General features: G+C 44.4%; 2 protein-coding genes and 1 long non-coding RNA gene across 3 annotated transcripts; 2 read left to right on the top strand and 1 right to left on the bottom strand.

Moving 5' to 3' along the window:
- Positions 1-3,121: 3,121 nt before the first annotated feature.
- Positions 3,122-18,522, top strand: LOC136659272 (interleukin-6 receptor subunit beta-like). The gene is made up of 13 exons (XM_066636407.1): positions 3,122-3,155; positions 4,539-4,659; positions 5,203-5,384; positions 6,910-7,064; positions 8,503-8,683; positions 9,397-9,479; positions 13,018-13,237; positions 13,502-13,522; positions 14,517-14,675; positions 15,264-15,365; positions 15,727-15,873; positions 16,705-16,848; positions 18,404-18,522. The coding sequence occupies exons 1-13, from the start codon at positions 3,122-3,124 to the stop codon at positions 18,520-18,522; spliced, it is 1,668 nt and encodes a 555-aa protein (XP_066492504.1).
- A 14,550-nt stretch (positions 18,523-33,072) lies between these two features.
- LOC136658316 (uncharacterized) lies at positions 33,073-38,991 on the bottom strand. The gene is made up of 3 exons (XR_010794781.1): positions 38,936-38,991; positions 36,787-36,893; positions 33,073-33,436 (listed from the first exon to the last, which is right to left on the bottom strand). It is a non-coding gene; the product is annotated as an uncharacterized lncRNA (long non-coding RNA).
- A 613-nt stretch (positions 38,992-39,604) lies between these two features.
- Positions 39,605-56,105, top strand: PLPP2 (phospholipid phosphatase 2). Its single transcript, XM_066635598.1, has 6 exons — positions 39,605-39,795; positions 50,273-50,424; positions 50,762-51,039; positions 52,487-52,544; positions 53,304-53,480; positions 54,238-56,105. Exons 1-6 carry the CDS (start codon positions 39,744-39,746, stop codon positions 54,358-54,360), a joined length of 840 nt encoding a protein of 279 aa, XP_066491695.1. The 5' UTR covers positions 39,605-39,743; the 3' UTR covers positions 54,361-56,105.
- The last annotated feature ends 6,440 nt before the right edge of the window (positions 56,106-62,545 follow it).

Genomic DNA, 62,545 nt, shown 5'->3' on the forward strand with positions numbered 1-62,545 from the left:
TTGGTGCGACCTGGAACATGATCTGATGCTGTCTCGGATCAGCTACCTCTGCACCCACACACACCTTGCAACCCATACCAGGCTCTTTGCCATGAAACCCAGAAATGTGGGGGTTCCAGTTTAATTTACAGGGACAGCACAGACTCTCATGCAGTAAATGAAATTGGAAGTTCCTCATTCCAAGGTTTGACGGCAGCACGTGAGGAGCCTGATGCAGAGGGGAATTATCTGCTTCTGCTTCCCACTCTCTCAAGCAGGAACATTGCAGCTTGTACTGATGGCAGGTTGGAAGGAGGTAATGATGTCAGATTCAGGGTGAAAGGCACCCCAAATCCCCGGGCCCCTTGCAATCTGCCGCTGAAGCAGCCCACCGCAGGTGGCCTCCTGGATGGCCTGGCCATGAGCAGGCTAAAGACTGCTAAGAAGTCTGAACAGATAAAGGGCCAAAGGATGTGTGCAGGATAGGCAATGGACTGAAAGGAAAGACCTGCAGATATCAGAGGTGAAGGAGCAGGGGGCTGTACTGGGTGAATAATATGAGAAGGATGGTGGAGGGCAGCGGAGGCAAGAAGGGGATAAGTAACCTTTCTGTGCTTCTGGTGTAGGCTTCCTCATGGTGTAGGCTTCCTCATGAGGAAGCTATTTATAATGAGGCTATATAGCCTCATTAGTGAATGGTTCAAATAGCTTCCTCATGAGGAAGCCTACACCATGGCTTCCTCATGAGGCAGCTGCTTGAACCATTCACTAATGAGGCTATACTATATCTCCAAAACTAGACGTGATAGGGCAAAACGGATGCCATTTTTGGAATCAGCACCCCAAATTCATATCCAACCACCATGAAGTTTGGGGAAAACGTTTCTGACCCTCAATTTTGTAGGCCTGTGTTATTAAATGTGTTTATTAAAATATTACCTCTCTATTTATAGAATGTTCAAGTTGACTTACAACAAATGTTTCAATTTTTACATCATCATCATCACCATCAAAACAATAAACCATTTAAAGAATGTATCTATGGTTCCAGAACGACAGCCTCTTAGGGTTGTGGTATGAGGAGGTTGAGCCCTGAAGTGTCCATGGACTGTCCCATGAACTGTACTATGTGTTGCATGTGGGGGGTGGAGGTAGGGGTGGGATTGGGAAATGCTGTTTTTGAATGCTCCAGAAATACTTCCTACAAGCAGAGAAAACAAGCACAGCAGGCATCAGGAGGGGTTAGAATCTTATGTTATGGGTTGTTTCTAATTGGTGGTTAGCCAATTTGAACACTTGGAGGGAAAGTCAGGATAGAAATTACCAGAGATGGGCAAATCCAGAGCAGATTGACTCGAGTCACGAGTCTCCACCCCCTTTAATTCAACTTGAAAACAAGTCCTAATGGGCGGACTTTCCAAGTCACCCAGAGCATTTTGGGGACTGTAAAAGACTCAAGCTTTGAGTCTTTTCCATTAAAAAGTTAGCCGCAGCTCTGCGGAAAAAAATGGAGCTGCTGCTGGTGTGTGTGTGTGTGTGTGTGTGTGTGTGTGTGTGTGTGTGTGTGTGTGTGTGGGTTTGTCAGAGTTCTCTTTAAACACCCCCCTTGTGTCCTCGCCCATCAGTAAAAAAGGCCATGTTGTTCTTCAAGTGAAGGCAGCAGTGCAGAACGTGCCAATTGGTTCCTTCCATATGATCCCCAGCCACGACAAAACACATCCCCCTTCACATCATGGGCATGGGTGGAGGGAGTGATGACGCATCCCAGCTCAGCAAGGTGGGAGAAACAGGGGACAGCAGGAGTGCAGCACATCCTCCATCCAATGGATAGTTCGAGAGACTAGCAGAAGCTCCTCCCTCCCCTGTGTTCTGGATATGTGCAGCACCCAGCTAGTTACTTCTGCAACCCAATACCCTTAAACCCAAACAAAAACAAAATGAACTGTTTCCCTCCACCCCCAACCCTTGTCTCGGCCTCCTGACTGAACATAATGTACCCTGCTGCTGGCAGCTGCTGCTTGCACAGATCTGAATGCCTGGCTTCCAGATCACTGCACGAGGTTTTTTGGGCAACATGCAAGCAGCACAACATCAGAGCATGCGAGCAACACCTCCAGGCCATGTATGGGCAACTCCAGTCATCCAAATCCATGGCACTTTCTGAGTCAGCAGCCCCAAACTCGAGAGTGTTTGCCCGTCTTTAACACGCGTGACTTGAGTCCACACGAGTCGGCGAAAAATGTTTTGTTTCACTTGAGTTCCCATCTCTGGAAATTATTTTATAAATAAATATTTCTCTTTGATATGCTAAGGGTTTTATGTGCATGCGAGTGCATGTTCACACAACTTTTTTGAATGGTGCATATTCAGAATTTGCACACGCACACACACACACACACACACACACACACATATGCAGGTTAAAGTGATATCGTCCTTTCCATGCCTCAAGGTTCTACCACTGTCTTCTGCTACAAGTGTAGACCAGGCTTAGGCAGGGGAGGCTGGCGCAGGCAAGAGGGGAATATGTGTTTGATATTGGAGGCCAAGAAGTAAAGGTAGATCTCTGTTCAGATGTGTTAATACAGAGGATAGTTTCAAAGCTTTTAGTGGTTTTCCTTTTGCCAATCTGTTCATGGCTGCTCTGAGAGCCGACCCACCCATGAGGCCACTGAAGTGGTCGCCTCGGATAGCAGAGTGGTGGGGGACGCTCATCTCTGTCCACCTACTTACCTCCACTGCTGCACTGCTCCTTCTCCTTCCACTCCTTGGATTAGGAAAGGAAGAGGGGGACAGAGATGAATAGGAAATGTGTGAGGGGAGAGTGCTAAGTTAGAACATTGGAGGGGGGGCTAGAGGCTGACATATCATTGGATAAGGGGGAGCAGATGCTGCCTCAGGCATCAGGCATGCTCTGATGCTCTGACTCATTTTTACCAACAAATCAGGCCCAAAAATGATGACTCAACAGGACAGGGACAGCAACGCATGGCTGTCCTCCTAAGATCTCCTCAGTGTCTTCCCTCCATAACATCTTTCCTGGTAATCCTCTTGGTCCTTGGGGCACAATCATAATTGAATGCTGAGATGCTGTAATAGCGAAAGGATTTCTGGAAGTGGGAACAGAAGGATCAGGCATAGCATGCCAAAACAAGAGCCCAGCTCCAAAGCACAAGGTAGAGCCTTGGGGGAATGAAGAATCAAATGTTCTCTGTTCAGGTTATGAATAGTGCCTGTAACACCATATAGCATTTGGGTAGGTTATGTGATGAGGAAGCTTAATTTTCCAAGCAGACGAACACAACTTATTTCAACTTTCAGCTTGTAATTGAGAGAGTGAAAATTGCCACCAAACCTCCTCCCAACTCACTTTTTCCTCACAGTTTCATAGCACCGCTCCTCTGGGTGTGGTGGGCAGCTGCCATTTTAATGTCCCAGAAGTCATCGGGTAATGATACTAAGTCAGCATGTAGCATCTGTTCTGCAGGACTTCTGGGGGAACAAAATGGCAGCTACCTGAAACTCAGATGAGCTCCACCAGGAGGGCTCTCCTTTCACCTCATCTCATAGCCCTCAAGTGCTGAAATGACTCCATATGTCTTGCCCAAGACTGGGGCTGCCATTGTGAGTAAGCCCTAATCCCATCACATACTCTTTCTCTTTCAGTACAGTCCTAAGCAGGTCTACTCAAAAACAAGTCCTACTGTATTCAGTGGAACTTACTTCCAGGAAAGTATGGACATTGCAGCCCTTATTGCCCATCTGCCAACACAGTTGGGTTAAAAAGTATGGACCCACATTCTGAGCAAGACTTGAGCTAAGTAGTGTAGTGTAGGCTGTACATATGAATAACAGGTCATGTCCACAGTTCACTGGGTAACTCTGGGCTGAACTTAACCTCACAGGGTTGTTGAGGCCACCCATGGACACCACCTTGAGCTCCATATGAAGAGATACAAAATATAATGATAAAACCAGGACATAATTTGATGGAGTCTGGAGGAATCTAGTTGATTGGGCTCTGGATACAGAACAGAACCTGGCAGCTAGAGCTCAGAGATTGGTGGCCATTTAGGGCTTTAGGGTGCAATCTGCTTGATTCTGGAAAAAGCACTAAATATTAACAAGACGCTGCATCTGCAACAGAAGTGAAAGTTCAATTTGCCCGGCACAGAGAAAAGAGGGTTTTGTGCTGGGGAGGCAGGGTTTTGGGGAAACAGTTAAGGAAAGGACCAAAGACACAGAGAATGGGAGCCCAGAGGCAAGGTGGCTGCAGGAAATGAGAAAACTCACTGGACTGAGGGAACTCTGGGAAGGATGGAGCTATTGTATCAAGCCAAGCATCTAGACCAGTGTCCACCTTCTGCCAGACAATGTGTTGGATAGAAGCCCAAAAGCAGACCATGTGGGCAATAGCCTTCCTTGTTTGTCCCCATAACCTGAGAGATTGCCCTTATACATGGAGGTTCCATTTAGCAATCATGCTAATAGCTATCCATGAATCTATCCTCCATCAATCAGTCTATATTCCATTTTTACAACTTGTTTTTTCATTGAAGTTACTCCAAGAAGCCCTAAGATCAAGTACTGTGTCAGCTACTGGGCTGAAAACATCACTTGCTACTGGGATGCTGAACCAGAGATGCACCTCCAGACTACGTACACCCTCCACATCACAGAGTAAGTGTTATGCTTTTTCCAACCAGTAGCATTCCTGGAAGGGAGGACAAAACGCTGAGTTTCTTCAAGCATCTGAATTCCCATGTAAAGCAGCCCCTCCCCCCTCAACTTCTGAGCCATTCCAGAAGGCAGCCACAACTGGCTCGGAAGTCAAATAGAAAGAAACATTTTAGTCCAGTGCTTGAAGAAACTTAGCATTTTAAACCCCCCTCCAGGAACGCCAGTGTTTCCAACAGTGGTCAGCCAAGTGCCTCTGGGAAATTTTCAAGTTTAACATGAAGACAACAGCAACCAGTCCCCAACAACTCATTTATAGAGCTATACCACCAATTTCCATGTTTAAATCTCTCCTTCCTGAATGTCTAGTGTATGAAGAAGTCCAGGGTCCCAAACAGCCCCTACATTTTGTTTCCCAGGATGAGCTTTCCTCTTAAGGATACTTCACACACTTGCAGTTCTTGTGTCCCATGCCCTGGTATGCATTTTGGGAATGATTGGGCTTTATGACCTGCAGCTGCTGAACAAACATATTTCCCGTTTCAGGCAAGCAGGACGCTGTCGGAGGAATTTTGGCCACCCCAGGAGATGCGTTGCCATCCAAGGAGACCACTCTTGTGGCATCCCAGTAGAGAATCTCTTTGCCTTCTACAAGATCAAGCTGACAGCAGAGAATCAACTCACCCGGACTAGCTCCTCAGAAGAGTGTGTTCATGGAATGAGCATTGGTAAGCACAGGGACAGGTACAAGAGGCTCAGGAAGTTGGGGCCCTACCCAGATGAAATCCTACCTTTCTCCACTGATCTACCCATATTTTAACTGTAGAATACAGAGCTGCACCAGGTGGATCCATCATGCTTAGGTGGTCACATAGGATGGTAGTTTTAAATGGGTGGTACTTTGGTTGCAGCCACCACAGCAGGGTGTTCTTTCCCAGCATCACCTTGGTGTACCTTATCATCATTATGGCTCGGGGCAGACCAAATGCAAAATGGTGGTCAAGGGGGCAGAGTCCTATACTGGGAGGACACTGCATCTATAGGTGCAAATCTTTCACTGAGTTACTGTAAATCAGGGATTCTCACAAAAAACCCTAATACGCCTATTAACAGTATAGTACTACAATATGTATAATATCTATTGTGCTGCATTGTTAGCCACCTAGTGCATTTTTTTTTTTTTGAAAGGCAGGATAAAAGTTTATTTATTTAAATAAATAAAACTGCCCAGCACATCTGTGACAAAGCCTTGGTGAAAAGCAGCCCATGAATCCTTCTTTTTACAGGTGAGGAACACTGAGGCTAAGAAAGAAACAAGTGGCACATGACCAGCCATGACTGAGAATGTTCAGTGTTCTTACTGCTGTTCAATTATTGAGAAACCCTTGCCAGTTTCCTGCAAATACCCCAGCAATCTGCTAGTCAGTCCCAATCGACCTTCTACCCAATCCTGCTCTGTGGAAGGAATGGCAGGGCAACCAGTAAGGGATCCTGGTAGCCATAGGAAGTGAGGTAGGAGGACAAACTGGAAGAGGATGTCTAATTCTTCTGTTGCAGTTCAGTAAAGTACAAGGCAAAGTGTGAGGAAGAGGTGCTGTGCTAGGATCTTGCTGGGGAGGTGGAGATCACCATATTTGGACCCATTTGCTTGTTAGGTTGGGCAGCCAAGGCTTGCTCTGGCCTTGGGACGCCTGAGATAATAGAAAAGAATCCTGTTCAGAGCCTGGTCTGAGGACACATGATGCAGCCATTTTGCTGAGTTGAAGCAATTCTAGATCTGACTAGCTCCTAGATGGGAGATCACACCTGGGAATCCAAGTATGCTGCCTTGAGTTCCATGATGGATGAAAGGCAGGATATGCATAACATTAGTAATAAATTTCATAGAGAACAGAGTAATCACATCCAATAAACTGAGACGTATATTGGAAACTGCCATTTCCTGAATTAGATTGTGAAGCTCAGCACTGTCAATGCTGATTGGCTGTCAGCTTCCAGAGTTTCAGGCAGGAATTTTTTCTTCCCTAGTTGGAGATGCCAAAGATCATGTGCCAAAGATCATATGCTTTTATATGCCCATTAAGCTGTAGCTCTATTCATTAAGCTGTAGCTCTTCCCTTGACTTGGGATGGCAGAAATTGGTCACCAAAAACAGGCATGCATTTTGGGGTGGAATAAGCTGCATGAAAAAGATCAAATCTCCCTTCACCCACCACCAACTCACACTTGTCTTCTTCCCATTTCACATCCCAGTAAAACTGAGTCCACCGGAGATTACCACCGTCACTGCAAACCAGAGCCAATGCTTCCAACTGGAATGGCACCTGCCTGGAGATGAGGTACTGTCAGCAACTGAGGCCCAGTATGAAATCCAGTACCAAGATGTGACAGAGATGTCCTGGACACAGGTTGGTGTGTGTATGTATACGCCGGGAACTTCTATATCAGGTGGGGTTCTCTAGCTGAACTGTTGAAATGTAGTAGGAATAGTCAATTTTATTATGGTATTAATTTTTATAACACTTTATTTTTTGTTAAGCACTGCACAAAGAAAAATGACCCCTGCCTGTGGTTAAAGATTATTGTCATATAATCCGTTATGACTATATTATTATTTCCAACATGTCTAATACAATTAATGATGTTTAGGTTTCATTTATTGATGTTATTTTTAAAAGATATTACCTTAGGGATGGACCTCAACAAGTGGGAAACCCTGGCCTCTGAGCAGCCCGCTTGGAGGCAGGCTGTGCAGCATGGCCTTTCCCAGTTTGAAGAGACGCTTTGCCAACAGTCTGAGGCAAAGAGGCAAAGAAGGAAGGCCCATAGCCAGGGAGACAGACCAGGGACAGACTGCACTTGCTCCCGGTGTGGAAGGGATGGTCACTCCCGGATTGGCCTTTTCAGCCACACTAGACGCTGTTCCAGAACCACCTTTCAGAGCGCGATACCATTATTATTAATTAATTATTAACAGTATTTATATACCACTTTTCAACTAAAGTTCACAAAGCGGTTTACAGAGAAAAATCAAATAACTAAATGGCTCCCTGTCCCAAAAGGGCTCACAATCTAAAAAGATGCAAAAGAATACCAGCAGACAGCCACTAGAACAGACAGTGCTGGGGTGAGGTGGGCCAGTTACTCTCCCCCTGCTAAAAAAAGGAGCACCCACTTGAAAAAGTGCCTCTTACCAAATTACCATAGTCTTTCGAGACTGAAGGTTGCCAATACAAAATACAAAGTGGTTTACAAGAATAAAAGAAAAGAACATAAATACAACCCTTAATATAATAAACTAAAAAAACACAAAACAGAAACAGCAGCAAAGGACAATGAAATAGCCAGCAATAAAACTGTATTGTTGTTCAATTTTTTTTGAAGCCTAACCATCATAAATAAACTACTCTTCCAATCTCAAAAGACATGTTTTGTGTTAAAGAGAGGGTTCTTTCCCAATTCTGCTAGCTGGAGATACCAAGCGTTGAAGATGGTATCCAGCATGCAGAGCAGGTGTGCCACCCCTGAGCATGGATCCTGAGGAACAACTGAAGCTGACTTCGACCAGTTCAGATCACTGATCCATCTAGCTCAGCTTTGTCTACACTGACTGATCACGGCTCCCCAAGATCTCAGGCAGAGGGAGGTCCTCCCCAGCTCTGTTACATGAGATCTTTTAGCTAGATGTGTCAAGGATCTGAACCTAGCACTGAACCTGAACAATTCCCACCTCTTTTGCTCTGGATTTCACTTTACATGAAATGTTGGTTGTGATGCTGTTTAAAAAAACACACAATAAGAATGAGAGGAAGTGTTACGCTTGCCCCCATCTTTCCTCCCACTCAGGTGAATTTCTCAGCAATTGAGAATGGTCTGTCCTTGGCCAATGTCTGTGGGGTATCTCCCTTCACCAACTACTCCATCCGGGTGCGAGCAAAATACCTCCATGATTCGTGCTTCTCAAGTGACTGGGTTTCTTTCTGGAGTGACTGGAGTTTGGAAAGATTTGTGAGAACCTTGCCCGCAGGTAAGGAAGCCTCTCCGTGGTTAGAGATGAAACAGACTGCCAAGCGCTAACTAGGAGTGAGCAAATTCCTTCTATCCCATTCCAATATTGTTTTGGAATTTTGCTTCATGCTGCATTCCACTCTTCTGGTTGAACTAGGATAATTGCCAAGAGCAATTCTGAAATTAGAGAAAGCGACCTTTAATGCCACTTTCAGTTCCTCTGCTTCCTTCATCCTGATATGTTACCAATGTGCTCATTGTTAAAACACTTCAAAAAAGGAATCTTGATGGGATTGCAGCAAGATTCTGTTCTCTGTCTTATTGATGCACACATATGCTTTTGATTACTGGTGAAACACTACACAAAACTAATCAATACAATCATAGATATGCTTGCAACAAGGTGTTTTGGGGTGTTATATTGAACACATGCATATCTTTAAGGAAGAACACGCACACAAATGACACTGTGGTAGACAGCGCTCTGGACAAAAGTTGGAACAAGCAACAAAACAGGAGAAGACTCCTAGTGCATTGGTTCCACTTTGGAAATGATGGAGAATTCTTAATGCATTAGCTCATTTTCAGAACAAGACCTGGGAATTCAGATGAGATGAATTTCAGATTTATTCCTTGTGCTAACAGGGAGGAAAAATATACCTCTGAATGACCTCTTTATGGATTGTATTTCCTTTGTTTGTTGTGTTTTTCTGATGGCTGGTTCTGCTGCAGTTCCATCTCGAGGACCAGCTCTTTGGAGGAAACTAGGACCTCCTGGTGCTGATGGGAAGAGAGAGGTTGTCCTGATGTGGAAGGTAGGAAGAGAAATTACAAACCACTCCCATGTTGAGCTTTTTTGTAGTGTTTTATCAATGCACGTCTGTCATCAGCAAGTACTCCTCTCCTGAGAAAAACCCCTTTTCCCCCTCAAAGATAGCTCTGGGTAGCAGCCTATCACATTCTCCATTCTGACCAGAGCTCTCGGTCAGGTACTACTTTCCGCTTTCCTCTGTCAAATGTAAATTGGAGCCCAATGATCACCTGGTATCACTTGAGAACAATAACCTTGACCAAAACCTAGCGCACACCTGGTTATTGGTCCTGTCTGATCATCTGGCTTGGAGCAGGAAATTTGAACAAACCAGCCTATCCAAGCTTGGCTCCCGAAAATGGGAGAAAATCTGGGTTGGGAAGTGCAGGAGATACAAGATGTAAGTTGGGCTCTGGAAGATGCCAACCAAACCAAGATGAAAGCCAGGATACTGTCCAGCTTGGAAAGAGTTAACTCCTAAAAAGATCTTTCCCCACGTTGTGAGTAGGTGCTTTAAGGGCGCAATCCTAACCAACTTCCCAGCACCAAGGTAAAGGCCAATGCAACTCCGAGATAAGGGAACAAACATTGCCTTACCTTGAGGAGGCCTCCGTGACTGCCCCCCAACTGCAGGATGCAGCACATGCCCCACTGGCACAGCTATGCCAGTGCTGGAAAGTTGGTTATTATTGCGTCCTAAGTTAGAGAAGTTTTAGTTAAATTCTGTTTACACTTCATTTTGCATTTGCCTCTTGCCTCTGGAGTTGGAGTGCCTCTTTTTTCCTCATTCTATTTTAATCCCCAATAAACATTTTCCTTTGATTTGAACAAAATTAACCTGCCTAGTGATTTCACCCATGTAGGCATCGCATCTCTAATGCCTTGTTCAGCCTGTCCAGAGAGGGCTTGAGTGTGTCTGTGAATGTATGGGGAAGTGAGGATGGATGAGAAGAAGAAGCACAGCAGAAGTTGGTCAGCATGCTACCTGTCCTTTTCCCTGCTCAAGTAACTCAGCAAGAAGGGTATTGGTTGGCAGACAGAGCCCCAGTTGAGCGAAGAAGTGGAAACATGCCCCTGATCCTGCATTTCTGCTGGTGGCTGGAACCAGTAGCAAAGCCAGGTGGGTGGTGCAGTAAGTACAAGTGCCACAATATGCTGTGTAAGCGACCCCACTGTTGAAGCCATTTTGCAGTTGCCATTGCTGCCCAGAATGGCTCCAACAGTGAGTGGGAGGGGCCACTTACACGGTGCATTGCAACACCTGTTGTACTTACCACACCAACCCCCTCTGGCTATGCTACTGGCTGGAACCTATCCTCACATGTACAGCCAGGATTGTATCCAGGACAGTCCAATTGGATCCACTGCCTGATGCTACCTCTGACCCGCCACTGCTGCTGCAGCACATGCCCTGCACAAAACAGCAACAACAAAATTCAGCAACTTACCTTGCTCTTTCTCAACGCCTCACTGCCCAGAGCACACTGCTTTTCCTGTACTCCATTCATTCTTCCATCCACCAATTCTTCCCATTCCTACTAGGCATGTGCATTCATTTTCAGAGTGAATGGAAATGTATACGAATGTGCCCCATTAATATCTCTTTTCATTTATACTAAAACAAATACATCCCAGAATGAATGGGGTACCATTTTTAGAACACCCCATTCATTGCCGTTCATTTTTTGCACAATTTTATTAACAAACTTCAACACTGTAAACATACTTGAACTGTTGACTCTGGACCAGCGCTCCATACTGTGGCCACCTACTTCTGGAAACCATGTTGCTTGATCATATCAGCAATGGTGCAGCGTCAGAGATGTCGCTGAGGGAAAGTAAAACTGGAAATTCTCCTACAGCAGGAGTGCCTGGGTTGCTGCCTTAGAAACTCTTCTCAAAAGGTCTTTGGCTAAGAAGAAACATCAAGCTCAGCAGGAGGTCAACAGAGAAATGTGCCAAGGGCATCTTAATATCTAGGCCATCAACTTTCCTAAGGGCTACCTGAGAGACAAGTACTTAGCTCATGTTACAACAGGGCTACAATCCTATGCAAATTTACCTGGGAGTCAGTCCTCATGGACATTGTGGGTCTTACTTCTGAGTAATCATGCATAGGCTAGAACTGTAATATGCCTTTTATATTGATTTGGAATGTTTTAATTCCATTTTTCAATTTTTATGCAATTGTTTTAAACCTCTTTGCAAGCCTCTCCAAGAATTTGGGATGAAATGAGCTAGATCAGCCATTTTCTGAGTGGTCCACAGGTGTGCCACAGGAATTTGACGGAAGGTCATTTATTGGTAGGGCCAATAGGGATATGAGGCCCCCACTGGAAGCATGGCGTGCCTTGGCAATTATCAAAAACCTGATGGTGTGCCTTGACAGTTTTAGTGCCTTGTCAGTGTGTCATGAGATGAAAAAGGTTGAAAATTGCTGAGCTAGATCTTTAAATGAAATTTCAAAGTAGAAATAAGTGGGCAGGAGAAGAAGTGCTCTAATTTAGAAATGTAGATTTAATTGTTGTCTTAATAACAATTAAGGGCATGGATATTGGGAGTGCACATTAAATATATAGGTACCAATGTACAGCATTATAACAGGATATTGGTGGTGGTGTGTTTTTTTTTATGACTGCCACATGACACCACTGTTTTGTGGGTCATATGATTAAACAAAATGGCTGTTGGGGAGGAATCTATGACCTGGAGCCAACAGTTCAAATAAGACTGAACATAGTTGCTTTTTATTGAACACAGACCTCAGTGATTTTTGAACGTTCAGTTAACAAAAGAAGAATGACCTGAATGAAACTGGGGAAAAAATAAATATGAAGTGAAACATTGCATACACTACCCTGTTGTTCTATCTTTATCTTCTGCAGCAGTGGTTCTCAAACTGTGTGTTGTGACCCTCAAGTAGATTGCGACCTGATGCCTTGCAGCTTCCGGGTAGCACCAGCATGTGGCCACTTTGCTGGCCACATTGTGCCCTTGTGGTCTTGCATTCTGTGGCCAAGCCACAAGGCGTTCTGGGGCACAATGCAACCACCATAGGCAACGAAGCGGGTCATGGCTGTAAAAAGTTTGAGAACCGCTATTCTGTGGTTCTTTTTCTAAGCTTTCTTGTTTCCAGGAGACTTTCCCCCAACAAGCTTCCCAGTTTTCAGCTGCTTTGCCTCTATCCCTTCGCTTCATATTACCAGAACACATTTCCTCTTTTCCCTAGGTTTTTGTGAGTTTTTTTTTCCTCTCAAAGTAGTTTTCTTTCACTCACAGGAATCACACTGATAATATTCTGTTGCTGACATCTTATATTGAAGTGTTTGTGAACATTCCATGAGATCACAGCAACAGAAACATTAGTTTTCAGCAGGTGAGCAAGCTGCAGGAGAGCAACAGTTTGTTTTTAACCTGCTGTGAGTTGTGGAAGTTTAGAACGTTACACATGCCTGAGTTCCTCAAACTTTTCCTCCTTCCCTGGAATGCAACAATGGGGATTTTTTGGCCTGATCACTGCTGTCTTTTTTTTTTTTTTTTAGCCCCTTCTCCAAAAAGAAGCACATGGCAAGATCCTATCGTACAACCTCCATTCACAAAGAAAAGGGCAGCTGGCTATTCCACAATGCCTCACTCAAGAGCTGCAATGCATACTCTTTCTTCCAGCCAGAGAAGAGTATACTTTCTTCATTACAGCCACCAACACAGCAGGAACATCTCCTCCAAACAAACTCATGGTTCCACCAGCTGGTGGCCAAGAAGGTAAGTCTCCAAGCAGAAGTTCTCCAGAGGCTGACGCAGGTGGGAAAGAACGTGCAATTGTGAAGACCAGTTCTTGTTGTTGTAAGCTGACCTGGAAGACAACCATATTCAGAATCTAGATCAGGTTTGAGCAGACATCAGGTTTGTGGGATCTAGTTTATTTTTCACTACAGTGCCAAATACACTGAGAGCCCAATCCTGAGCACTGCGCGCTGGCTTACCACATGTTTGCAGGGCTTAGCACCTGCCCAGCATCAGAGCTAGCCCAGCCCAAGCCCATGCTGGGCCAGCACTGTTGGGAGGCTGGTGGTCCACCACTTGGCAGTCACCTGGACCACCTGATGGCAGAGAGGTGAGTGGGGGTGTGGGGAGAGACAGGGAGGGGGGAGGAGGCATTCCAAGGCAGGAGGAGGCAGACAGAGGGTGGGCGGAGGGCGAGGAGGAAGTTCGATGGGGGGAGAGAGTGAGCAGGACCAGTGGAGCTCGGGCCTTTCAGCTCTACACAGAACTCTGTTACTCTGAACCCGCTCAATAGTGGGCACAGGATCAAGTAGCCCCATTGTGGGGCTACTTTCCTTATGCGGGGGAAGGGGATGAAATTCCCCTTCTCCCAAGGAGGCAGTGGCGGCTGCCTGGGGCACCTTGGATGCCGCGGCCACCATTTTGGCACTGCAGCAGCCCTGCACTCGAGACAGCTCAGGATTGGGCTGTGAAACCAGGTTGCAAAATCGTGGCACAGGATGGCAGATGTATGCTTGCAAAGAAGGCACAGGGTAACTCTGAGTACTTGTTCCAACCAGGGACTAGTTTTAGTAGCAAGCATCCAAACCGGGTCAGTCGGAGTTCTCTTTAAACGCCCCCCTTATGTCCTCGCCCATCCCATCAGTAGAAAAAGGCCATGTTGTTCTTCAAGTGAAGGCAGCAGTGCCGAACACGCCGATTGGTTCCTTCCATATGACCCCCAGCCATGACAAAACACATCCCCCTTCACAGCATGGGCATGGGTGGACCTACAGGGAGGGAGTGATGACGCATCCCAGCTCAGCAAGGCGGGAGGGGACAGGGGGCAGCAGGAGTGCAAGCATCCAGACCGCAAGCTCACAGTCCACCCTAGCAAATGGACCTTCCAGATCCCTCACCACTGCTACACTCTTTGTATATTTGTCAGCAATCTGTGACTGCCCCTTCCCACTCAGCATTGAAGAAAATATGGTGAGCAATCAGTAGCACTGTTGTTCTTTTTCACTTTCAGAAACACCCTCCCTTCTCCTGGTCCAAGTATCTCCAGTGGGTGACCATAGCCTCCTGTTGCAATGGTCCCATCTCCGTTTCCCAAGGACAGGCTATGTTATTGAATGGGGACGGATACCCAGGAAACCAGGCATTGACATCTGCTGGCATTATCAGCCAGGGACCACCAATCACATGGTCATTACAGGTAGGAGGGCTGAAGATGGAGATAGGCCTTGTTCCCTTCTTCCCTCTTCCTTTATTTTCTATTATATCCCTGACCGTGGCCTTCACTCTTCCAGTTGTACCATCCTAAAGGATTCCTATTCTCTTATCTGTGTACACTCAGTTAAATCAGACTGTGCACATTCTCCATTGCTGCCCCTTATGCCTGTAGCCCCTTCTCAGAGCCCCATATATCTCCTGTTTCTTGAAGTGATCCCTTCTGCTCTCCCTGCTGCCCCCATGCCTGTATCTCCCTCCCATAGATCTCTTGCTCTCTTTAAATGACTCTGCCCATTCTCCCTATTGCCTTTGCCCAGAAATACATACATGATGGCACCAAATTCCTCCGCAAACAAACTTTAACTTAATTATTTGGTCTTCAGCCTAACAGAAATTAAGCCAAGGGACACATAGTGGTGTTCATGCGTATTCTCTTCCTTTGTATTCTTGCCTCTGTGGCTGCCAGTGGGGTGAGTGAGTGTGTGGGGTTTTTTGGAAATTAAAACAGACTTCACTAAACCTGAGCAGCCAGGTGACTTCACCACCATGAATTCCTTTTCTTTTCTTGCAGAGGCGATTGAGCCAGGATACCTCTATGGTCTGAAGATCTTTGGCCTCACAGATGGCAGTGTGTGGGCCTTAGGTTCAACCAGTGCTTACTCAAAACAGATTGGTAGGTGGGGCAGAAAGAACCCAGATGTGCATGTAGGTATGCATGTCTCTATATTCTTTGACAATTAGGCCTGAAAACTTTAATTGGCAGATTAATCCATTTAGTTCAGTTATCCTGAAATGGCATACTGGACTAGCTCTGAAAAATAATTCTAATGTAGAAATGGCTGCCCATCACATCTCTGTGTGATTTGCTACTCTAGTTTTCCCCCCAGGTGCCAAGGGAGGAGTTTCTGCTGTGTGTCTGCAGCGGGCACGGTTACGAGAGGAGCCACTGATTGATTCAGAGGATATACACTCAGATGCTGACTGTTCACCTGTCTTCTCCCCTCTCCATTTTTTGGGGTGGTGGTGTTTTTCAGCTCCACTTCGTGCTCCAACTTTATATCCAACTCAAGTGTGGAAATCTCAAATAGAGCTACAATGGGAGAAAATCCCACAGGAGGATCAGGGTGGAGTGATCCGAAACTACACCATCTGCTATGAGGAAGAGGGAAAGGGTGATGAGTGTAAGGAGATAAAATGAGCTTTTCAGCTACTTAATAGTTGCATGTTATTTCACAGTTCTTCCAAAGTGCAAGAAAAGCACTGTGGGCATGGAGGCTAAATCCAGCTGTCATAGAAACTCTGTTTTCATTTAAAAAAGCAATCCAAGTTCCTAGTCCCTGTGACTGCAGCGGTATGCTTAGAAGCATGTGACCAGTGCCAGCTAAGAACTTAAATACAAGACAGCTGACTACAGCTGCAGTTCTGTTCACAGTTTCCTGGAGGTAAGCCCTATTGAACACAATGGGACTTCTTTCTGAGTAAACATGCATAGGCTTATGCTGTAGGAGATTCCATGTTTGTGGGCTGGGGTTGTGAATCTTTGCCTTTCCCATGCCTAACCAAACTTGAATAAATTATGCTAAATAGCAAGCATGGCTGAATAAAATGCACAAACAAAGAAGGAACCTTCCCATCGGCTCCATTTATACATTAAGTTGTAGAATCCCGCTTCTCTTGCTACCTAATTAAATTATCCAAGCACATCATTTTTAAAAAAATTTTAAATTGTGTGTAGCACACACAAGCCTACTATTTAGGATCACAGGTAGCTCAGTAGAGAGATCTTTGGTGATATTTTTAAGTACTGTAATTGGAACTGGTAGTTTGAGATTTACTGGTCTGGAATGTATTCACACTAAGTATAAACAGAAAGGGCATGCCCAGAGGAGCTTACAGTGTTAATCAAGCAAACTTCGCTTCATTTCAGCTGGGGTGAGTGAAACTGGATTCAGCACAGTGCAGCTATCTGAGCTTCTTTAGCCTCTAAGACAACTTTTTTTTTTGTTCTTCAGCAATGGTGGTGTTGGACAGCTCCATATACCGCTACCTCATTGAGGGCTTGGCACCTGGCTCCATCATCAGGGTCTCTATCACTGTCACCAACGAAGGGGGAAGCACTAAAGGGCCTACTCTCTCTATTCACACCAAGAACTATGGTGAGGAGAAGGAACTCACTGTCACCCAGTTTTGAATTTCCTGGTTTTGCAAGTTTTGAATTCTTGTTTTCACAGTAGAACCAAGGAATCGGTAATCTTTGATTCTCTGTTCTCTTTTTCATTTCCAAATTTCGTACAGAGTACTGTACATGAGTGACTTGGTGAAGCTATCTGTTCATTTGTCTTAATCTTGATGCAAGCTTATGTGTGGATTTATGGAATCATTTGTATGGTTTTTGTTCAATACTCAGGTGTCTGCAAAACACAGCACAAAAATACCTTGGTGGAACAACTCATACAATCACATCCAGATCCCCTTTTTACAGTGTTTTACCTCTGTGCATATGCACTTTATTAACCTGAGGAAAAGTTTCAAATTAACTAGAAAGTTGTGATAAGAACATAAGAACAGCCCCACTGGATCAGGCCATAGGCCCATCTAGTCCAGCTTCCTGTATCTCACAGCAGCCCCACCAAATGCCCCAGGGAGCACACCTGATAACAAGAGACCTGCATCCTGGTGCCCTCCCTTGCATCTGACATAGCCCATTTCTGAAATCAGGAGGTTGCACATACACATCATGGCTTATAACCCGTAATGGATTTTTCCTCCAGAAACTTGTCCAATCCCCTTTTAAAGGCATCCAGGCCAGATGCTGTTACCACATCCTGTGGTAAGGAGTTCCACAGACCAACTACACGCTGAGTAAAGAAATATTTTCTTTTGTCTGTCCTAACTCTCCCAACACTCAATTTTAGTGGCTGTCCCCTGGTTCTGGTGTTATGTGAGAGTGTAAAGAGCATCTCTCTATCCACTTTATCCTTCCCATGCATAATTTTGTATGTCTCAATCATGTCCCCCCTCAGGCTTCTCTTTTCTAGGCTGAAGAGGCCCAAACACCATAGCCTTCCTCATAAGGAAGGTGCCCCAGCCCAGCAATCATCTTAGTTGCCCTCTTTTGCACCTTTTCCATTTTCACTATATCCTTTTTGAGATGCAGTGACCAGAACTGTACACAGTACTCCAGGTGTGGCCTTACCATAGATTTCTTACCATAGATTTCATGTGATCAACTGCACATTCTCCAATTCTGGAATTAATTTTAGAAATTTTCCAAGTTAAGCCACAATTAATGAAGAGTGGGACAGAGTGGAATTCTGAAATAGTAAAAGAACAGAATAGGGAAAATCTGCTCAATTTGAGCAGCCACCATTGCAACAGACCACTATTCCTACTCTTTTAACAGGAATACTAGCAAGTATTTGCTGATACTAGCAAGTATTTATCTTCAGGCTATGGAAAGCATCATCTACTGATTTCTGCACACTGAACTCTTGTTACAGGTACAAGAGCAGGCCAGGATGTGTTTTGGGATCAGTTGGCAACTTTATTGTGCCACATTAAAGTCAAGAATCATATCCCTAGCCATGGGGAAAGAGGATTGAAATTAAGTTTTAGGTCTTTTCTAGTTTAAAATCTTCATGCTTGTTCTGACCTTTCAGGTTTTTAATCTCTCTCTCTCTCTCTCTCCCCCCCCCCTCTCCCCACCAATAGATTACAGTGAAACAGAACTGATGTTCTCAGTTCTTTGTGTGGGATTCCTCCTCCTTATTCTTGCTGGATCCTTGGCCTGTCTGTGCTGCAAGCATCAATTGTATGTCAACAAGCATTAAATAATTCAATGTCCTCCCTCCTCACACACACTGTTTTCTGGGGTGCCAGTTTTTATATTTCAAAATTACTGGATCTTGGATGTGACAAGGCAGTAGAGGCTGAAAGATCATGGGGTAGAGTCTGATAAAAAGCATTTGTTTGGCTGGATCTGAAGTTTGCTAGTTTTTGTATTACTTCTGTACTAGTCTTCCTTCTCAGAACATGCCTTCCATGCTTGGACCCATAAGCATGAGTAGGGATTGTCAACCTTTTTCATCTTATGGCAAAGTGACAAGGCACTAAAATTGTCAAGGCACACCATCAGTTTTTGGATAATTGACAAGGTGCACCACGGTGCCGGCCAGGGACTCGCATCCCCAATGGCCCGACTAATAAATTACCTCCCCCCCCCCCAAACTCCCATGGCAAACCTGTGAATCATTTGCAGCACACCAATATGGCATGGCACAGTGGTTGAAAATAGCTGAGATAGAGAAGAATTGGAAGTCCATAATGTTAGTTATTTTATTGGGAGAAGGACTAAAGAAGTGTTTCAAGTGTTTAACCCTGAGAGCATATTGTCCCTTTTCAGACTACAGAACTACCTGTGGCCACAAATCCCAGATCCAGCAAAAAGTAACCTGGCCACCTGGATGCCGGAAAAGATGCGTCTAGTGAGTGGATTTTTCTTGTCCTCTAGGAAGTGGATGGATGTATTGTTTTTGCACAAAGGGAATTGCTTTTTGCACTGAGATTGCTTTTTAAAAATGTTTCCTGTGTTTTTACCCATTCACAATTCTGATGTGGTCATATGTCAAATTGTATCATTTTCTTCTGTGTGGTGTTTGACCAATGCCCAAGAGCAGGGGTCTCCAAACCCCAGCCCGGGGACCAAATCCAGCCCTCAGGAGGATTTTATCCAGCCCCTGAGGTTCCCCAGCTTCTCTGGGCTAAAAATAACTCAAAAACCACACTTCCAGGTATATACCGCATTCAGCCACTAGAGGTGCCAAATGTAATGCAATGTAATGGAAAGGAATTGCTGAGAGACCTGGAATATAAATATGATGTTCATTAAGCTTAAAACCGAGCAGAAACAGAGACAAAAAAGTTTGATTTGCATTGTAGGTTGCTTGATGCTTTTTCAAAATCCATTCCCCCCCCCTTTTCCTGTGCAAGTCAATTTTCCCCTCTGCTCCCCCTCCTCCTTCCATTCCCACCCACTTATTGCATTCAATCAAACTCTAAGCACATTGGTCTTCCATGTATTTATTTATTTTTTTACTCTTGACACTTCATCATGTGTCAGATACACAATGCGGCCCTCATGCCATAAAGTTTGGAGACCCCTGCCCAAGAGCATGATCAGTAAAACACAGCACAACAGTGATGGGGGTACAATTGTATATATGGTCACACCAAGATAGGGGTTTTTTTGTTTTGTTTTTGCTGTGGTTTATCCAGGAGTGATGCAACCGAGAATGCCACCTGTTGCCATGTTGGTTCCACCACCTCTGCACCAACCCCCTCCCCCCAAAAAACCAAACTCTTGCTATGTTCCTCATGCACTTCTGTCAAACCTGGAAGTGTGGGACTTCCAGGCTTCCAAAATCCTGCACATCCAGTTTTGCTGACAGGAGTGGTCACTCACTTACCCACCCACCCCTGAGTGCATCACCCAGTGTGGTCTGCACCCGCTAGCGACACTAGAGGATGCCAGCTGTTATTTCCTTTGAATTCCTCCTCAAAACTCACCTTTTTTGTGAAGGATTTGGCCCAACTTCCTACTTTACATATTCCATTATTGTATCTCATTGAAGTAAGTGTAAATGAAATGACATACACTGAGGAAGAATATCCCTGCCTCTGCTCTCCTGTCAATTTTAGATTGTGAGACTGCAAGTCCTGCCTTCTCATGTCTTTGTAAAGCACCATGTATATAGATAGTGCTGTAGTATTATATTATTATGATTGGTAGGGTCACAGCCCACCAGATGTTTGTCCTGGGATTTTCAGGTGCCTAATAGTTAAAACTCTACCCAAGAGTTTAAAAACTTGTGAGATGTTGTTGTATAATGTTTGATGATCCTATTAGTGTGGTTTGTTTCAGTTGTTCAACTGTTATCTTGTCAATGCCTGTATTGCCCAGATATTTCTTAAGGGCCTTGGGGATTCTGCCCAGTGCACCAATGGCAATAGGAGTGGTGGTGATGGTGGTCATTAGAAGTAGCTGCTGCAGGTGAGGCATTGTATTAAACAGCTGTCATAAAAAAAACGGCCTAAAAACACCATCTTCTTCCCTCCACCTTTCAATGCAGGATTTCTCACCTCATCGTCCTCGGAAATGGAGCCAGGATTTCCTCAGCCTGACCATTGGCAACCTCTTGAGGGGTCTCCCATCCAAGCAGGAGGAGCTAGAGCCAAATGTGTTCCTAGGAAAAACATGGCTGGTGGGAGTCCCCAATGCTTTTCACAAACACCCCCATCCCACTCCCATTATAGGAAGTGGGACCATGCAATGGGAATGCAGAGAGCAATTCCAGAAACACACGAGGAATGAAGTAGAATACTCAAGGATAATTGTGTTGCAAAAGAGCTTTGACCCAAAAGAGCTGTGGTCAAGTCCACATCATCCTTGGTCCCTTTCCAGACCACAGGATCCTGCAAGCTCTTGCTCAAGGTCCAAATCTGGCAGTGGTGTGTGGCTTCAAAATTTGACCTATGAAGCTCTCTTAGATGTGAGCTCATGCAACAAAGCACTTGAATCCACAGCTGAATTTCCTCTACTGGTGAATCTGGTGGCAGTGGAGGGAGAGCTCCAACCTCCTGAAAGTCCACATAAGGGCCCTCCAAAACAACCCTAGCACAGTGGTTCTCAAATTTTTTGGCAGAGTTACTTCAAAAGTAAGTCTTTGCTGGGGAAGGGGAAGGGCAGCGATGCAATCCCCAGGATCACATTGCTAAGGGGGGCAAGAGGGGGTGCCTTTATTCACTTAAGAGTACAGCAAGCTCCAGGAGTGGTTTGTGACAGCTTTTTTCTCAACATTCCAAGCCTTGGGGAGTCCTGCAGAGGACTGCATGGGCTCCCCACACCTCTTGGAGCCTACTGCATTCCTGAGTATAAGCATCCCCCTTGCCCCCTTTAGTGACACTATCCTGGGGATCGCATGGCTGCCTCTCCCCTTCCCCAGCCCCTTAAAGGGACAGGGAACCTTTACACAAACTGTAAAGTTGTGATCCACCAGTAGGAGTAGCACATCTCACAAGGTTGTTGTAAGACTTTAGATCTGAGTTATCTAGCCAATTTGATTTTGTCGTTATCTTAATACTATCACTTGGAAACAAGTTGAGAACTTGCAAACTTTCAGGGAAGCAGGGCCAGCCTTAGGAGTGTGAGGTCCAATGCAATACATTTTTGTGGGGGTCCCCTACTCATCAGGATGAACAGGCAAGCACCCTGCAGTAGCGTCACTGCCAACTTCTTGGGGGGGGTGGATTTCAAGAGAACCAGACCAAGGGGCAGGCGGGAGGGAGGGCAATCCAGCAGCAAGGCTCAACTCTCTGTGCTCTCCTCAAGATGCTTCAGCATGGAAGATTCCTCAAGTGTCAGCTACAGAGCAAGGTGCTGGCTGCGGGCACACTGCTTGCCACCCCGATTCTCCAGGCATGAGGTCCAATTTGGTCAAATTGTGCTAAGGCCAGCCCTACTGGGAGGCCTTGCTTTGCAGGACCTCAGCTGATATGAAATGGGGGGGAAAGCCTCTCACAGTAATAATATGGTTCAGCACTTCCCAAACTTTCCAGTGCCACAACCCACCTCATCCTGTACTGTGGGTTGCAATGCTACTGGCCAGAATGACTTATCAGGAGCCTCCAGGTTGCACCAGGCCTGCAACCCACTGGCCTCAGAATGGCCCACAGAAGCTTCCGGAAGCGACTTCCAGTCAAGCCAGATGTTGCTTCCAAAAACCAGGAGTTGCTTTCGGACACTTCTGCAAAAGCCATTTTGAGGCTTGCAGTGGCCAATAGAGTGAGCCTCAGCGGACCAGCGGGCCTGGCACAACCCAGTAGATGCCTTCAGAGGCTCCCTGTAAGTCACTCTGGCCAGCAGCATTGCTAGGCCAGCTTCTGGTGTGGCTCCTATCCAGAGCCTAACTGGCACAGGGGTGGGTGGGGCACAAGTGTGGGTGGGAGTCCACTGCACATGAGCTCACAACCCACTGGTGAGTTGTGACCTATACTTTGGGAAGCGCTGATATAGTTAAAAGTCATTGAAAGAGAAAACAAATGAAGTAAAGCAAATGTGATATAATTATTGTGGCTATTTTTTCAATATGTATGTTTGATGCTTTAGCATACCTCTCAACTGCATGACTGATAAAATGAATATGGGGGAAATGGGAGGATTAAATCAAAATGCAGTACTTTTTCCAAAAAAATTTAAGGTAACTTCTGATGGCATCAGTAGCCAGACACCTCAGATCTAAGATCTTGCAAAATGCTTAGCTTTGCTCTAGCATACTCAGCTTTTGGATAGCTTGTATTAACTGCCAGTAACTCCATGAAGGGGAAACTCGAACACAGACCAAGTTTTTGAATGCTACTTAGAAGAAGACCCATGAGCCAACTCTGGCGTGCAAAACATCTGCCATATAGTCTAATGCCCATGGTTAGCACTTTGTGGGAGAATACCTCAGACACCATCTCTGAGGGCATAGGCATGGGAACCAAGATTTTTCTTTGAGCATAGTTTAGTTTCTCCTGCTGAATTGTAGCTAAGCTCCCTTTTCAGCTCAAAGTTTCTAGTTCATGGTGAACATGAAGGGGAGAAAACTTCTCAAAGGCTTATCCAAGCATTAAAAAAAGAAGAAAAATCTCAGGTTATAACCAGAGCAGTGTAGACTCCAAATATTGAACTCCACATTCTGGGGATATTGTGTAAGTTAAGTAAAAATTGCACACAGTTGCCTGTTTTAGAGACCATTCCAGACCTGTGCAGTTGTTATCCCCCACAGGTAGATGCTCATATAGGGCCCCCCCCTGAGCTGAGCTGAGCTAGCCCCCACTGATGGCACACATGCTTAGTCCCACCCCCACACATTCTCTGTTTCTCTGCTTTGATAAATGCAACCACAGGGAGAAACTCTTCCCACATTCAGTATTTGTCACAGCACAGAAACACTGAGCAAATGGAGGCTGTGGGCAAGGTTTTGCAGCTAGTGTGGTGCAATCCTGGGTTCCGCTTCCCCACACCATGAGCAACATCAGCACAGGGATTCTGGGCTGCTAATCCTGGAGGAATGAGGGGCAAAGAGCTATCCAGGGTACTGAAACTACTGCCCCCCTGGAAATTCTGCTCAGAGACTGCCCCCCACCCCTCCCACCTGAGATTTCTCTAGACCAGTGGTTCTCATACATTTAGCACCAGGACCCACTTTTTAGAATGAGAATCTGTCCAGGACCCACCAGAAGTGATGTTATCACCAGAAGTAACATCATCAAACAGGAAAAATTTTTACAATCCTACCCACACTTGCCCAGAAGTAAGTCCCATTTACTGTCATTGTTAAAAGAATATACATAGTAGCTTGTTAAAAGTACAAGTCTGTAACTTTCCACAAATGCAGTCACATACCATGGGAGCATCAAGATGTATTTCAGAGACAAATGCCTGCTTACAGAGAAAATATTTCTGTGAAATAGAACAAGACAGCAGATGGCTTTAAATGTGGGCTGGATGCCACGGTCTGTGAAATGTGTCTCTGACATATTTTGAAATAATAGGAATGGCCAGTGTTCCATTTCCTCCCAACAAAGGTTCAAAAGCATCCCTTCAAAGTGACCTTGTGCTGCCAGTGTTGTTCCTCATTAACGCATTGCTTAGTTCCTGCCCAAGTGCTTTCAGGGGGGCTTTGCACTGCAATCAGGATGGCACTAATTTTATTGATAATTTGTAGCTGCCCATGCTGATTCAGACCATTGGTCCATCTAGCTCAGTATTTGCCACACTGCCTGGCAGCAGCTCTCCAGAGTTTCTCCCAGCCCTAACCAAAGATTAGGTTCCTTATATAACCAAAGATTAGGAACCAAAGATCGCCCTTCCTGGAGCAATGCATGTTTCCTTAGAAGTAAGTTCCAATATGTTCATTGAGACTTATTCTCAAGAAAGTGTGCATAGGATCAGTGCCTAAACTTTTTGTTCTTGTTGGGCAGTTCAAAACTATTCACCCCCATAAGTGCAGGATTTGTTTTAAAGGGCTATCCCTTACTACAAACAAGAAATTCTATGGGGGTTGGGAGTTGGGTGGGGGGAGGATGGTGGCTTGCTTAAGAGAAAGAGCTTTTAGAAAAAGAAGCAAAAGGGATCTAAGAAAATCATAAATTGAATGGAAATAAACTAACAAGGAAAAATTAGACAAAGGAATGAGTCAAAGGAATGAGCCAAGGCATCATACAAGATTGAAAGAATCCCCATAGGTGAGAGATAGGTGATGATTTAAACTCTTAAGTTTGAACAGTCCCCACAACTGTAGGCCTGATCTATTTTTGCCATTCATGTGTGTGTGTGGGGGGGGGGGGAATCCTGAAAGGTCTTTGCACTTTTTATGGTGAACAACAAAGGCAGAGGAAAAGAAGGGAGAAGAGTCTTGATTCAACAGCAGCAGAAAAGCTTCTTCAAATTCATTGTGTGCAAAATAGAGCAATGAAGGAGGAGAAACAATTGAAGGAAGGTTGGAGCCCCTGTGAATATTGGAGAGGTAGGAGGCCTTTCTTGGAAGAAGGTCATACTGTAGTAGCTCTGCTTTGGCATCCAAAGCAAGGATGTTCAAAGGTTAACACACCTTATGAAACAGCTGAAGTGTGCCCACTTTGTTCTTTATGATTTCAAAATGCACTTCAGCCAAATTTCATCCCAACTTTTTGAGTCTTGGATTGCTCAGTCTTATTTCCAAAGTAGGCATGATTGTATTAGAAACTCTCCATTATTCTGCACTGTTTTTCAATTGTTATGACATGCACAGTTTACCACAGCTTTTGGTTCCTTTCATTTGATTGCATGTTTTCTGTCCTCTTAGGACCCAATCCTATTCAACTTTCCAGTGCTGGTGCAGCTGCAATGCAGCCCCAAGGCAAGGGAACAAATGTTCCCTTACCTTGTGGAAGCCTCCTTAACTACCCTCCCACCACAGGATGCAGCACACATCCCATCGGCACGGCGATACCAGGGCTGTAAAGTTGAATAGGATTTGGTCCTTAATTACACAAGCACCTATGATAAAAGACTGCAAAAAAGATTTTGATTGTATATGGAGTTGAATCAAGATTCTTTTGTGTAGTGTTTGATCAATGTACAGGAACATGTATGTGCATCAGTAATAGAACATACAAAAACTGTCTTGGAGCAACTGTATGTACGATGAAATCAAATACACTTTTGGCAGTGTTTTTTCACATGTGAACATTGGTAATGGGGAGCTGGAGGAAAAGACATATCAATCAAAGGAACTGAAAGCTGACACAAACTGCACATGAATTAAACCAGAATTCAGGGTATAATTTTGTTATTTTAAAAAAACAACAAAAGATTCCTAATGCATCCGTTCCACTATGAAAGCAAGAGCAAGTAATTCAGGACTCCATAATCTAGGCAGAAATTTGAATGAGGAGAATCAGAAGGATTGCCAAGACTAGACACAGGCATTGGCATTACCTAAAAATGCTAATCGGCATGACCTAAAAAATTATCTAATGTTGGACTTATCTACGTAAAAATGGTACAAAAGAGCTGGAGCACTTTCCTTACAAGTCACGGTGAATGGATTTAGGGGTGTAGAAAACAGGATATCAAGTGCTGTGATCCTAACCATAATTTCTAGGGCAGTGTTTCCCTGGGTCAGGACCCACCAGTGAGTTATGATCTGCTTTTTGGTGGGTCACAAAAAGTTTTTGAAACATTTGTATAAAGCTTTGCAAGTTTGCAAATGTTTGCAAAAGAAAAATCATTAACTGGAATGCTAATCCTTGATATGAGGTCATCTTCATACCCCCAAATTAAAATGTGACATTTTCTTATTTTCTCTAGTAATTGAAATGCTGTATACCATGTGTGAACCCAGTGTCAGCCTTTAGTCTGACCTGGAAATTCCTAACTGCACATCCTGCTCTCCAGCTTTCTGAGTACCCTGGAATGACTATAAAGGTTTGGGGGAACAGTCCTTGAATTCCATTTCTAGGGAGAGTCTTGCAAACGTCTATACACACATACCATATGTATGGTCTCTTGCAGCCTCAGAAGCACAGGACCCTGATTATTGTTATTAATAATAAACATAAATATGGTTTCTTTCTAAAATTTTATTGTCTAGTGGGTCATGACAGATTGCTGTTTTAAAAAGCAGATCCTGGTGCTAAAAAGTGTGGGAAGCACTGCAATAAGGAATAAGCCCTGCTGAGCTCAGAGGACATCCTTTGGGGGAAAGCTTAGGACTATGCTGTGTGTGCGCTGCTGGGACATAATACAGGTTTATAAAATTAGGAGTACAGAAGAGAGCAAGAAATTATTTTCTCCTCTGGATAACAGAGGAAGGCTTGAGTTTCTGTCAAGGAAATGGAATACTGATAAATATGAATGTCTGCATGCATGCTTGTGCTACAGAGCAAAATGCGGTGCAAGTAACCCAAAGCCTGCAACAAGAAAAAAAAAGTTGGATGCTGCAATTTGTGTACATGGCATACATTGGCAATGTATCTCTTAGTGTAATTTTTTTGTGTATTTGTTAATTGTGGATGAAGCAAGGAACTATAATACAGCACTGAAACTGTTCCCCTGATGAATGGAAAGTTTGTGACATTTATTTGTTAAATGGAAATCTGCAATTTCTCCACCATTGTCCTTACCCTGACATACAGTGTGCCCCATAAGAGCACAGAAACACACACACACTCTCTCTCTCTTTCTCACACACACACAGAGAGAGAGAGAGAGAGAGAGAGAGAGAGAGAGAGAATTGGACACTGCATAGTATTTCATAGCAGACAGCTATTAACCAGGGATGGGCAAATCCAGCATGGCTTGACTGAGTCTAGTCACGAGTCTCTGCCCCCACTACTCAAGTCGAAAACAAGTTCTAACGGGGGCACTTTCTGACTTGTCTGGAGCATTTTCACAACCCCAAAAAAATTAGGCTCAAGTCATTCCCTTTAAAAACCAGTAGTGGGAAAAACGGAATGTGTGTCAGAGTTCTCTTAACCACTCCCCTGCTACCCCATCCCATCTGTAAACAAGGTTGGAGGGGTGGGAGACTGCAAGAGAGCAGGGACAGAAGTGGCAAGAGGGAGGAGGGTCACAAGCAGCAGCTGGGAGGATTACCAGGATGACCCAATCCTTTGCAGCTCTACTCAGAAGTAGTCTCCCTGCAGTTGGTCTTTCAATGGGGCTACCTCCTCCCAAGTAACAACAGAGCTCACAGCAGCCATGCGATTGGACAGCATGATCTCTATGAACCTCTCATAGAGAGGGGCGCCCCCCCCCACTTCCCCACCTCCTTTATCCCTGGGCTTTTCCAGCCAATCCTAAGGCAAGAACCTTGGGCTTCTCCTCCTGCTCGCCCTTTTCTAACGAAACAAATCAGACCTCCCATCCTTCATCCAATGATCCTTGGTTCCTTCAGAGATGGGAACGAGAGCCTGCTCCTACCTCCGACCCTCCCTGGTCTTCTCTAGCCAATTCCAAGGCAAGAACCCTCTGGGGCTCCTCCTCCTGCCCTCCCTCATCCAAAGAAAAAAACCAGACTGCTCATCCTTCATCCAATGACCATGGATTCCTTTAGAGACAGGCAAGAGAGCCACCCCCCCCCCCCGCCTCCCATCCTCCCACTCGATGCAAAAGCAGGACATTAACCCTTCCCTGCCTCCTGGCTGGCACTTCCCTGCTGCTTGCCTGGTCTGCATGATGGCTCCACAAAGTTTTTCATGCCGCAAAAACAGTAAGCAAGCACACCCAGACAGACTTCAGCCTGCATGAGTGGGAACCAAGTACTGAGACAGGGGCCTTTAGAGTGTTTTTCCAAGTCTTCCACATGTGCGACTCAAGTGTACATGAGTCACCAAAAAATGCCGATTTTTGTGACTCGGACTCAAGTCACGTGACTCGGGTCCCTGTTGCTACTATTAACCAATGTGATGAAATGAAACCTCCATGTTCAGAAGCAATTCACCTCTGATTGGTTAGGGACAGCAGATTTTCCTTTTCTGTTCTGTTCTGGTTTCAGAATGTGGCTGTGACTGTGTTCCCCTCCCCCTGAATTCTGGCTTAACTAGGATCTTTCTTCTTTATTCCTTTAGCTGGCATTTGGGACAACAGGTTGTCTTCTGAGCTAATACACTGTTGTAGGTGCCACAGGTTTCGATGCATTAATCACAATGCGCTTCCATTCATTGCGATCCATGGCAATGATAACCAAGATAATTTCTTAATATTAATTCAATTCCAATTTCAAAAATCTTTGTTAGGCATTGGTAGTCAGACAAAAAACAGACATACAACCAAAGCACAATATACACAGACTCTCTGCTTAAAAAAATAGAATTGTTAGGGTGGATGGGGAATATGGTTCTGCATTAGCTAGAATGTCTAAAAACTTAGCCAGTTCGTTTATGACCAGTGTGTCAGTCAAGGCTAGAAGCAGGTGTAGGATTTCATCATCCCGTGCCCATAAAGGGTCATCTGATAGTAGATTTAGTAACTTGTTTCTGATGTCCATATAATGTGCAATGCAGTACTATGTGAGCTAGGGGATTCAAAAAACCCCAGATTACATGCACATTTGGTTGAAATCTGAGAGTGCTTGCAAAATCTAGCGTCCAGCTCACGAGATGGAAACACATTACATCGAGCAAGTGTAAAAGATAGATGGAATCCATGGATCATTTAGTACATACAGATATATGGGACGATAACCAAGTACCAATGGTAATTGCAATTGAAGAGGGAAACAGATCTTATTAGCAACTGCGTTAATTTCCTGGCTTTCAATGTTCCATAACACAGGCCAACACACATTTTGCTTCCTTAGATGTTACACCAATTCCTGGGTATATTTGGGGTGCTGATTCCAAAAATGGCATCCGTTTTGCCCTATCACATCTAGTTTTGGAGATACAGTATAGCCTTTTTAGTGAATGGCTCAAGCAGCTTTCTCATGAGGAAGCCTACACCATGGCTACACTAACGAAGCCATAGTATATCTCCAAAACTAGATGTGATAGGGCAAAACGGATGCCATTTTTGGAATCAGCACCCCAAATTCATATCAAACCACCATAAAGTTTGGGAAAAACTTTTCTGACCCTCAATTTTGTAGGCCTGTGTAATCTGCACAAGATGCTCATGCTGTTCCTATTCAAAGTATCATTGCCCAAAGTATCCAGAGAGGCCAACAGAGCGAATTTTAAGTATGAAATGACAAAAACCGTAGATTGCCATGAGTCAGAAAGTAAGGCTTAGAAAAGAGGGGCTTGCCCTGCATTAAAGCCAACATTGAGCCAGAACTTGATCAATCCGGCCCAAGCTAAATGCTCAAGTCTATGTTGCTCAGCCTCCAGACATAAGGCTGCATATGGAACACAGTGGGCTAAGCCAAAGATCTTATATAAAAAGGTTGAGAAAACTCTCTCAACATCCTGGCTGAAGGCTGGCAGCCAAATTTGAATCCCGTAAAGGAGTTGTGCTGAAGTTTTAGCATTAAAAATAAGCAGAGCTGCAGAAATAAATGAATTTCCTTTTGAGTAAAAAAAGTGTAATATGGCCTGAGATGAAAGTTTGGTAGAATTAGAGCCCAATCCTATGCATCTCTACTCAGAAGTAAGTTCCATTATAGTCAATGGGGTAAGTGTGGATAGGTAAGTGTGGATAGGATTGCAGCCTTAATCACTGAAATGCGTTGAGGGACCCATGATAATTTGTAATGGAAATTCAAACCCAAATACCTAAATACCTAACCTGTTGGATCACCTTGCCATGGAAAACCCAGGAACAATACTTCCAAGATTTCTCAAACACAAGAATTTTAGATTTAGTGTAATTAAATTGAAGATGGTTAGTAGAAAGACATTGAATACATCTTGCGCTTCAGCCCGACATGCGTCCAAGACATCAGGACCATATCATCTGCATACAATAATAAAGATACTGGCTGATGACTAAGTTTGGGGAATATTAATTCTAGACTTGGAGCGTATGCCCGGAGCAATGGTAGGGAGAGGAATTATAGCTTTCAGTTAATTTGCATCTTCTTTTCTCCCCCCCCCCATGTTACCAGTATGCATTGATAAAGCACAGCAAAAAGGCTCTCTTTGCACATTTGTGTGTACAACTGCATCCAGATTCTTTCTGCACTGCAGTTTACAGGTTCACACATACACTGCTGTACACTGGTAAAACACCACTGTTGCCACACTTGCTCAGTGACACGTATATATACAGTTTGTATATACATGTATTGAAACGTATTTTAGGAACCTTTTGACCATTGGCTTCTGATACGACCCCAGATGCCAAACATTGCTACAGAGTTGATCCTAGCCTTGAATCAGTTGAAGCCACTTCCCCCAAAGCTTACTAGGAACACTGAAGCTAATTGCACTTGGGCTTCATTGGAATAATTAGGAGTAAAAATGAAAAAAGATCAATTTCTTCTATCAGGCTCCCCACTGAAAGATGGATTTCTGGGGAGTGCCTGTGGCTGCCTTGAGCTAGTGGTATGTGATGGGTGGGGGAGACACTGGATAAGCAGGGCTCATGGTTTACATAAGTCACTGATCTGATTGGTTCCAATGTTTGCCGTTTGGTGGAGGGTCCTATAAAGGCGCCAGTTTCCCACTTGCTCCATTTGCAACATTTGCTCACTTACTTGATCTTCCCCTTGGCATCGCAGGCAATTTTGGCAGTTGGTTACACCCAAACGCCATTTTAGTTTGGCCATTAAGCCTGGAATACATATTCTGAATTATTTTTAAATTATTCCAACCAATTCCATTTGTGTTTCCTATCTGCAATACAAACTGTAATCAGCTTTTTTTTTTTTCCTCAGAACATAGGATTCAGGAAATGCATTAGAACCTTGTTCCACTATAATGTACATTTCAGTTTGGTTTGACCTAGGTTTAATGCTTTCATCCAGTCCATTACTGGGGCTGGGCTTTTACATCCATTGCCTGGCTTCGCTGGTCTTAGCTTGCCTGGCTTAAAGCACAGCTGGATCACTTGAAATAAATGTTATAAAAAAATAAAGTAAAAAAATTGTCAAAGTGAAGTTAAAAAAAAATAAATCCATGCAATCTGTGGTTAGGAAAAGCTGCCACATCCTGGCCAGCCACCTCGCAGCAATTTCCTTATTTAGAGGGCCAGGTCTAACTGCAATGGCCTTCCTTTGGCTGGAAGAACACCTACAATAAGTTTCCCTGGTCTCTTGTTGCTTCTTGCCCTAATGTATCTGTTCATAAACTTCCTGCTGCATCTGTTCACAGATCTCTGGAGTTACTTGGGGGCACTCAATGCCTGGAATGAAAGGCTCATTTTAGGGGTTTTGCAAGGAGGGGGATCAGGTGGGGAAATAACCCTCTTTCGTTGAAGTCAAGTGACAACAGGCAGATGAAAATACAAAGAGAGTTTATTAAAACACAAAAAGTGGGGCTGGGAGGTATGGAAGATCAAAGATGAAAGAATAGAGCAAGCAGGCTTGGGAAAAGGGCGTGTGCATTGCCAGTACCCAGATGCAGCTCTAAGCAAAGCACAAGCAAGTGATCTCAGGCAAAATTCAAAGCAAAACAATTCATGGAGGCCTCTTCAAGGTAAGAGGATGTTTGTTTCCTTATCTTGGAGCTGCATTGCCCTTACCTCAGTGCTGGAAAGTTGGTTAGGATTGCGCCCTCAGTCCGCTGATTCCTACCTATACTTACTAGAGGCCTTAGGTTTCTGGATGCTGTTATGCCCCTTTAATCTCTAGTGAGGCAAATGGAACTGGTCCTGCACTGGTCCTGCCCTCAGAGACCCAGATAAGAACACACACACACACACACACACACACACCCTTCGGCTTGACTTTAAGTGTGATAGGTCCAATGAGAGCATGGATCTGTCCACTTGGATGGCTTGTGACCACCTAGACATCCCTATCTGCCCTCTAAACTCATCAGGAGGACTTGGATGCCAAATTGGCTGGTACATGCCAATCCCAGCAGGTGAGCTGGCTAGGGGCTACTGATTTGGGGGCACTCAGATAATGAAGACAAACAATCCACCATTGAGCTGCCTGTTTGGCCCTACAGTTTTTCTGCAATGGTATGGATTTTAAAGTGTCTTAGGGAAGCCTCTTTCCTGTTAAAGGAAAGGCTTTCCTTAATGGAAGCATCTGGCTAGAAGAAAGGAGCTTAATCATCACACATCCAGATTGATTTTTTGTAGTGTTTTATCAATGCTCATATTTAGGGAAAAAGACATGGATTATGGGAAGAAGCTGAAAGTTGTGGTAAATCGTGCAGTATACAGTACAAGATTCAGAAGTGGGGGAAAAATGAAACAATGGCCGATTCCTACTTCGGAAACAGGACCTGGTGATTCAGATTCCAGGGGAAATGCAGAGATGGAGAAGTTCAGAAATAGCCATGTACCAGATGCATGAGCTGAAGAACCAGAAAGGGCTGTTATCCTCATGTCTTGCTTTCACGGCCAGTGTTCGAAATAGCTGAACTCGATGGAACTTGGCCTGTTCCAGCAATTCTTAGCATCACAAGTTTCAGCGGGATGGAAAGCGGATTCCTGCAGCCAGTGAAGGTCTTTTCTCCTATGTGACTCCAAGTCTTCCATGATCGAGGTGCAGTGCTGTGACTCTTGGTCAACAGAGAAAGGCTTGAGCAATATACCATGTAGAACCACTGATGGAATGAAGGAAGAAATATACCAAGGATAATAATGAGCTCACCTCTGAGCAAGTGTCATTAAATTCTCTGGCTTTTCACAACAGGCAGTGGTGTCACTAGGATTCGCGTCACCCGGTGCGGGAGGCCTGTGCGTCACCCCATGCATTCTGCATGAAATTATGCATTGATTGATTGACATTATGGTATTGTTCCTCCAAACTCTGATTTTAGTGATTTTGAAAACTTGTAGAATCACACACACAACCACCCCGTGTCAACTTATTAACACATTATTCCAGCAGTTCTCAAACTTTTAGCACTGGGACCCACTTGTTAGAATGACAATCTGTCCAGGACCCACTGGAAGTGAAGTCATGGCCAGAAGTGACATCATCAAGCAAATTAAAATAAATAATTATAAATAATTAAATTAAAAAAAATAATTAAATCAGGGGGAGCCAGCCCTGTTCCACCAAGTGAATTTTCTCTGTAGTCTGCCTGTAATAACAGCCCCCTCCCCCCCCCAAAAAAAAGAATCCGTGAGATTTTCAGCCCTTCCCAGTGCCCAGTTTAAAGTTCTATTTCAAGCATATCAAGATAAAGACCCACCTGGCTTTACAAGTGCAAAATAGAAAACTTCCCCTTACCAGTTCAATCCTCTTTTTTTTTGTCCTTTTAAGTGCGGGGGAGGGGGAGGCTGCCTTCTAGAGCATTTGTTGCACTCCAGTTCCATCTGGTGTCCTTACATTCCCCTTTGCCTGGTCTGATCACAAGCCAAGGCACGTCTGCCTACTCGCCAGTAAACGCAACCGTATGGCTTAGTTTCGCTTTCCATAGGGCTCAATATATTTGCAGCTGGGAGGGAGGGACCTCCTTCTTGGGTGTTTTTGGGGAGCTGCATTCATTGGATCAGGACCATTCTTTGCACATTTGTGTGTGTTGTTGGATTCCTCGCAGTCTGCCCTTTCTGACGAACTAAGGGCACAATTCTAACCCCCGACATAAGCACTGACATAAGGGCAATGAAGCTCCAAGATAAGGGAACAAACATTCCCTTACTTTGAGGAGGCCTCCATGAGTGACACCCAACTGCAGGATGCAGCACATGTCCCACTGGCACCGCTATACCAGTGTTGGAAAGCACTGGCATTAGGAGTTAGGATTGCACCCTAAGGTAAGTTCGCTTACTTGCAAGTAAACACATCTGCATGGCTTTGTTTCACTTTCCAGAGGGCTCAATACACTCGCAGCTGGGAGGGAGGGACCTCCTTTCTTGGGTGTTTTTTGGGGTCTGCATTCATTGGATAGGGTCCATTCTGGTGTCGTTGGAATCCTCTCAGCCTGCCCTTTCCAACAGTCTGCCTATTTGCGAGTAAACGTGCGATACAGCTCGGTTTCACTTTCCACAGGGCTCCATGCATTTTTTTCTTTCCGGTTTTTTGGCCATAACTTTTGAAGGAGCTATTTCACTCTGGTTTTTTGCATTGCATTACGTCAGAAATTCCGCATCCAATGGTGCATGGCATGATGGGGCTGCTCCTAAAAATCGCGATTTTAGTGCATCATCCCCCCAGTGCACGTCACCCCCCTTGCATGTCACCCGGTGCAGCCCGCATCCCCCATGCCCCCTAGTGACGCCACTGACAACAGGTGAGGTTTTGCTCCTGCATGACAAAGAATAACTCAAAAATATATAATACTTTTAACAACAAGAGATGTGCATGCAAGTATACACCCAAACAAACAACTGTTTGGAAATGTCCTATTTAAATATTTAAAACTGTTTCAAAGCTGTTTAAGTGTCAAGACACTAAGATTGCAATCTTATACACCATTACTGTGCCTGGAATTCAGCTCCAATGACTTCCAAGTAGACATGCAAAGAAATGTGCTATTAACCAGGGAAGCGGCTGGAAACCCTTCAGTTCAACAGTCACCTCACTGGAGGGGATAAGGCAATCCACCATTCTCTCAAACACTGTTTTCCCCATCTGTGACATTGCAATAATACTGTAATACAGCCTTTGCAAGGATAACTGCAAGACAATGTATCTGAAGTACCCAGAATGCTCAGAAGAACGATAGAAATACTTGTAAGAGAAGCCAAACAGGAAGGGCCTAGGTGAGGGGGGTAAAGGGGGTAATTTTTACCTGGGCCCAGGATCAGAAAGGAGGCCCAGGAGCCAAAGGAGGGGGCCCAGAAAGTTCCTGGGATCTGACATTTTCCTATCTCACCTGAACTCACTGCCTGTGCATGATGCCGGGGCACAACCACATGCAGGCAGTGTTAACTGCTGCTGCAAGCCATACACATCAAGCTCAGGAATGCATCCATGACCCTCCTTAACACCATGTCAAATCTGGGAGGAAACTAGCCTGCCTAAGTAGCTCTTTGGCTCTTTGTGGATCCCATAACCATGAAAGAGCTCAGGGACCCAGCTGCGGGGCTCCAGCTGCTGCCAAAGTTCATTTTGATCCATTCTAATGTGAGCCTAAATACGATGATGCTAATTTTCTGCAACGGATTTTATATATTTCAAGATTTTAGAGAGACTTAGGAGTGTGTTTTCCATATTACCTTATGTAGCTGCCAATGCTGCATGGCTGGGTAGACCTGGGCTCTGCATCAAGAAGTCTAGCAGACTGGGCTCCAAAGACTATTGTGGCTGTTAGCACTCTCCCCCAGCCTTATTTTGCCCCCTCCATTCTGCCTGCCCCATTACCCCCTCCCCCTTTGGGAAGGGGCCCAAAAGAAACTTTGTACTCCCTGATAAAATTCCTCTCATAGGCCCTGCAAACGGGCACTGTGCCTAGCAGTTAGTGACAGCGCCATTCTCCCTTGCTCTCTGCTTCACTTGTCATACTGATTAAACTGGTCTTTTTTGCCACCATTCCCCAAAGCTAGGAAATCCAGGCAGAAAGAGGACGCTTTGAAAAAGTCTTTCTTCCAGGTAAACAAAGAGCCCCCAAATCTGGGGAATCCCTTGAAAACAAGCAGTAGTTTACTGTAATGTTCTGAGGAATGAGGCAACTTGGTCCCTCCCAAGTGATCTCAGATCAGGCAGGCAAACCAGCAAAAATACAATAAATATATTAAAAGGATGAAGAATCAAACCAAAAAATAGGGGGAAAGGAAAAAAAAGATGAGGAAAAAGGTTGGCAAGGAGATTAAAATGCAAGCTGCAAATAAAATTAGAATCCCTGAGCAGCTAACTGGGTACAGTCCCTATCAAAATTACATTGTTCCAGGGCTCTGGTCACTACACTCAGATGTGAAGCAAGCAGCCACTGATTCCTTCTGGCAACGTGCAAAAACAGGGTGTGTGCCCTCTCTTTATATAACCAGAGCATTCACTCTGCCTTACCTGATGGATTCATGAATTGATGGTCACTTGTGTTTCTGAATCTCTCATTCTTGGACATCAGGTGGGTTTCACAGTCCAATGAACTGGCTCAAATTCAAGTTTCTTAACTGGTCAAGGGCAAGAGGAAGATGCTCAAACAAAGGGATAGTTATTACTGCATCAGGATGACTCAATACATTTTTACAGTGCTGAAGGATCTCAGAAGACTCTGGGACAGTGTTTCTCAAACTAGGTGGGTCACAAACCAATTTCAGGTGGGTCCCCATTCATTTCAATATTTTATATTTAATATATTAGACTTGATGCTACCAAGGTATGTGACTGCATTTGAGGAAATATTAAAAACCTCTACTTTTAACAAGCTACTATGTATATTCTTTTAACAATGATAGTCAATGGGACTTACTTCTGGGTAAGTGTGGGTAGGATTGCTGCCTAGGATTGTTAAAAATTTTCCTGCTTGATAATGTCACTTCCGGTCATGACATCACTTCCAATGGGTCCTGACAGATTCTCATTCTAAGAAGTGGGTCCTGGTACTAAATGTGTGAACCACTGCTCTGGGAAGTTAAAATGGGGGGGGGGGGGAAATCAGGGAGTTTCACTATACCTATTATTCACAATAATTATAATATTATTTATTAATGATGACTTAATATAATTTTTAAGGGTATTCAATGATTTATTAAGGAGTTCTAGGAATTGTCACTCCAGAAAGGGTCTAGGAAGACCTCTACCAAAGGATTGTTCATATTCTTACCAACTACATTTCCATGATTCTCAGTGTTCATACCAGGTTAAACTTATACAGTGCAAATTGTATTGTTTTCCCTCTTCTGTGGACCCAAAGCCAACACTAGCTAAACTGCCTTTCACTGTTGCAGTTGTCAGTTTTCAACGCTGGAGGGCCATTGTGTTCTGTTCATCATACTCGTCCTGAGAGCATGTACACATTGCTATGTAACCTGGCTGGTCTTGATTCTTTTAAACAGAGTTGTTTCAACATGTTCTTCTATCAATGAATCAATCAACCAATCCATCCATCCATCCATCCATCCAGGGGCGAGGCAATACTGTATCTTTCCTTTCCTTTCCACATATTCCAAAAAGAAAATGGGCAGTAATTTGAGGTACACAAGATCCTTCATTCTGATGAAACTTCAGTGATATCCATAACCATCCTAATCTGGCCCCAGGGCTAATTAATGGAGGATTCATGGATGCAGACTTGGAAACCTGTCCCAGTTGTAGAATTACCTAGTTATAGCACTCCGAGTTCAGTTCTACTTCCTACTTTCCACCTTTCAGTCCTGCGCAAACTATTAGTCATCTTTTGCAAGGAGACGTAGCTCTGTTCTATTTGTTTAACTACTCTCTGGGTTGGATAAACAGCTCTTGAGCCCAGCCCAACAAGACTAACAACACATCCATTTGAAGAAGACGCACTTCCTGGCTGGAGAATTTAGCAAGCGTGTGCAAAGATTTCCTGTGCAGAAGCAGCAAATGGAGCTGGCTGCAGTTCTGGAGTTTTCTTTCCACTAAAATCTGAGTCCAATGTTTATGTTTTAAAACACAATAACTAACCAAGAAGGGAGGACTTACTTTAATTAAAATGTATGTTCTGCCTTTCTGCTCTAAAAGGCAAAGAGAGCTAACGATTATTACAGCACAAGCCTAGATATGTTTACTCAGAAGAAAGTGTCACTATATTTAACAGGGCTTACTCCCAGGTAAGTGCATAGGACTGTAGCCTTCTTATTTTAGGTCACACAGAATCTATATTTATTGGCAATAAGCAGCTAATAAATAAACCATGTATCTAGGTATGTACTGTAAACTCTTTTGTGAACTACTTTTTGTAGTTCGAAAAAAGTGAAAAGTGGTAATTTTTTTAAATAATACATGCAATATCATCATCTCTAGTCCACTCACTAGAATTGCATCCTGAAAAGGATTTTTACAAACCATTCAGTGGGTCTGGGCTCTAAGCCAGCATGTCAAAAGCACAAATCCCTTTCTTCCTGGCCAACTGCCTCAATGCAAAGAGGTGAAACTGGAATAGGAACAATGGTGTAACCAGCTGTTTTCATTGTCATCATGTTTTAAAGTGCTAATTAGCTACTAGAGGAAGAAAAAAAGGAACTCTTACCTAGCACTGAATTCCTTAGTACAGTGGTTCTCACACATTTAGCACCAGGACCCACATTTTAGAATGAGAATCTATCAGGACCCACCAGAAGTAATGTCATGACTGGAAGTGACATCATCAAGCAGGAATATTTTTCACAATCCTAGGCTGCAATCCTACCCACACTTACCCAGGAGCAAGTCCCATTTACTATCATTGTTCAAAGCATATACATAGTAGCTTGTTAAAAGTAGAGGTCTTTAACATTTCCCCAAATGCAGTCACATACCCTGGTAGCATCAAGTCTAATATATAAAAAATAAAATATTGAATGGGGACCCACCTAGAGGGTCACGAACACTGCCTTGGTATTTATCTAGCGCCAGCTGTGTGCCTGTGAGAGTGAGAAACCAAGCCCTCTGTATATGCTCAGAAGCATTTTAACAGTCCAGACTTAGACTGGTACTTCTGGTAGAACGGGAGCTGCACTCTGCACGTGCTCAGGAGCCACCGGAGTGGGGGGTAAAAGCAGCCTTTTTTTCTTGTCCCCTTCCCCAAAGAGCGTAAGCGGCTGGCAAGGAGGGAGGAGGAGCGAGCCGGGGCGGTGCGCTTGGCTGGGCTGGGCTGCCCGCCCCTCGGCTTCCCACTCTCCCCCTGCCCGCCCCCGATCTCGACTCCGCCTCCTGGTTTCCTCCCGAGCTTTAACTCCGCTCCGCTGCTGGCCGAGGGAGCCTGGCAGAGCCGCGCCGGCCGGAGCGTATCCCTGGGTTCGGCGGGCGCCGCGATGTGATGCTCTCCTGCGCCGGAGCGCACAGACGGCGGGGGCGCGATGGAGCGCGCGAGGGTCTTCGTGGCGCTGGATGTCCTGTGCTTCGTGGTCGGTAAGAAGGACCCGCCTCCCCCCGGGGGCGCTGCTCTGGCCATCGGGCACCCTGGTCTCTGACTCCGGCCCCATCGCTGGGGAAGGGGGCGGCCTCAGGGCACCCCTTGAACTGGGAGCCTGGGAACAGCCTCTTCCAGATTCACGGAAAAATAAATAACTTCCTGCTGGAACTGCAGGGTCAGTTCCAATTCTGCTCCCCAGTAGCTCCTCCAATGTGTTTTTCTGGTGGGGGGGCCAGCGGTTGCCTGGGAATGAGTTCCCCTTTGCTGCTGCCAGCTGGAAATGCTGATCCCTCTGTTGCTGTGGCTCCTTGAAATCTACGGGGGGCAGCAGCATCCTTCATTGGGAGCACCTTAGTGTGGGGTTGGGGTTGGAGCTGCTCTGCCAACTTCTTTTCTCAGTTGCAGTGCCCTCCCCCACCTCCGGTGCGTGCCACTTTCTGTCTGCGTGTGCAGTGCTTCTGTGGACCCAATCTGAACCAAATGTTGAAACCCAGTTCAGGGTCCAGTTGGGGTGTGGCTGTGGAGTCTTCCCTTTCCACTGAAATTGCAGGCTTTCCTCATTTCCTTACCCCCCCCCTTCCAAAAACTAGTCATCTTATTTGCTGCCTCAAGCCTTGCTGCTTACCCTTTATTGCTACCAGCTGGGGAGGAATACCTCCCCCACCCACCCACACACAATGGTATAAACAAGCTAAGCATTTCCAATCTGGTAACTTTGGGACCAGTCAGGCACAGCCCTTCTCAGTTCCTCCTGCAAGGGAATATCATCCCCTTGCCTGGTTAATGAATTCTTGTGCACAGATTGAACCCAGCATTCATCAGGTATGCTTCAAAGCAAATCCCATAGATTTCAATAGGACTATCTTTCACAAAGTAGCCTTTGTAATAGCTGTTGTCCAATCACTGATAGGGCTTATCTAACATTAGTTTGGCTATCTGTACAACAGCTCTGTAAAGTAGGCCAATATTACCCTCCTGGTCCAGTGCAAATGGGGGAAACTGAGGCTTGGAGAAAACAGTAGCTTGCCTATTGAGTTTGTGGCTGCAGTAAAATCTAAACCCAGCAGTGGCATCACTAGGATTTGTGTCACCGGGAGCTGGAGGCCAGCATGTAACCCCTGTGATGGACCTCCTCCCATGCAGTGGGCGGGGCAATGCCCCAGGTAGTGAGCATGATGATATACTATTTCCCCACCCCTGCTGGTTTTTTGGCTATACCTTTTAATAGAATAGAAATATTTCAACGTGGTTTGTTTCATTGCATTCTGCATGAAATTACGCATTGATTGATATATAACACAATGGTATTATTCAAAAATGTCAACATTTTAAAAATTTTGGCAAGTAGTGGGGTCACCCCCCTATGCTCATCACCTGGTGTGGCCCACACTCCCCTAGGGACACCACTGAATCCCGGGATTTGTTGGCTTGCACTCATTGCCATTTTGCTATGTCTTTTTAGAACTATGACCTTAACGTCGCATAAAACTATGTTTATTTTTTTAGAACCTACTGGCAATGTGCTTCTGAGCATGTGCAAAGTACATCTGAATATTTGTTTTTTCTGTCTGACATAACCAGTGTTTTAAAGAAAAAGCAGTGTGAAGACAGAACTAAAAGACATTCACTGAGTATCTGGATGCCTTATAAGGCCCCAAAGCAGTCCAGTCCTTGCAGTAACATCTGGGTGATCCAACCTCCTATATAGGAGATGGTTGTGTCACATCTTGTGATCATTTTCCCAGTTTCCTTTGTCCCAGAACTCCATTCTTGTTTCTATATCCATCCTTGCCTACCACTATTTCATTTCTCCTAGGGCTAGCTTGATCTTTAGGCAGTGCAAGACCATTGCTTTATGTGACACATTTTGGTCAGTGTTCAACTGGCAATTATTGAATTTTATTATATGTTTCCTGTGAAGAGGGGGCATGATGTTTATTGTCCATTTCTGTTGCCAGATTGCTATAGTCTCTTTCTGATTTTACCTCTTGATTACAATTTCCATCAGCATGCAAACTTTTGGATAAGTGTCATAGCCTGATGCTTTTGGATGAGTGGGGGAGAGATATTATTCTGCTGAGGCCATCCTGTGAATTTGGAAGAATTTGAACCCACAATTCCCAGCAAATATTGTGAATGCTGTTGGTGCTCTTCAGTGGTATCTCTCACTTGAAAGGGTCTTGCAGATCTGTATCATGTTTCATCTTTGCAGTAACTATGTGTGGTAGGTCAGTGGTATGCTCAGAGTACCAGTGGATTAGCACTCAGGCTGGGGGAGAGGAACTTGTTCACAGCTACTCATTGGCAGGGATGAAATCTGAATGCAAGACTCTTGAATTCAGCATCCAATTCCATCAGCTGGACTACAGTGAATATAATGAGGAACAGATGTTGAAAGCAACATACACACAATAAGATGCACATATTTAATCTGTATTAAAAAAATACTAATTAGAGTAGTTGCAGAAATAGGAGTATCTATCCCTATGGTCTGGACTTTTTCTAGCACACAATGTTGGCCTTTGCTGTCTTTTCCTGAAGGTTTGCTCCTATCAACTTTTAAATTTTGTGTCTCTAATTCACAAGTTGTTTTTTGTCTGTCCCATCTTTCATGATGTTCTAGGCCAGGAGTGTCAAACTTGTTTCATACAGCAGGCCAAATAGCGTTCCTGGTGCCTGCTTAGGGCCAGAAGTGACATCATTGAGCAGGAAGTCGTAAGCAGATAATGGCCAGAAATAAGCACTTGATTCTCACATAGAAACTCTTTAGCTGCAAATGACAGAAGAGAAAATATGCATATCTTGATCATATTTTCAAGATATGAGGAAGCCCAGTGATCTTGTGAGCCAGATAAAGAGCTTCCACAGGCTGTATCCAGCCTGCAGGCCTTATGGTTGACACCCTTGATCTAGGCAGATATACATCTGTTTGTATTGAAGATGTGAAAGCTTTATGCAGGTCATGACAATGGTGGCATCCCCTGTATGTTCCTAGCACGTGATGTTCAGAGGTATACCAGAATAGATTGAAGTTCCAGTCATCATGGCTGATAGTTTACTAATACACCAAAGATAGCTCATCAAAGATAACTATAACATCTTTAAAACAAACAATTTCTAAGCCTGCATGCCCGTTGCTACATCTAGTGGCAGCAAGTTCCATAAGTTAATTATGCCTGGTTCCAGGATTCAGCCCTAGTGCTGACAGATCTAGGGATCAGTGCCTCAGGCTGCCAATTCAACCATGCATATAACAGGCTGTTTAGCAAAAAAATTTTGAAAAGCTGATGCTTTGTTGCATAGAGACATATCCACATGTGATTGATTTTCTGCCTGCTGAACCCATCCTACAACTATACTCAAGCAACTGAGATTTTAAAAATATAGGAGCAGACCAGAAGGAGACAACCTTTGTCCCATCCCTATGGAGCATTTGTGCTTAATGTTTGAGTACCTTTGCCCTTCCAAGAAATGGGGTGGGTTGATGGCACTTGGAGAAATCTGGATTGATTTGGAACCACCAGTTGGTGCTTTGCTGAAAGTGGAGGTTATGAAATATCTCTACGTGCATCCTTGCAATGCTGGTTCACAAATTACTGTCACAGACTTTGGGGAGGGGGAGAATAACTTGATCCAGAACAAAGCACTGAACAAATTTTTCTGACCTCTTATTCCATCTGCCATGAGGCTTTTTGTGCTTTGGGGCTTGTGGCCTCAGTGAGCTAGATGCTGTACATGTTAGGCATTCAGCTTTATTTAGGGTGCATGTGTGGAAAATACATCCAGCAATATACTGCCGTTCTGTCTGTTAGGTTGGACAGCTCTTATTTGTTTGCTGTTCATTGAACTACCAAAGTTGCTTATGCAAGAGCTATAAAAACAATTCTAAAAGGATTAAGGAGGAAGAGCCTGTTGATGGCAATGAAGCATCCAGGTTTGGAAGCAGTCTATCTCAGTACTACCTGTTTGTGGCAGATGGTTGAAAATGGCTATTGTCTTTGTGGACAACAAGTATGTTCTGGACAACAAGTATCCTCAAGGTGGATACAGAACACTGGACTTAATCTGGTTCAGCAAGTTTCCTCTTAGGCCTAATCAGACTCTTCGTGAAATGTACTCCTAAAAATTAGATGTCTGAGCTTTCTTCTGGAGAAGGAAGAGGTACTGGTATGTGGCCCTATAAATGGAATGTGTGGGCTGGTATGGTTCTGTTCTCAGAATAAACTCTACCACCCAATTAAAGTTGTGTGTGAATGAATTTTGTTCTTTGACAATTTGCATGCTGAATTTGAAAGCTGGCTGTTTTTTTTCTGGGGAAAGGGGTGTTAGTGATAGGGAACAGGGCTGGCAAAAGGAGAGATGAGGCAAATCATGGAGTGGGTATTATAGGAAAAAATAATTTTGTGTCATGAGATGCTAAATGTGTGAACTGTGGACACTTGCATCTCTGTGCAAACGTTGCATGATGTGCTCTATTTTGTCCAGTCAATGGGCGGGCCAAAGAAATATGCAGAAGACTGAATCCTGGTCAGTCTTAATCTCCCATCTGCCTCCTAGGATTTCAGCAGGCTTTGCCTATGTAACATTGCATATATCCATGAGGTCTAAGGGTTGCTTTAGTTGTCTTTAAATAGCTTTAAATTTCTTTGTATTTCAAATGAAAGCTGAGACATTCAGTCCCTTGAATCTTGCCCCCGTCCCAGTTTCTATTTTGACATAGTGCAGTCCTTCACAGAGAAACACAAACAACAATAACAAAATGGACATTTACCAGTGTTCTTCCACTCCTGCTGAATGACCATGGGCCTGTTGCCCTCCCTCGACTTGAGCTACCTTGTAGGGTTGTTGTGATGGAGATAATGTATACTTTATCAGTTCTTTAGAGAAAGGGCAGGATCTAAATTCTAGTTAATGGTAACAGCAATAATTAGGACTGCAGACTTTATATTGATTTGATCAGTTCATTAAAAACTTTTTAATTAACTAAAAAGTGCCCTGATATAAAAGGCAGTAGAAAGTTGTAGTGGTTCTGGTGTTGGACATACACCTGGAAGATCCAGGTTCAGATACCTTCATAGGCCATGATGCTTCCTGGGTAACTTTGGGCCAGTCACCATCTCTCAGTCTCACCCACCTCATAGGGTTGTCGTGAGGACAAAGGGCAAGAAGGAACCATTACCCTGACCTCCTTAAATATGTGTTTTAATTAGAACTGATTGAAAATGGAGTTATTTGTTTTACTCAGAAGTAAGCCCATTGTGTTCAGTAAGACTTAGGCTGTAATCCTTTCTTACTGATCAGACACAAACGCCTCTAGCTTTAAAAATTAAAGCTGATGGTCGTCTTCTTTCTAATACAGGTGGAATGCTTCTTCTTTCACTCAGGATGGAGTGAGATCTTTCCCTCTTGTAAGGGAGAATGCCGTTCCTAAGATGGACCTGCTGTGACATTGACGTGCACCATCTTAGAGAAAGCATTCCCCCTTTCCTTTTATGCCATGTGGTGTGCCCCTTTTAAGATAATGATATTGTATAGCTGCTAAGTGTTCACTGTACTTCTCATGATTTATCTTCTTGTAATCCTTCCAACAAAGGTAAGTATTATTATCCCCATATTTTAGCTGGAGAATCGAGGGTGGGAGTTTGTAGAGATGTAACATTCTAAAAGCAAGGAAAGCTTCTTTAATTTTCTTTCAAAATGATTGTCTTCAAATGATAACATTGCAAATATATGCAGACTTAATTAACACTCATTTGATTAATCAGCTGAGTTTTCTGGAAGTGACTGGCTAGCCTAATGATGATGCCTTTTTGCTGTTTGCATGTACAGTGGCCATTTTGACAGTCGGACATACTAGTTATAGTTCTTCCCCGTGATGGAGGCACTGAGAACAGGATGGGATTTGATTCTGTACCTTGACCTGCTCTTAGAACAGAGTTTGGATCAGAGAATCCAGTGCTCAGCGTTTGGGTCAGACTGTGTTGTTAAGCATGATGCAGGGTGCGGTTTGTTGCCTGCTCCAATTAAGAAGGTTGGTGTAGGCGCTCTTTGAAATTGTCTTCTGGCGTTGTTCTTGTTGATAATTGCAGGAGTTTTGGCTAGTCAGGTGCTACAAACGAAGGCATTCCACCTGGATTGAGTAACTTTCGCTGCTTCTCTCCCTCCCTCCCTGTGCCTAGAAAAACAGACTTGTGGATGTTGGTGTCATTTTTTTAAGCACTTGTTTATGTTCTGGCTTGGAGGAAGACAACCAAATGTTCCAATGTGCTCTTTGCTATCCTGTAGGCCAGGCTAGTAAAGAGGCCTCCTGGGAGGCAAATCTGACCCATGCAACAATCTTATTTGGCCTTTGAGAAGAAATTTGAATATACAAAAGGAAAAAAATCTGGTTCAGAGTTTTGTCTTCAGTGTGCGGTTCATATAAACATACATACTGTTACTGTCTCCAGCTTTCTTATATAACAGTATCTGTTCTTCCTTGCTGCCCATTTATGCCTGGAACCCCCAACCAGTGCCCGACAGATCTGCCCCTTTTGAGTGATTCACCCCTTTCTCTCTTGCTGCCTTACATGTCTGCAACTCCTCTGGCCCCAGAGCACCTACACTGGGTGTCCCTTTCTCTCTTCCTTCATGTCCTTCCCCAAATCCACCTTTAGTGTGAATCAACTGGATGAAACCCCTTGGTTCTTGCCCCAGGCTGCAAGGAAGCCTAAGGATATGGTTCTGTGGCCTCTTCCTTGGCAGCAAGTTGCATATTCTCTTTGTAGTGAGCCTGATGTGCTCCTGGGTCACAGAGTGTGCTGAGTGCTATAGCTTGATGGGGGGGGGGGGGTCTGCAGTAAGCAGACTCTACTGACTATAGGATGGCTGGATGGCCTTTGGGTGGATCCTGCTCTGTTCTTCCATTTTATGTTTTCTTGTCCTCCACCTCGCTGCCATGCTATGAATGTCCATTCTCTGAAAGTGGCTGTCTTAAAGTATGCTTACCAGGTGACTGGGCAAGCAGCAGCAGTTGTGTTCTATCTTCTTCTTCTTCCCCCAGGGTCACTTTACACTTCCCAGATGTCCTGAACCTCAGCATGGTCAGGGAACAGGCCACTTCTTCCACCTTTTCCCCACTGCATCCTAATAAGCTTCTCCATTGGGCATCCCCTGGGCCTGGGCAAGAGTTTGCCTTCACTGCTATTGCTGTGAGTAGCAGTGTCACAGCAGGGGGGACTCTTGGCCATCTGCTGTGCAGTTCCCATGCACTGTGAGGAGTAGCTGGTATGTACTCTACAAAGTCTGAGGGGAGCAAGCCATGGGGGCCCTGGAATAGCTTTTGCTACAAGGCCCCCTCCCAAAGTTGCAGACACCATTGGGCCAATCAACAGCTGTTAAGCAGAAGAAGTAAAACAGAACTTCCTTGTGAAGGGGCAGTCTATCTCTGATTACCAAATACTGGGATTAGACAACAGCTCTAGCTTTCGGACCCATTTTGTAAGCTTCTTAGGGGCATCTGGTTTGCTACTACTGCACAAAATAGTCTAGGTGGGTGTTTTTTGTCTGACCCAGCAAAGTGGTATTTATACCCTTACTCAAGATTAAATGTGAATGTTGGGTTTCTCTGTGGGCTCTTTAGAAACAGGATATACTACCTTGGCTCAATTTACCTTCTAAGATGTAGTTTTTAAAACCTGCCTCTCTTAGTTCCCTCTTCCTCTGCCTCTCACTCATCTACATCGTCTATCTTTAGATTTTGTTTTCTGCAGTTCATGGTCAGTTTTTAAAATTTTATTTTAAGTTGCTTCTATGTTATGTAAATGTAATGACACTCTCTTTAGTCCTCTCAGACAATCAAATGACCCTTTTCACTCCATGTTTCCTCTCCACCCTGTAGGACACAAACAACCTTTTCCAAAATAGTAATCTGCAACTACGTAATTTAAAAACCCTGAAGAGAAGCAGTAAGGTTTAATTTTTGACCTTGGCCACCTCCATTGCAGGAATTGCCTCCCCTTCTCACCCCTCCCCCACACCTAAATCTGGTGTAACCACAGGTGGATGATGACGACAGAGTTCCTTTTGGGGTTTTTTTTTTTTTTGTTTGTCCCACTTTTGGGTGTCCTTATTTTTAGTTTGGGAATAAATTAAAGTTTGTGTTTAGAGATCACCTGAAAGGAGAGAAAAACTTTATATAGTTTCTGTGTAGGAGAGGATATAAATGTCTTTTGTGGACATGGTGGTAGGTTCAGAACAGGCAAAAGGAGCTACTCCTTGACACATCACACAATTGACTTGTAGAACTAATTGCTGCAAAATATGATGAGCTGCCTTAATATACCAAGTTGAACCCTCTAGCTCAGCGTTATCTGCGCAGTCAGACAGCAGCACTCCAAGATTTCAGTCTAGGTTCTTAGTCTGCCAGGGGTTGAAGCTGGGACCTTCTGCACATAAAGAGTTGTAATACCACTGAGCTATGGCCCCTGCCATACATATGGACTGTATGGGCTACATATGGACTATAGCCCTTCACACTGCAGTTTTTGAATGTTCTCGGGGGGGGGGATTTTTTTCAAGAAGAAAACTAACATTTCAAGGTGTAGGCTGGACTAGAACATTTCTCCCTTATGCTTTGCTGTTTGTGGACAGAATTTGATGTGGGGAAGGGTCTGAAGTCATGTGCCACATCTGTAGTCTGAAATAATACCTTCTTGAGGACTTAATGACCTTCTCTGTTGTTACATATGTAGTCATTTATGGTTTTGTAAACTCATGGAGCATAAGTCTCTTGGTGGTGGTTAATCATAATACCTAGATAGAGCCTCCATTCCTAAAGGCAGTTTACCTCCAAGTATCAGGGTCTGGTGTCAACAACAGGCTGTTTCTTGTCATGCCCTGAGTGTGAGCTTGCCTCAGGCACCTGACTAGTGACTGTTGTTCAAAACAAGAACACCGGACTAGATACACTTTTTCTTTTTCTTTTTTGGCCTCATTCAGCAAGGCTGTTCTGATATTTGCTTTCTCCAGGAAGAAAGTGAAAAGGGAAGTATTCCTACTTGATGATAATAAAAGTGTTTTTATTTCCTCCGCCCTGTACCTTGAACCAGTTGGGTGAGTTTTTTTTGCAAAGGCACAAGGCACAGCAACACAAAGGGTTGGGTGAGCTTTTATTAAAGAGGGTGGAAAGTTTTGAATGCTTGTTGACATGGGAGTGTTCTGCATGCAGGACTCCGTGACTGAGTGCTAACCCTACAAAAGAGTGTCTGCTGCAGTTTGCTCAATGGAGTGTTGAACTGGACCCTGCTCATGTTGGGCCTCTGTGGTGGGCGGATGGCTTGGGCGAGTCACTTGTTCTCAAGCTCAGCTATCAGAATTCCATAGTTCCATTTGACTTGTTAAGTTGCTAGTCCTCATGGTGATGTAGATAAGCTTCAGAATGCCATATAAAATGTCAGAATCCAAGGGGCAGAATAGGAGAGGAAGGTGAAAATTCAGTGGTCTCCTCTCAGCTTTGGGTAGGGGCAAATGGTTTGCCATGAAGAATGAAAGAATAAGGAACAACGTACAAGGTTGACTGGGCATGCATTTACTATGGGCTGTTCCTTGGGGAGATCTAGCAATATGCTGACTAATTCTAATTGCCAATCTCCACCATCCCACAAAAAGCAAATAAAAAAAACTTGACATAAGAGTCAGGCTAGATCAGGTCACAGGTCCCTGTAGCTCAGCATTCTATTTCCTGCAGTGACCATCTTGGGACATTCTCATTAGGCCACAAGTAGGATAATGAAGGAGATAACTTTCTTCTATTGTTTGTTTGTTCCCAGTATAGCAGAGCATCAGGAACCCTTAAGAATAAAACAAGAAATGCAGAATAGTATTAAGATATAGGATTTAATTCTGAGGTTCTTTCTGTGCATGTGACCACAAACAGCTGTTATCTGTGCCTTTAGAATCTTCCTTGCTCTTCTGGCCAAGTCTGGAATCGTCTATTAGTTTGTGATTAACCAGGGCTTTCTAAATACTGGCCTGGATTAAGGAATGGCTTAGTTATGAACAGAACACCCAACATCTCAGAGGTTCCATGGAGACTGTCATTATTTCCTGAACTTCTGTAGTCAATTACTCTTGATAGCAAACAGTGCTGTGCAAACCTGATTGTGTGTTAAATATAGTCAAGAGCTCAAATAATTCTTTTTTGACTGTATATTGGGGGGAAAAAACCAACGATGAGGTTTAAGTATTGCAAGGTTTATGTTTAAAAGAGAACCGGAAGAATGCATCATGCACACAGCTTACAGCAATTGTGTGTGTGTGTGTGTGTGTGTGATAATTGTATTTATTACAATTACCAGAGGAGTTAATAGAAATTGGTTTTGATTATGATTTGGTTGGGGATTCAACAGCAACAGCTTGAGGATGCATAGGGTGGAATTTCTGGTGCCCTTGGTTAATGCTTCCTTAGATATCCTCTCTTGTTTTGCCTTGCAGCATCTCTGCCTTTCACCATTTTGACCCTGGTGAACTCTCCATACAAGCGGGGCTTCTACTGTGATGATAACTCCATCCGCTATCCATACAAGCCAGACACCATCACTCATGGACTTATGGCCGGCATTACCATCCCCTGCACTGTTACCATAGTAAGGAAATAGTTGTGAGCTACCATAGTTTAGGAATCTCCATGTTCAGAAGCACTGTATCTTTGCAAATTGGATGCTAGGAACAAAGCTGGGGGGGGGGTTGTCTTCTTTTAAGTTTCCCCCCCAAATGATTTTAGTGAATTTTTATTTTTGTATCCTATTTTTACTGTTTTGAGAGCCACTGGGAAGACATTTGTATGGGAAGGCAGCATGCAATTTAAAAAAATAAAATGTTCTGTTTGGACTGGCTCTCAAAATCTTTTGGTTTCACAGACTCTCTTCAAAATGTGATTCAGTGAAGACTTACCTGCTCTTCTCTTCTTTTTTCTATTTGTAGATTTGTGCTGGTGAGGCATACCTTGTTTATATGGAGCGTCTCTACTCCAGGTCTGAATTTAACAATTACCTGGCTGCCCTCTACAAGGTAGTGGGGACATTTATTTTTGGTGGAGCCATCAGCCAGTCACTGACAGACCTAGCCAAGTACATGATTGGGCGCTTGCGGCCCAACTTCCTAGCAGTCTGCAAGCCTGATTGGTCACATGTCAACTGCTCAGAATATGTCCAGTTGGAGGGGATATGCCAAGGAGACATCAGGGACATCACTGAGTCCAGGTGAGGATGAGAGAATTGGGGGGGGGGGGATTAACCTGATGCAGGCATGGTGCGGATCTCCTTGCAGCAAGTGGCTTGCCTGCTGTCGCATCACAGCAGGGCTGTAAGTTTCTCTGAGTGCCATTGGCTGAAATGCACTGATGTCACAGAGTTGCTGAACTGCCTAGGAAACAGAGAGCTAAGCAAGAGGATACTTTTAAATTTAAAGTCTGCCATCCAAAAGCAACTTCTGTTAAATTACACTTTAAGGGCCCAATCCTATCGAATGTCCCAGCACCAATGCAGCTACAGTGGAGCACTGATATAAGGGAACAAACATTTTCTTACCAAGAGGAGGTCTCTGTGACTCCCTCCCCCCCCCAACCGCAGAATGCAGTGCATGCCCTGATGGCATAGCTGCATCAGTACTGGAAAGTTGGATAGGGTTGGGCTGTAAAGGTATTAAAAATGTGTGGGTTTTCTGATGACCTAAATTGACTGAGGAGTTTCAGAACCTTGAAATTATTAATTATTATTAACAGTATTTATATACCACTTTTCAACAAAAGTTCACAAAGTGGTAACAGAGAAAAATCAAATAACTAATGGCTCCCTGTCCCAAAAGGGCTCACAAACTAAAAAGATGCAAAAGAACACCAGCAGACAGCCACTAGAAAAGACACTACTGGGGTGAGGAGGGCCAGTTACTCTCCCCCTGCTAAATAAGAGGAGCACCCACTTGAAAAAGTGCCTCTTACCCAATTAGCAAGGGTTAATTATACTGATTTGGTATTGATATTGATAATGAAATGATATTGTTTGACTTTTTTATCCTGCTTATTTCTGTCTTTTCCTCTGAGTGATTTATGCTTTGTTTTCCAACCAGTGTCTCCCCCAGGCAGTTTAGAGGACTGGACCTGCTTAGACTTTCATTTTGCGTTTTCAGACTGATACGGTCCAATAGATGCATGCTGGAAGCTTAGAAGACAATGCATGTTGTGGCAAAGCAAGTAGGGAGAAGAACCCTCCTTCTCCCATAACACCAGAGCTTGGGGGTCATTTAATGAAATTCTTGGGCAGCATATTCAGGACAGAGAATAGAAACTTGTTCACACAAAATTAATGTATAGAATTTGCTATCACAAGAGGTGACAACAGACACAAGCATAGCTCACTTTAGAAAGGGATTGTATAAATTCATGGAAAGATGGAGATCTATGGCTATTAGTCATGATAGGAAACTCCATGTTCAGAGTCCTCTGAATACCAGTTGCCAGGGAGCAAAAGTAGGGGAGAACTCTAGCTGTCATGCTCTGCTTGTCAGCTTCTCAGAGGCATCTAGCTGGTTACTGAGAAACAAGATCCTGTTCTAGGTGGACTTTTGGTCTGATCTTTGTATTTCCTTCCTATAAAGAATGCCAAATAATAGGTCTTAACCTTTTTCCTCCTCCTCCTCTCTCTCTTTCAGGTTATCATTCTATTCTGGACACTCTTCATTTGGAATGTACTGTATGATGTTCCTAGCGGTGAGTGTGACACTTCTACCTTTAAGACTCTCACATATGAACCTAGTAAGAGCCCAATCCTGTGCTCAGTGGCACAGCTCTGTGCCACCGAGCACTGTCGCAAACATGCCACAAGGCATGTTTGCGAGCCTCTCCACCGGGCTCCTGCCCATGCTAGCCCAGCACCGTGCTGGGCTAGCACAGGGTGGTGGCCCAGCCTCTGTGGCTCGGCGGTCTCATGGACCACCGAGCCACAGCACAGTAAGCAGGGGCGGGGGCAGGAAGGGGGGAGGCTGGCGGGGGGCAGAGAGAGGGTGGGGGAAGGTGTGATGCGGGTAGGGGGGCGGGCTGGAGGCATGCCGGGGGGGAGGGAGCTAGGCGGATCAGCTCCACAGGATCCAAGGCGCTCGTGGAGGGCTCTGCGCCCATTGCGGGGCTGTTTACTTTACCCGGGGGAAGGGGATGAAAGTCCCCTTCTCCTGAGGCACCTCTCACGGTAGCCCAGGGCATGCAGGATCCAGTGGCAGCCGTTCTCGGTGCCGCCAAGCCTGGGCACTCCGGGCCACTCAGGATTGGGCTGTAAGTTGGCTCTTTAACTCAGTGTTAACTGTGGGGTTTCAGAGAACCCTACCTGGGACATTCTGCATGCAAAATGGGGGCATTACTACTGAGCTATGGTCCTCAATGAGTGAGTTGCCCTTTAACCTGGGAAATTGACACTGTTGGCATCTGGGAAATTGACACTGTTTTCTCCCCCCTCCCCTCTGCCTTTGATTCCAGCTCTACGTACAGGCCCGCCTAGTTGCCAAGTGGGCCCGATTGGTGCGCCCAACGATCCAGTTCTTCCTTCTCTCATTTGCCATCTATGTGGGCTACACCCGTGTGGCAGACTATAAACACCACTGGAGTGATGTGTTGGTGGGCCTTCTCCAGGGAGCACTCATTGCTATACTTGTTGTAAGTATGGGAGTGAGGGGTGGGGCATAGGTGACAGGGTGTGATCTGGATGTCCACAGCACTTTAAGGCTTGGGATGGCTGGGCTAAAATGCTGCCTGGGTCAGGTGTGTGTGGGTCTGTGTGTGACAAATTACTATTCATGCCCCTCCCCCAGACACTGTGCCTCTTAACCCTCCTGGTCTCTAGAGCTCTCTGATCTTTCAGTTCTTCAGCGTGACCTTTCCCCTTATACCAGTGTTTCTCAAACTATGGGTTGGGACCCACCAGGTGGGTCACAAGTAATTTTCAGGTGGGTCCCCTTTCATTTAAATATTTCATAATATATTAGACTTGATGCTACCATGATATGTGACTGCATATGGGGAAATGTTACAGATCTGTACTTTTAACAGGCTACTATGAATATGCTTTTAACAATAACAGTCAATGGGGCATAGTCCTGGCTAAGTGTGGGTAGGATTTCAGCCTAGGAATGTTAAAAAATTTCCTGCTTAATGATATCACTTCTGTTATGACATCACTTCCGGTGGGTCCTGACAGATTCTTGTTCTAAAAAGTGGATCCCAGTGCTAAAAGTTTGAGAACCACTGCTTTACATGATTATAGCATTCTGAACATTCTGTGACATCAGTGTCTCATCCAATAGCTCCCACAGGGAAACTATAGTAAATGATGTTCACCACTCTGTTTAGATTTCACAGTAACAAACTACACATGTCTTCTTCACTCATCTTATTTCTTTTCTTCTGCCTCCAGGTCCGTTACGTCTCTGACTTTTTCAAACAACGGCCTCCCCCCACGTGTGCTGACAAGAACGTGGGGCACAAAGCCAGCACTCCTCTTCCTCTAAGTGAACCAGAGCGCAATCATTACAGCTAGTGGGTTACTGTCTGAACTGTTGTGGGCCAGGGCAGTTCTGCTCTTTCAGCCAAGATCATCTTTTTTGTGCCTTCCTGAGCAGTACTTGTTTCTGGACTTGCCAAACAACCCAGGAGATCAGTGGGATAGTGCCCTGCTTTTTTGTACTGTTTTCTCTGAGGTTACTATGCCCTTTATTACTGCACAACATGTCTTGCACCAAAGAATTCCTGTGCCCCCCTCGCAATCCATGGAAGGGGCAACAGACCCCCGATATCCACAGAGGACTGTTTGTTTCTTTTTTTAAATTGCCTTCCAAACAAATCCCTCTGCTGTGGGAGTTCTCAAGGCTCAGTTTTGTCTGTGTGTGCTTTTAGGGTTGCCAACTATCTTTTATTCAATACATAACAAAACACTAGCCCTTGCTCCTGGGCAGTTTTAAAAGCCACTTGATCTGCAGGTGTTAACGTGAATCTCTATACTGTGGAAAACTTCAGATGCTGACTTAGCATTTTAAGCTGCTGTTAGACGAAAGTGCTTTTTCTGGTTAGTTGCCAACTTTTAAGTGTATCTACAGGAGAGATTCTTCAATGGTGGTAGGCAGTGTAGGGTGCAGTTCTTTTGCTCACCAGGGAGGCAAACCAGTTCGTATAGTGGAAGAGTTGGTGCATGCATTCCCTCCACTGCATGTCCCACTGTAACATGTTATGGGTCTTCAGCATGGACACCCATATGCAGGATGTCCTGCTTTGCACAGTTTTCCATCCACTATTAAATCATAGGCAAATCCTGCAAATCAGGTGTATGCACATGCAGGTCTCTGCATGGAGTGCCACAAGAATTGAGTGCAGGCCCGGTAGACCTTTGAAACTGATCTTGGGTGGGTTAGAGTGACAGGAATATAGCCTGCTGGTTGGGTGGATGAAGAAGAGGGTTATGGGGTGGTTTTATCTAACCAGCCTTCATCTAGCCACACAAGAAAGTGTTTGAACAGTGTTTCCAGCTCAAGCTTTGCAGTGATGGTTTCTCTCTCAATGACATTTTGGAGCGCTCAGTAGGGAAATCCTGAGAACTTCTCTAGGTGAACAACTGAGTTATGAAAAACAAGAGTCATTCTCTGTTAAAAACCCTCTGCTCTGTAGGCTTTTTGCTGATGGGAGATGGACCAGGAAGCTCTGTAAGGCGTTGCATTTGTGTCTTGAATCAACCAGTCTTCAGCACCTTACCTCTTAAACTCTTCGATCCTCTTAAGCTGCTGAGTGAGGATGCCACAGGTTCCCCTGCGAACAATGACAGGAAGAGAAATGCCAGCCAGTCAGCCCACAAGGAACCAAGCGGCCTGAGGAAACACTGAGGGACCTGCATGTCCCAATTATTAAGCATATGCAGCTATATGGATCTCCTAATCTGATTGTTTTATCTCCCCATAGAGATTGCCTTTCCTGCCTGGTGCAGTGCTTGCACACCATTCTGTTTATCAGAATCAATTTGCAATGCTTTTGTATTTTCTCCCCATTTCAGCTCCAGTCCCAGTTGTTGCTTCTGTTGTCTCAGTACATTTCTTGTCTTTTTTTTGGTTTGTTTTTAAACGTGTCTAAAGCGATGTGGATTTAAGGAATGGCTGATTCAAGCCATTTCTTGCTGTTTTGCTTGGTGCCTTGAAGAAAGCATATATTTTAGGCTTCCCTCCCCTCCCACCCCCTTTAAAGGTTTTATAACAACGTTCCATTAATAAAGATGTTTTAGTAATGACATATTCTTAAAAGGAAAAGGGATCATCTGACTGGAAGTGGTTTCTTGGTGGTTTGGACAGTGTGGGGGGGGGGAGGTTTGCTGGTGTACTTAAAGCCTGGATTTCCTGCTGTGCCAGGTTTGGGCACCCAACCTTGTGAAGTGGGACGGGGATATTTTAGCATTTCCTACTAAGAGCAGAGAATGTTCTAATCTGACTTGAAAAGAGATGTGGAGCACATCTACACTGCAAGTTTTAAATCGGCCAAAATGGTTGCCAATTTCTGCATAAGACTGCTGGAATCATTGTGTGTGAGCACAATCTTGTGCATGTCTACTGTGAGGTAAGTCTCACTGAGTTCAATAGGATTTACTCCCAGGTAAGTGTGTAGGATTGCAGGCTGTGTTTCATTAATGAATTAAAATATTTGGATCCAGTGCCTGGGCCCCTAAGAGCTACTGCAGTGGCAAACACCCAAAAATGTGAAGCTTAAATCAACAAGAGCAATTGAAAAATTGAAAGTTGTTGCCTTAAAGCAAACAAGTTTTTAACAACCCACAGGGACAGTAAGCAAGTTGTGTGTGTGTGTGTGTGTGTGTGTGTGTGTGTGTAGTATTTCTCCCCTTATCTTGAGCTCTTTGGGGAAAGTGTTATATCATCGCACAGGGGTAAGTATGAGCAAAATCAAATTTGATCTGGCCATGGAGGAAAAAAGGATGGGATCATGGTTAAGAGAGGAAGATTCTTGCATAAGCAGTTCTCTCAAATGTTAGTATCTCACAACTCCCACATCAAATTAATATCTTTGCTACCAATCTGTATTGTTATATCTAATATGGCTTTCACAAAAGATTCCTGGGAATTGTAGTTTTAACAGCAGCTTCTTGACATCCTCATCAGAGACCCCTAAAAATCAGCAATTATTTAGGGAGAAGGAATTGAAAACCAGTCCTAAGTCTCAAGCAGATACACCCTAAGAAGCCCAGAAATAAAAGACGAGGTGTCTCCTGGCACGCTAGCGCCCAATATTTTTCTTGGACAAGTGGTGTGAATATTAGCACAGTTGTCCTGCAGCATTTGGTTTACCAGCTACAAAAGTTAAGAACGTCAGAGTGGATATTTGAGATTTAATTGTGCCAAGTGCACATGAAGGTAGAGCAATTAATAACTGCCAAGCAGTTGGTTCTGTGTGGTTTCCTCTTGTCTATGAAATGGGTGGCTTCAGAATGAAAGGTGAGGAGTGTGGCACGGACAGGATGGGGTCAGCATTTTGGAAACCGTCCTGGCAAGTGCCTCGCATTCCAGATTCTTGGCAAGAAGGGACAAGAACGTGCACAGACAGAGCAAGCTCTGGAAAAGGAATTTCTGGAGTCTGCAGTCAAAGTTTGGGAATGTGTCCAGACATACATAGTCAAAACAGCCCTGTTCTTTGTTCCAAAGAACAAAGTTCTAAAGAAGATCTGTAAGGTGTGGGTTCTACTTTGCTGCCTTTTACAGGCAAGAGCTCCCTGATCCCCTTCCCTGAATCTCTAATTTCTAGCAAGGTGTCTGACCACTCTATGGCTGCAGGCCTCTGGGGACAGCTGACTTTGGGCTGTCTGTTTCAGATCTCTTGAAACTCAGTGGTCCATGTAGCAGCCCATGGATTTGACTCAATGCGGGTGCAGGCCCTGTGGCTGGAGATCCTCAAGGACCTCCCCGATGTGACCAGAAGGCATGTCCTGTGAGGCCAACCAGGGATTTGACTAGCTGTGGAAATTGGTATGGGGGGGTTGCCCTGGAATGAATGCCCCATGGATACCGAGGGCCCACAGTACTGAGCAAGATGGACCAATGGTTGGACTTCATACATTTATCTGGAGCAGTGGTTCTCAAACTTTGAGGGAGTTTTACTCTTGGGGGGGAGGGGCTAGGGCAGTGACAGAATCCCCAGGCTCGCATTGCTAAGGGGGGGGCGCGCTTGTGACTTGCTTGTGCTTGTGAAGGCAGGGCTGCAGGAGGTGCGGGGAGCCCTGCGTAGCCCTCCACAAAGCTCCCCGAGGCTTGGAACTTTCCCTGAAAATGGGTGTAAAGCACCTCCTGCAAAACAGAAGTGCTTTGCAAGCCGTGGGGAGCACTGCACAGGGTTGCACGGGGCTCCCCGCACCTCCTGCAGCCCTGACTTCACAAGCACCCCCCTCAGGGCCCCCCCATATAGGCATGATTATGGGGATCAGTTCCCTGCCTCTCCCCTTACCCCACTCCTTAAAGGGACTGGAGAACCTTTACACAAACTGGTGGGACGCAGCCCACCAGTTTGAGAACCACTGATCTGGAGCATTCATAGATGGAGGTGTCTGTTTCCAGTAAGATAGTATTACAGTCTAAGTCTAAGTCTTACTTAGCTATTACCTTCTGCTTACTCTTTTCTTTCCTAGGCCCTTTTGTCTGGCATCCTCATCTCTAAGAACAGCAGCTTAGTTAGTGGCAGTCCTCTCTATCCTGCCATTCTGTGACATAAGAGCATTTCAGCCAATCACAAAGATTTCATCCCTCAGTCCCTTCAATACACTTGTCCTAGGACCTAGATCAGCCATTTTCAACCACTGTGCCATGGCACACTGGTGTGCCGCGAATGGTCTGCCGGTGTGCCATGGGAGTTTGGGGGAGAGTCCTTTATTAATAGGGCCATTGGGGGATGTGAGCTCCCAATCAACAGCATGGTGTGCCTTGTCCATTGTCAAAAAACTGATGGTGTGCCTTGACAATTTTAATACCTTGTCAGTGTGCCATGAGACAAAAAAGGTTGAAAATCACTGCCCTAGATCATTCACTGTTTTGTTTTGAGATCTGTCAAGGTAAGGAGTCTTGGTCATTCAATCTTGGGGGAGGGTGGCTTTTCAGTAGCACAATTCAGGTCTCTAGGCACATTTCCCAGTAACCAATTTTTCAGTGTTCCCCCCCCCCAGCACTTCTCTTTGGGGAAAAGGTAGGTAGCCAAGCATCTGCTCTGCAGGAGAATTCAAATTCCAAAAGAAAATACTGTAGTTAATTTTTAACTAGGAAAAAGAAAATTCCTTCCGTTTCATTCTACAGTTGTTTCAGGAGTCCAACATCTGGTTGGTTCTGCTCTTCAGGGCTTCAGTTGAAATTCAGAATTTCCAAATCTCAGAAATTGAATAGAAGTTTAAAAGCGCGCGCGCGCACACGCACGCACGCACACACACACACACACACACACACAAGCTTTGACATAGGGGAAAATATAAAAATATCCCCTGTTTTAAACACATAAAATATTTTATAAAACAATCACACCATTATATAAAAATATTTTCAAAACGTGATTGTGGAGACAAAAACCCCATAAAACCCCAATTTATTTACAAATAATGATTATACAGTTTTCTTAATATGATTAACAAAGCATTAACTAGTCCTGCAAAAATCTGGAAATATAACTTCTCTGGATACTGGAAGAATAACTGATGGCAACAGGGACTGTTCCCCTGAAAAAACATTATCTGGGAACCTAGTACCTTGACATACAGTAAGTCTGAATCTTGTAGAGGCACATTCCATTTCTTCTTTTAACAAAACATGCAAGTGATAGACTCGGGCTGCAATCCTAACCACACTTTCCTGAGAGTAAGCCCCACTGTAAAAAATAGGACTTACTTCTGAGTAGACTTGGTTAGGCTTGTGCCCTCATTCACTCTTCTTATGGAACCCAACTGAAAATAAACTAGCTGTCAGCAATAATAAGAAAGCACTGCAAGTAAATCTCTTGTGGGAGTATTTTTGGAACAGAACACCACAATCCGTGAAAAAAATGGTTGTTTAAAAAAAAAAAACAGTTTCAAAAGCATGAAAAATAGCACTTTAATTTGGACCAATGAGTGATGCCAGGACTTCAGTTTGCCTTTCCCCATTTTTTGATAGCTGACATGCTTTTGTGAGTTTGAATAAACATTAGAAGCACAAATTCCCACTTTCACCTGAAAGGATTTCCTTTGAGCATGCTAGAGAATGAAAACAACTTCTTTGTGTTTCTGAATGCTGCAGGATGTATCCCCTGATTGGACAGAAGCAAGCTGTAAATAGTGACTCATGGAGAGACATATCAGGAAGTCTCAGAGCCAGCCTATCCATGAGGTCAAGTGATGTGGTTACCTGAGGCAGAGGATTGGTTGGAATACCTACCTAGGACACCTTTTTCCTGCTCCCTGGATTTGAAAAGGAAAAGAACAAACTGGGGGGAGGGGGGAAGTGTGGATGAGACAAGAGTGGTGGAATGGTGCATTTGAAGACACTGTAGCCTACCATTCTGTTCTCTTCCACAGTTCCTCTTCTGCTCCATTGTATCTAGGAGTATCTCCAGCAGTCATGGTGCTGGATAATGGGGATACAGCATAAGGTGTGGGGAGGCACCAGCCTTTGGTGAACTGCATCAGGCACTGGTAGGGCTTGAGGTGACCCTGGGCAGTCTCCTCTGGGAATGCTTAAACCATTTCTGTGCAATGTGGCGTATAAGCAACAGGGATCAAATGTGTACACCTGTGGGCTGGACAGACATGCTTGTAACTGTAGCAGGAGTACCTGCCCCTGAAGAGGTAAATCCAGAATAGTGAACTGCTCTGTGTGTGTCTGCACATATATACAGACAGTCAACAGGCACCCTCAGCAGTGGATGGGTGCTACAGGAGTTTCTGCTTTTTCTAAGGAATTGATTTCTCATGGCCCACTGGTGCTTCTCTAGAAATTACTTCATGTACTCTGACTCACAATTCAGGAATAACTGGCTTAACTCTTTCTAGAGTTGCATGACACCTCGCATCCTGGAATTTGCTGCCTCTCATTCCAGTTGTATAGAGGGTTAGGTGTGCATACTTGCAAGTGAAGGGAAAGACACTTTGTACATACTCAGTACCACTCTCTCTTCAGTGTTCCTTTGCAGTTCCAAGAGCTAAGATTCAGCCTTCATGTGGGGCAGGACAAAAACTAAAAAACATTTTCCAAACTGGATTAGTTCCTTTTATTTTTTTCAAACTGGAGAACCGCAGGAGAGGATTGGCGGCAGAGGGCTAAACTTTGTAACATGAAGACTGGAGGAAAAAGTTGGAGACTGACCTCCATTCTTGTCTCAATGGGGCTGGGTCTTCTCCAGCTTATTTCTCCCCTTCTGCCCCTCGCAAGAATGAAGTTTCTTGGCCCTATGACCAGTTTGCTTTGGAAATTTCTATGTTCTAGAGTTGAACTGAGGCCCTGTGGTAGCTGAGACCGGAATTAATCCCAGCTGACTGAGGAATCTCATTCTAAACCATTTTTCCAAACTGCTCTGTCCTCTCTGAGTCAATAAATAATTTCAAGGAAGTTGGGAAGCTTCATAAAAGGGCCTGTAATGCATTGGAAGGAGGAATGGAAACAGACAGCAGGGGGCAGTATGCCCACAACTATAATTTGGATCTGGTCTGGGAAGAGAAAAATCTATCTGGGAAAAGGGGGGGGGGGAAGAGTGTGTGTGCATGCCTCTACTAGGCAGCAATGTGGCCAGGGGTAGGCCACAGGGTAAGAAGGCCATGCGCAACACAGCTTTCTTTCCATATACAGGCACAACCTGCCTCAGCCAGACTTCCAGAGATCTTCATGCCCCCAGTGGTCTGTAAACAATAAACCAGTGTTTTCAAAATGTCTTCATAAAACATATTTTAATGTTTTATCCTGCTTTCATTCTGAGTAAGAACAGGCAAATGAAGCTTTCACTCTCAATCCACACCACAGCAGCTAGATTAATGGCTCAGAGACTGGTGAGTAGTAAGCAACAGGTCACACCAGGAGGTAGCCAGGAGAACCCTAGGTAGGTTATTTGGACAGGTTGGGACCCAGCAATCTGGGATTCCTACTTGAGTTTATCTCCAAGGGTTATAAAGGAGGCTATATAAATGAGGGAAAGCTAATAAATTGCTTTTGTAAGTGGTGCCAAAGGAAAAATTTGCTTGAATGATTAAAGTTCATCTCTGCATGACTTTTCCCACAAATTACATCTTTGTCCATGAGAAGATATGGTTGATAGTAAGAATGAGTTTATACAAGTAACAGAATCGTGTGATTAAATTTTCCTAGGCTGTGCCACTTCAGCATGCAGGGTATGAGTAACCATCTCTTAAAAAAAAAAAAAAAATCCCTGTACATGCAGAAAACTAGCTGGTCAGAAAGAGAGAGGTTTTGGCCTATCTTTCTTTCAGACTCATTATATCCCATGTAATGTACTTCCCCTCCCCTCTCCTGCCAGTTGGTAAACATTCAAATATATATATTTGAATGTTCCTCACCCCACAGTCTAAAGCATTGCAGTCCAGATAAACCTTTGCCACTTCATTTTGCTTGTCTGAATAAACTAGACCTAATAAATGTAATAAACTAGACCTGAATAAACTAGACCATAGAGATTTGAGAATCAGAAGTAGGCATGCTGGCAGTCTTGTGCATTCTGCA

Source organism: Tiliqua scincoides, chromosome 8 (genome assembly GCF_035046505.1).
Source record: "Tiliqua scincoides isolate rTilSci1 chromosome 8, rTilSci1.hap2, whole genome shotgun sequence".
Taxonomy (NCBI): Eukaryota; Metazoa; Chordata; class Lepidosauria; order Squamata; family Scincidae; genus Tiliqua; species Tiliqua scincoides.

Coding starts and splice junctions, on each gene's coding strand:
- PLPP2 (XM_066635598.1), top strand. CDS start 39,744: ATGGAGCGCGCGAGGGTCTTCGTGGCGCTGGATGTCCTGTGCTTCGTG. Junction 51,040..52,486: donor AGGGACATCACTGAGTCCAG/GTGAGGATGAGA, acceptor TCTCTCTTTCAG/GTTATCATTCTATTCTGGAC. Junction 52,545..53,303: donor ACTGTATGATGTTCCTAGCG/GTGAGTGTGACA, acceptor CTTTGATTCCAG/CTCTACGTACAGGCCCGCCT.
- LOC136659272 (XM_066636407.1), top strand. CDS start 3,122: ATGCCAAAACAAGAGCCCAGCTCCAAAGCACAAG. Junction 9,480..13,017: donor AGGTTGTCCTGATGTGGAAG/GTAGGAAGAGAA, acceptor TTTTTTTTTTAG/CCCCTTCTCCAAAAAGAAGC. Junction 15,874..16,704: donor AGAGGGAAAGGGTGATGAGT/GTAAGGAGATAA, acceptor TTTGTTCTTCAG/CAATGGTGGTGTTGGACAGC.